The sequence below is a fragment of the Pleurodeles waltl genome, chromosome 8, assembly GCF_031143425.1.
Source record: "Pleurodeles waltl isolate 20211129_DDA chromosome 8, aPleWal1.hap1.20221129, whole genome shotgun sequence".
NCBI classification, from domain to species: Eukaryota; Metazoa; Chordata; class Amphibia; order Caudata; family Salamandridae; genus Pleurodeles; species Pleurodeles waltl.
The window spans coordinates 646,905,447-646,977,535 of NC_090447.1; positions in this window are offsets into that span (position 1 = coordinate 646,905,447).

Genomic DNA, 72,089 nt, shown 5'->3' on the forward strand with positions numbered 1-72,089 from the left:
TCTTGATTTATGTCATCAGCTGGGGGCAGTTCTACAGCCTCTCAATAGGAATCCCATATCAGTAACACCAATTGTCAAAATGATATGAGTACTACATATTGTGGCCACAGGATCACTCCAATACACTGTGGCAGTATCTGGTTGCATGTCACATTCAACTTTCAAAAAGTTTTTTTCTTCAATAATGAGACACATCAACAGCTTCATACAGTTTCCACAAAATTAAGATTTTGCCAATGTGAAGGGAGAGTTTCATGCTTTGAATGGCCTATCACATGCAGTTGGAGCAATTGATGTCACACATATTGCTTTTACAACAGCAGAGGAGAGATAACATGTCTATCCCAATTGGAAGAACTTCCATTCAATCAATGTCCAAGTTGTCTGCTTACTTGATTTGTACATCACAGGCGTGTGTGCACGTTTTCATGGATCAGCACTTGATTCCTTTGTATTACGAAACAGAAGCATACCCCTGCAAATGTCACAACTTGGATCTAAGAGGACCTGGATTGTTGGTAAGTACTAGCTATTAATATAAATATTGGATAAATTCTTGTTCAAGGATCTATAATGGGATTATATATTTTGGTTCATTTTATTTTTTAATTCATAAAGCAGACTCATTTTATCCTAACCGACAATGGTTGTAATTCCACTGTTCAATTCAACGATGCCACAGGATGTCTGCTTCAATGAGGCCCATGGAAGAACACGAAGGCCAGTGTAGCAGGCTTTTGGGCTCCTAAAGGCCAGATTTCAATATCTGGATAAGACTGTTGCACCCTTCCTCTACTCACCTGATAAGGTGTGCAAAATCACCATGGAATGCTGCATGTTGCACAACATAGCCCTGCGACGGAATATCCTATAAATTGCAGAGGGTAGAGACCATGATGAGTCACTGGATGTGGGTGTTGAAATGCCAAATGAAGAAGATATTGCTGAAGAGGAAGAAATTGGCATATGTCAAGATGTTATTGACAAATTCTTCACATGAGCGTATATATATCTTTACATATTGTTATGTTAAGTGTCAAAACAACTTTTAATATAATGAGTATAGAAGGCTATGTTGGACATTTTTTAGGAATGGCAAGCTGAGGAAATCCCAGGGCAAAGATGATTGTTGATCAAAGTTTTGATACATTGACTACTGTGTTCATTTACATTGTTTATCTTTGATTGTTCTTAGAAAATGTATCCCCATTAATATTAATTTGTAATGTGTCTATTTTGTTATGTAATATAAATAACCCTTTGTTGTTTTTTTGTTTTAGGTTCCTTCACCATGTCATCTTCAGTTGTGACATTTGCAGGTATATGCTGCTGTTGCAAAGTACAAAGGCAACATGGGATGATCTTGTGAAGGATACACAGACTTTGGATGTACATATCTTCTTTGGAAGTACATATCTTGTACAAAGACAACTTGAACAGTGATTGAATGGAAGTTTCTAGGGTTGCATTAGGCTTGTTTTCTGTTGAATTTTGCCACCAAGCCAATATATGCTGCTTACTTTGCTCAAACCATATGTGTATGTCAACCCAAAGACTACTAATCTCCCTTCACATCCTAATTTGATGTTAGATGTATAAAGCTGTTGATGTGTCTCATCATTGTAGAAAGAGCTTCTTGCAACACACCACCTAAAGTTGGTTATGACATTCCACCTGATATAGCCACATTGTATTGGAGTGATATTGTGGCCACAAACTGTAGTACTGCCATGATTTTGACTATTGGTGTTATTGATGTAGGATTTCGTATTGTGAGGCAGGATGTCCGGCTACAGCTGATTTTATGATTCAATAATAGTTTGTCTATTGAATCTGAGTTTTTGGATTATATCCCTTTCTTCCATGGTATCTAGATCTGGAACTGTAAATATAAAAATGGCACAGAGTATTTGGGTTATGCATGGGTTTTAATGTTTTTGGGAACTATGACAAACAATTCTTTGTTACAATTTTATGAAAATACTAGTTTTAGGTATGTTTGTTCTCTTTTGTGATTTTTAAAAATGTGAGAAACATTGCGTACATGGATTTTTCTAATCTTTTTAATTATTTTCATTTTAAAATGTATGATGGATGGAAATAAATATAAAATGTCACAAGAAATGCAACACAAGTCTTTGACTTTGTTGTTTCTGAATTTATTTTACAGACCCCAAAAAACTGAAACAGGATGAGAACAAAAACTCCAATAAAAAAATATAAAAGTGAATTGTGGTAAATTAAACCATTATCGTAGAAAGAAAATTGTAAGAAATCCAAGGCCCAAAATACAACTAGCATCAAAAAGATAAATGTGTCCAGAAAATAGTCCACAGAGTGAATGCTAGTCACACACTAGAGAACATTTGGATCTGCTTTTCTTGCTGGTGGTGTTGGATGTTCTGCCATCCTCTTCTGGTAGTCTGGATGAACATCCACCCCTTGAGGAGAAAGATCCACATTTGCAGGGACTGAGGTGGATGCAGCAGTTTCCTCTTGTCGCAGGGCCTACCTTTCTGCGGCTGGGGCAGGTATAGTTGCCTCATATGTTGTAGGACCACAGAAATGGGTAGATGTTGCTGGAAAAGCCCTCACATATGGTGATAAATGACAAATAGAACCTCGTCATGGAGCTCACATTTGAGTTTTGAGTATACATCTCCATATTGTGTTCTCTTAGTAACTGCTTCATGTCCTGGTGCTCTTTAAGGACCTACCTGGCTCATCATGTCTTGGAACTGATGTAGGGATACCAAGACTTGGTCAATGGTGACCTGGGTGACAGTGAAACCAGTGGCCTCTTTTTGCTGGCCCACAGATTCCATTCCATGAATCCTACCCCCACTACCTTGTGACCTTGACCTATTGTGCCCTATCCCACTTGGTCCTTGCTGAACTGGATGTGGTGGTGGCTTGGCTCAACAGGAACTAGAACTGTGGGGCACAATAATGGGGTGATGTGCCTTTGGTCACAGGATGGTCACAGGATGTGGCGGTATCTATAGGCTGAGGTGTGTAACAGTTGGGGGTAGGAGGTGTAGGTGTGGGCCGAATGTGACTCACTGGAGCTGTCAGCTCCTCATCATCTGGACTTGCATAAGTGGAGTCCTCACTGAAGGCTTGATCCTGGTCTGGAGTGGAGGTATCTTTAGTGGCAGCTGGTTGTCTATGTACTCTGAGTGTTGGACCTAAAAAGAATTTGTACAACTCTGGATTAGTCATCAAACAAGTTAGTTTTTTAGCTACAAATGAAGCTACCTAAAAGTAAAAAGATAATTATTAGAATGACTAGACCTTCCAGCGTTTTTGTTTGGTATTTACACAAATTACACGGATGCAAACTTCAGAAAAGCAGGTAAAGAGATGTCTTGAAAAGAAAAAGAAAGCATACTTAAAATATACCAAACATTCAACCCAACTCAGTAGAGAGGAGATTTGAGAACTAAACCATTCTAAGGTCTAGAAGGCTAGATTTCAGACTATAATAAAACATAGAAAGATTAATAGCATTAGTCATCATATAAACATTACAAAGTACAACTTATATTCTGTATATAACATAACATAAATACAAATCTTTAAGTCAACATACTTTGATTTGTGAAACCAATTACACCAATTCAATAAAATAACAAGAAAGAGACAACATACAAATTAAAATAAAATATGATAATGACATTTTAATACATAGCCTAAAATGGAGACTGACAAACGCATAACACTTTAACATATGCACATATATGGAAGTAAAGAGAGAATTACCAACATTACATTGCATTGTTATTATTTTTTAGATGGAAAAACAAGGCATCATGGTATCTGTAGTCATTTCTGTTTGATATTAACAACACTTGCAAAATAGTAAGTTGAACATTCCCAGTCAAATATATGCAGTGAAGATGAACACAGATTTACAATTTAAAAACATATGTAAAATATGTTAATAGGTGAACAGGTCATACATTCATGTGAAATTAGATGGAGTTTGAAACCTGTTATCTTAACTACAACAAATACATTCAAACAAACAAGCAGACAAGGTAAATGCAAGTAATGATCCATGAAGAACAGCACACATATTGACAACTAGTAAAACAAGAGATGATACCACAATGCTACTAATTTGATGATAACAATAATTTGTGAAATTTACATTTGCACTTCCAAGTTTTGCAAAGATGCAAAACATATTAGCAACAGCCACTTTAAGAGCAAAAACAACATTTATGTTTAGTGAGATATTCAACAGTCTAACTTACCAGTCTCCACTGCACTATGGATTCCTGTCAAGCCTTCAGGATGTAGGATCTGCAAGACTGTCTCTTCCCAGGGAAAAGGTTGTAAGGGGGCTGGGTAAACCCCTACCAGTCCCATAGGCAGCAAGGTGACACTTGAAAGCCAGGGAACACACTCTCCCCCACAGGTTGTTCTGCCTCTTCTTAATTTCCTCCTGTGTGCACAGGGTTTTTACTACAGCATTCACTCTGTCAACTATTCTTGTCCACATTTGCAATTTCCGAGCTATGGTTGTCTTTTAGATTTGTGCTACAAAGTATTGTGGCTATACTGTAATGATTTCATCCACCATGATAGGCAGATCTTCCCCTGTGAAACAGGGATTTTCCCTCCCTGCCATTATGAGTAAATAAATTTAAATGTAATAGAAGACACACAAGTTGAAGAGTAAGTAAAGACAAATAAAAATAAACAGAGGGAGAAAAAAATAACCTCGCTTATGTGTGCCAGTTTCTGTGGCAAATTGGTGTTGTACAGTGCAACGGATCATGGCCTGAAATAGAGTGTGTTTTTTTTTAGTTTGGTATGCAGGTGATCACATTTAGCCAAAAGACATCAGGTGTGTACTGCTAGCATACATTCAGAGTACAATGTTGCATGCGTCCGGCAATGGAAACACACTACCAAGAATCCGCCACTAGAACAACACCAGCACAACGGTCTAAATATGCTCAGAGCAATACCGCCATCCTAATGGCGATGGAGTAATGTTAGCCAGCATAGGAGTCCGCCGCGTCTGCAGCATGAAACTGCTTATGGGACAGAATACACTTTGTCAATGTGGAAAGAGGTTCAGCTGCCTTATATCTAAATGGGCTAGGTGGGAATCTGTCAGCTTGATCGAATACTTGAAATCACTGCGACAAATGGATTATGGAAGTCCTGTCAAGAACTAAATCAGTGCCTTGATATGGGCCACACCAAAGAGGCTCCAAACAAATTTTTCTTATGTGTTTCTTCACCAGGACCCAGTTACCAGGACTGACGCCTTTGCCCTGTTCCTGATGCGGACGGGCTATGGTTGTACCAACCTGATGAGACACAGAATGCACTATGCCAGCTAGCCCTCTACAGTAATCAAGGATCATATCATCTGTAATGCTCACAAATGCATTTTCAGAAATAGCTGACAACTTGATAGCTCTGCCCGTGATGATCTTATGGGGAGACAGTCCTGTTTTCTAATCAGGTACACTGCAAAAACTCATCAACACAAGAGGCAAATTATCAGGCCATTTCAAAGATGTTGAAGCACACACTTTTGCCAATCAGGATTTCATCCTCCCATTCACCTGTTCAACAAGACCCGAGGCCTCAGGTATATAGCTCCAGTGTAGTCTCTGTTCCACTTGCAATGCTACACACAACAATCTCAAGACTTTATTATTAAAATTAGTCCCACAATTTGATTCCAGAGAACTTAGAAACTCAAACCTGGGTATAAGTTTTCTTAACAACAGTTTTGCCACAGTGAGCCTATCATTTGTTCTGGACGAGTAAGCTTTAACCCAAGACAAGAAGATGCATACGATCACCAGAACATATATCAGAGGGTTACACAGAGGCATCTCAATAAAGTCCAACTGTTTCCTGTTAAAACATCCTCCTGATCTTCCTATGTGACTTTGCGTGACTGCTGTTCTCTTTCCAACATTGTTCTGCTGGACACACCACATCTGTGAAACAATGCTTCAGCCATCAACTTGAATTTAGGATTAAACCACGTTTGCCCAAAGAATTGCACCATTGTATCTCTACCAACATGAGCTGGACCATGGGAAAGCCCAGCCATTAGAGTCAATAAGCTATTTCTCAACACTGGTCTTCCATCCATTGAAACCCAAATGTCATCGACCTCTCTCTTAACAAAAACTGCTCTGACCCAACACCACTGTTCTTCCTCTGACACTTATTCCTGAAGCCCCTTTACCTCTTCCCATGTGTCCGCAGTTGGCAACAAAAGGTTGTTGTTGGTGTCCTCCATTCCTTCATTAGTATACTCTCCATTAAAGGTACGGACATTGTGAGCACAGTACTTTACAACCTCATCAGCATATTTGTTGCCTAATGTTACATGAACACTTCCACTATGGTGTGCAGGGCATTTGACCACTGCAACCTGTTCAGGCACATGTAGTGCTTCAAGGAGGTTTCTCGTTTGATTGACATTCCAGATTGGGGATCCAGAATATGCCATGAACCCCTTCTGGGGCCATAACTGTCCAAAGTCAAGAACAACACCAAAGCCATACTGACTATCAGTAAAATTGTCACTTTCTGCTGGTCTGCAACTCAGCGTACTCTAGTAAGAATAATCAGTTCAGCCACTTGTGTGGAAAATATTCCCTGACGCCAAGAAGCTTCAACAACTCCTGAAATTGTGCAGACTGCAGAAACAGCTGTCATACTTCCTCCATTGACTTCTAAACATGACCCATCAGCATATAGCACAAAATCAAAATCAGGTAGTGGCTCATCTCATATATTTCGCCTCAGCGTGGTGTATAGTTCAGTGACATTGAGACAGTCATGTTCCACTTCCCAATCATCATTTTCATTGTCAGGTACAGGCAACAAGGACTAGAACCCAGAATTTCACACATAGCCGCCTTACTAAGTATGAACTTGTCATAATTGTGACAGAAAATATACTGTCAAGCAATGTGCTCTTCTTAATCCTGCCGCCCGCAGGATTAAGAAGAGCACATCGCTTGACAGTATATTTTCTGTCACAATTATGACAAGTTCATACTTAGTAAGGCGGCTATGTGTGAATTTCTGGGTTCTAGTCCTTGTCAACAGTAACCCCACTCTATGGGGAGCATAAACAGTTATTGGATGACCCATGACTATATTTTCACACATCCCTGTGCTGGCATTGACAGCCACCACTGCTTTAAGGCAACCTGGCAGAGCAGAAGCTATGAGATCAATTGCAACAGAAAATAGGCTTTCTAGCATTTTGTGTAACTTTGTAAGCACTGAGAGAGACCAATCTTCCCTCTCATTGCAGAAAAGTACAAATGACTTATTGTATTCAGACATTCCCAGTGCCAGGACAAAATAGAGACTCTGGCTCAGCCTAAGTAAGGCAGACAAGCAATTATTACCCCAGGGTACCGGATCAGACACATCCTTGTGTGTCAGCCTCTGCAAAGGCTTTGCCACTATGGAAAGGTTGACACCCAATGGCAAAAGTAGCCCAACATTCCCAAAAACATCCTGAATTTTCTCAGGGAAGTTGGATGAGTTATTTTCACTATTTTCGAAATCCTCTCTTGTGGCAATTTCCTGGAGATACTTTGGTGGTCATCTTCCAAAGACCGCCGTGGTGACGGCCGGCAACAGACCGCCGCAGAGGCGGAAAACCACTCGTCAGATTTTGACACACAAACACAAAACCGACAGGAACCAGCCACAACAACAATCCCACAAGGCCCAATGGAGGCGAAAAACTGTCAGATCCACCACTCTTCCCACTACGCCAGCAAGATATCCCCCTCCAAATTATAGACCATGAATCACCACAGCGGACACTAAACGTTGGTTATCCATTAGCGGTGCACACCGCCGTGGTAGAATTGGGCACCCAACACCAACAGAAACCAACAGAGGCAAGATTGAAAAACCCACACCTGACACATATACACACACCGTACACACCCACCAACAGCACTATAAAACACCACCCCACACAACCCACAATCCTTTGCAAACACGAAAAACTAACTACACCTTACCAGCAAAAGATAATATAAGAACTGCACACACAAACCAGACACCTATTGACCTTTCACGCATCACACACCACACCCCATACCCCAGCACCTATCACACTCTGCACAACACACACACTACACCCACCACACAATAGGCATGTCCCCACAGAAGAATCCCCATTTCACAGATGAGGAGTTGAGGGCGATGGTGGAGGAAATCATCAGGGTAGCCACAGCTGTTCGGTGCAAAGGTCCAGCATATATCCATTGCCAGGGAGATGGAGCTGTGGCGGAGGATCGAGGACAGGGTAAACTCCGTGGGAACATATTTACGCACAAGGGATGACATTCGCAAGAGGTGGAATGACCTACAGGGGAAGGTGCGTGCAGTGGCCTCTAGGCACCAAGTTGCCATCATGAAGACTGGCGGTGGACCCCTACCTCCTCCCCCACAGTTGACAGCATGGGAGGAGAAATCTTGGTAATCCTCCATCCTGAGGGCCTCACTAGAGTCACTGGAGGGCTGCACACTGGTAAGTCACCATTGCTACCCTACCACCATCGATACCTGCATGGCATGTTACCCCCGCACCCTGACTTCCTTCACCACACTCCATCCCATACAGTGAAACACCCCCATAACCACCTTCAATTGTGTACCCCTTCATGCCGTACCCACTGCAAGCACACCCCTTCCAGCTCTGCATGCACACACTACAGTAATGCAAGGGCAGCATGTAGTACTACCAATCCCACAATCCACCATCATACACTAACCAAAGGTGGGACCCAACCCGTAGGCAAAACCAGAAATGCTGAATATGTGACAGACAATGACTGTAACAAATCTTTCACAAGTCCACAGGTACCCCAGCCAATGTCAGCGGAGAGCATGTGCCACAGCAACACAGTCTCCCACCAGAAGATGCCCTCAGTGATGACAGTAACTCTGGATGTATAGATCTGGATGATCTCCGTGGACCATCTGGTACCACCAGTCAGTCAGCTTCCACATCCCACACCCAGTCCACTACAGGCCCCCCCCATCCAACTCCAACACCACAACAGCCACCAAACATCCACAAACCTCCATCCCCAGGACACACCAATCACTTGTGTGCCCACCTGTACTGGGGCCCGAGTCGATACCACACAGGCAAGACAATGAAGATCCTGGTGTAAGTGGGAGTGAGCACACTGTTCAGGGGACACACGCACTGGGGGCTGGGGCCAGGGCCAGTGGGAGGTTAGCTGTTTGCCAGCGGGAGGCCCAACACAGGGATAAAACTTCCCAGGAGGCACTCACACATGTCCTGGTGGGAGGACAACACCCAACCCACAGGGAAAACCAGAAATGCTGAATATGTGACAGACAATGACTGTAACAAATCTTTCACATGTCCACAGGTACCCTAGTCAATGTCAGCGGTGAGCATGTGCCACAGCAACACAGTCCCCCACCAGAAGATGCCCTCAGTGATGACAGTAACTCTGGATGTATCAATCTGGATGATCTCCATGGCCCATCTGCCACCACCGGTCTGTCGGCTTCCACATCCCACACCCAGTCCACCACAGGGCCCCCCCATCCGACTCCAACACCACAGCAGCCGCCCAACATCCACAAACTTCTGTCCCCAGGACACGCCAATCACTTGTGTGCCCACCTGTCCTGGGGCCCGAGTCGATACCACACAGGCAAGACGATGAAGGTACTGGTGTAAGTGGGAGTGGGCACACTGTTCAGGGGACACATGCACGGGGGCCAGGGCCAGTGGGAGGTAAGCTGTGCACCGGGGGAGGCCCAACCCAGGGAACAGACTTCTGAGGAGGCACTCACATATGTCCTGGGGGCCGAGCTACAATCCCAGGACATGATGGGCCATGTGATTACCATCTTGCAGGAGAACCAGCAGCTGCAGGGGCTACACTACCAGGTGGTCATGTAGCAGTTGCAGGGTTTAAATGCCAACATGGCCACCATTGCAGGGGTGGTGGGTGACATGACCTACACGATGTGTGCGAAAACAGCACACCAGCGGACCCCTTCCATTAACCAGTCTACATACCAGTCAACAACATCTGCTGCAGCTAGTCGACAGGAGGACCTGCCACATCACTCACAGGCCACCAGCACCCCTCCCCCTGCAGAAGGTGAACCACCCGGCAAACATTCCCTACAACCCAGAGAGACACCAGAGACTGTTACCAAGACCCAAACCATCAGCCCCTCCTGAATGTCTTCCTTGTGTACCACTGAGACACCTTGTTCACTTTTGACTGCCTTTGATCCTTTTCCTATGGCCCCATGGATGCTGGACCTGTGCAACCAACCAACTGGGCCACTACACTGAAGTTTTCGTCCACCATCACCCCATCCTATTGCACTATCCCATCATTTTTTCTCTACAATTAACACCCTTGAACACAACTGATGTTTCTGTGCTTTATCATACAACAATATGCAGTGTCGTAAACTGCTAGATCCTGTGCAAATGTACTGTAATGTGTGAATCCATCCAACAAATGTGTGCAAGCAGTCTGTAGTCATCACATCAGTACAAAGTTGTGACCACACCAACATCTGCAAAAAGGGAAAGCATAAGTGATAGTCAATTGAGAAGTAAAGATAGTACTTGGCGCAACACAGCAGCCACACAGCACTGTAATGGAGGTATGAACTGTAGTACAGTCTTATCTGAGTGTCAGTGGAAGTACTGATGTATCTTTTGTGTCCTGTTGTCCACATACTCCTCCTCCTCCTCCTAATCAACTGTCTTCAGTGTCCTCTGCTGCCATAGGTGCATGGACTCCCACCTCCTCGTGCAGGTAGAGCACATGGCCTCTGAGTGCCAAATTGTGCAGCATGCAGCAAGCCACCACTATCTGGCAGACCTTCTCAGGGGCGTAGAAAAGAGATCAACCAGTTACATGAAGGCACCGGAACCTGGCTTTCAGTAGCCCAAATGTACGTTCAATAACCCACCTGGTATGCCCAGGTGCCTCCTTTTACTGAATTTCTGCCCCTGTCCTCAGATTCCTCACTAGTGTCAACAGCCAGGACAGGCTTGGAATAGCTGGAGTCACCTGGAAGTAGTGAGGGACACACATTACGTATGTACAATGACACAGAGTACAACGTCAGGTGGCATACAGTGACATACATTGAGTGAAGACTCAAGCTCACTTATGAGCCACACTCTCTGCCTATGTTGTTGTGCCATCACCTGTGGGATGCTGCTATTCCTCAACGCATAGTCATCCTGCACAGATCCAGGAAACCTGGCAGTGACGTGGGAGATGTATTGATCAGCAAGGCACACCATCTAGACATTTATACAGAGTCTACCTGCTCATTTGTCCTGGGAGGGCACAAGGCAACATGGGTCCCGTCAATGACCCCAATCACCTGGGTATGTGTCCCATGGCGTAGAATACAGCCTTCACAGTAGGCAAATCTTCACTCTGGGGGAATGAGATGTAGCTGCTCATGTGTTTTAGCAAGGCAACCAAAACTCTTCCAAGCACATTTGAAAACATTTGGCTTTAACATTCCTACAGCCAAGCCCACAGTCACCTGGAAGGAACCACTCGCCAGGAAGTGGAGCACCGACAGTACCTGTACTGCAGGGGATATTGCTGTAGTTCTACAGATAGCAGGAATCAGATCTGGCTCCAATTGAGACACAAATCAGTAATTGTAGTCCTGTCCAGACGATAGATGATAATGATGTGCTGTTCCTCCGGTGCAGCCAAGTCCACTAGGCGTCTGTACACAGGTGCTTGCATCCTCCTCCGCAGTGGTAGGTATCTAAGTATACCAAACATGAGATGTGTGTGACTACAGGAAGTATGGACACACAATATAACAGTACACAGAGCATGTATGTATGTGAAAACTGGAATTGTCTTGGTGTGTACCATCGGTACCTATGACACACATTAGGAATTGACAACCACCTGTCCTGTTTGCAGGGACAGGTGGAAGTGATCTCACTCTGCCGCCATTTGTCGTCATGTCGACGGCTGTCTGCACCACCATGCAACTCCTCCTTGGTTAACATGGAGCACTATGGAGCACAGGAACCAATGATGATCAACGCCAGCGGTGACGGTGTTCACCGCTGCAGAAGTGACTGACATTTTCTCCGTCCTGCTTCACTTGATTCCTGACTCTCTACAGATCAACACCTCCACTGCATGTGCTGCTGTGTCTGGAACCCACAATGGTCCATGCTACAGGGGAAAGGGCCCCAGCCTTTACATCAGAGGAGTTGGTGAAGCTTGTGGATGGGGTCCTACCCTTGTATGGGCAGTTGTATGGGCCTCCAGACCAACAGGTGAACCTTATGGGTACGTTGGATGCGACATGGATGTATGAAGATGTATGTGTGCTGGCAGTGTGCCATTTGGGGAGTGTGTTTTTGCTACATGCAATGTGTATGCAGAGTTACCGGTAATAGGTGGGCTTAATGTGGGATCTATGCAGTATGTAACCCATTTCTGTTACAGAAAGGATTGCTGAGGTCATGGTGTCCATTCATCTGTGTTCCCTATGCAAGTCAGCGCCTATCAATAGAAAGGGTTGTGGTGTGCCATTGCCAAGGACGTACGGACTCTGGGGGTCCATAGCCAGCGGAGCACCCACTGCAGGAAACTGTGGGAGGACCTGAGATGTTGGGCCCGGAAGACCGAGGAGGCCCAGCTGGGGATGGCCCCCCCTAACGAGGGAGGGGTGCCCATCGGACCCTGACCAAACTAATGGCCTGCATACTGGGGGTGGCCAATCCTGAGTTGGATGGGTCCTTGAGGGCATAACAGCAGCCACAAGGGGGTGAGTACACACTTTGTGGTATACTATTTTTGTTTCCTGACATGATGTTTGGGTACAAGGTTCTAGTCAGTGGATGCCCCAATGTACCGGTATAGCCAATCTTGTAGAGTCCTGCTTAGCAATGTATGGTGGAATGTCTATTTGATATTGTCAAGTAGCTGGCATACCGTGGCTTCGTGAGTCCCAGTAGGTGTGCAGATGGTAGTGTTTGGGTTCATTTCTGCTGTTGTTCTCAGGTAATTGTATGGCATTGTGGTTCATACTGCACAGTGTTAGTTCCAGTGAGTTATTGTAATGTGTATGCCATATGTGCTGTTATTGATGTGATTGACCTTGTGCTCCCTTTCTTTCTCCCGCACACTCTCTCCTTTTCTCATCCTGTCCTTGTGTGTATTAGCATCATCTGGTGAAGGAGCAGGGGCAATGGCAAGTTGGGGAGCTGCAGTCCACAGGACCCAGGAGGCAGAGGCCACCAACGCAGAGGGGACCAGTGGGTTGGAGGGCGAAGGGAGCACCATGGGGGAGACAGGAGCTACAAAATCTGACTCTGATTCCTTCTGCAATGGAAGCTCCCTGGTGGTGGCCGACCCATCTGGGACCAACCCAGCTACAACATCTTCTGCCACCCCTGTACCGACACTGCAATCCCAGTAGCCCCCCACCCAGTTGCTTGTGCCCCCTCACCCAGGTGGGTGGGTGTCTCCTTCACCCCAGGCACCTCAGGCCCTGCCAAAGTCAGCCCTGCTGTTCTCACTGAGGAGGCTATTGACCTCCTGAGATTCATCTCTGTAGGGCAGTCAACCATAGTGAATACCATCCAGGGGCAGGCATCCCAGGTGCAGCAATGCAATGCCTACCTGGAGGGCATTCACGGTGGCTTGGCTGTCCTACAGAGATCGTTACAGGCTCTGGCCTCCTCTTTGATGGCAGCTAGTGTCCCTGGTTCTTCCGTTACCCCTCCCAAAGCCCTCTCCCCCACCCATCCCACACACACAATCAGATTAGCACGTACTCAAGACAACAGACAGGACTCACACAGACAAGCACAGGCACCACACTTCACTCCACAAGGATGCACACAGCCAACACACAGAAGCACATACAACAACAGCTACTGCCTCCACTGTCTCCCCCTCCTCCTCCTCTCTCATAGTCACATCAACACTCACACCTGCAAGTGCTGCATCTTCAGTCCAAGATCCTGCCACCTGTGCAGCCTTGCCCACAGTCACCACAACAGCAAACATGCAGACTAGCACCCCTTCACCACATGGGCAGTCACCACCATCACAACCTCATGCAGCACACCCACCTCACTTTCAGACACCACCACAATATACATACACACATCCTATTTGTCCTCTCTCACCCTGTCTGTCCACCCCATCCAAAGACACATAAACACTCCCACTCAGACACTCAACAGCCACACTGTACATGCACCTGCAACCCAGTCCAGTACACCTACTCTTCCTACAACTACTTCCTCTAGCTCCTCTCCCAAACCTTCTCCAACAACCCACCCCATTGGTCCTAAGAAACTTTTCCTTCCCCCCCTTGACCTCTTCTCTCCTCCTCCTCCTCCCACCTTGCCCATAAGAGGAAGCTCCCTCTCTCCCAGCCTAGTACCTCCAGCTCCCAGTCCACTCATGTCCTTCCCCCTGCAGCTACACCTGCCACTAAGGGTCACGAAAGTGGCACTCCGGCCGCCCCATCAAAGCCAACACCCCGCCCCTTAAGCAACAGAGCAAGGGCCCGCATCCTCCCAAACCAGTTCCAAGGACCCCCTTTCCAAGAATCCCCCCACCCCTGCGGTGCCTACCTACCATCAGCATGATGCCCCTACCCAGTGGAGGGACTTGGGCTGTCAGGAGTAAAGTTGGGCCTTGGACGTTGCCCTGTGGATTTACAAAAACATTGAACTGGCCAATGGCCCTTTCTGTATATATATCATTTATTTTATTGAGGTAGCTGTATCGACAGAATTACAGTGGTTGGACCAGAGGTATGTGTCCTGGCTTTCTTTGCTCCTGGCTTATGTTGTTGAATGTCTCTGCAGATAGTTCTCGGTGTGTGGTATGTGTGTATGGTGTGTGTTGTGCGTGTGTCACTCACCCCTCAATCCCTCCTGTGCTAGGCGGTTGTACTCCCCATCGGCAGTGGCAATGCTGCCCCTGGACAGCCATCATGTGATACAGCATCAGCAGGACTTCCAGTTCGGGTTCCATGGCGGCTGTGGACTCCTCTGTGTCCCTGGAGGTGAGTGTCTTCTTTAGATGATTTGATTTCGCAAGGCTTTTCGTGGTGGTGATTCTGCTCTGGAAATCCTGGAAGTCTGCTATGTCATAATATGGTGGGCGCAAGCCTGAAGATGGCAACCACCGCGGTCAGTGGACAGACTGCGCTGGCGGTTCTGGTGGTACTGTGGCTGTCTATGGGAAGGATCACCTCCATGGTCATAATTTGGCGGTATTCACTGGCAGCCTTTCGACAGACCTACTACCATCACCGGCATGGCGATCAGCTGACCACCAATGTCATAATGATCACCTTTATGTCCATTCTCAGCCAGGTGGTTCAACAACACAATGGTATCTTGCTTACAGACCTCTTGAGTGCTAAACGCCACCAGTAGGTCACAGATGCATTCAATTGTGAATGAGTTGCAAGGTATGACAGAAGATTCAAGATTTTTCTTGAAAATTTGATTGAATATTGAGGGACTCTCTGTATACCCTTTGTGGGACGTGCACCATGCCAAAACATGGTTTCCAAACCGAAATGTGAAGAGGAACTAACTGTTCTCATGCAACGGTATAGAAAAGAAACCCTGGCACAAATCAGTGACCCTGAACTACTCGGCCTCACATGGAATCTAAAACACACCTGACAACAGGGAACAACAATGTTGTTAGCTTTTCACACCTCCAGAACAATGTAATCTTTCCAACGTGACTTCTGCAAGCACATAATGGGTGAATTGCATTGACTCTCCATTACCTCCTTCAGGATTCTATAAATTCAATTACTGGAGTAATTCCAGCAATCATTTCAAGTGTCAAGTTATATTGGGATGCTCTTGGATATTCAGCATTTAGCTTCCAATAAACCCAATATCTTGCATTTCCTAAACCACAGACATTACTTCATTTTAAAGGTCTGGCAGTAAATCATCAATGGTCAGCATGGTAAACAATGCAGTGTAAGAACCATCATTTGCTAATTTAAAGGCGACACCTTCATCATATGTACTCATCTCTATGCCTTTCGGTGTACAATAGATGACACAGTTTAATGTACAAATGATATCTTCCTGTACTAGAACCACACACACAAATCAGGATCCTATTCTCACAGAAAATTCTGTCATTATTGGGTTGTTGTTTGTTTATTCACAACTCCCATAACTTGAAACATGATTCCCAATTGGGGTAGTTTTGGGACTACCAATATTCTTAGAATAGGCAGCAGCAGTGTCAACCAAGAATGACACAGGGTGGCCATTCACCTCACCATCTACAAATCTACCACTCTGATCTACCTCCAAGACTGCACCAAGTAGGCCATCTTCCTTCTCTCTCAGGCACCATCAGGCTGACTAATCAGAGCCATAATTCTCAAATGCCTCAAACATTGGAAACTGTTAAAAGGGATTATTGTCTTGAAATGCTTTAAAAATTAATAATGAGAACTTGATTAGAATTCAATGTGGGGCCACTTGCTTTTTGCTGTGGCATCGGGGGCTATGGAACCTACATCACTTGAAGTTATGGTATGTTGAAATTCTACCCTCTCTGTGCATTTTGCGTCTGTGCAGGGTTATTGCTCTGGAGTTGTACAAACTCTGATTTCTGGAGATGATTGGTTGGCTTGAGACGGCATTCCCTCTTCCAATGTCCTAACTTGTTGAAAAAATGAGAAAGGTATTGTCTTCTTCAGACTACACACATCCATTCATGTATTAGGGTCAATTGAGACTCCTTGATCCCCACTCTGTATCACAATAGTACCCTTTGATACACGCCTAGCATAGCACCAACATTCCCTATAAATGGCTGGTTTTGACTAGTTCTCTGAGCAGTTCACTTCTGGGCAACCATGAACTGCTCCATCAGCTTCCCCTGTTTCATCTCTATTTCATCACTGCAGTACATCTCATACTTCAAGATCTCAGCAAATGCTTTTCAATCATCATGCAATTTTCAGGTCTTAATCCTGCCACAAACCTCAACATAAAATGTCTGCTATCTCTGGGCTCAAGGATCTCCATTCCACTATAGTGCTTGAACCCTGCAACAGTCTCTTATAATAGGCATGACGTTACTCTTTACGTTCCTGAGTTGTTATATCAATTTCAATCCTGTCTACATCTTTGGGTGACACCTTTGACTTTAAGAATATCATCACCTACTGATACTTTTTCATCACCATCAGCAAAGGGCCTTAAGTCACTAGGCTTCTTGGCAGTTCTGACTCAGGCCATTCAACAGCTATTTTACATTCTGACCACAAGTCACTTAGAACCACCATGTGGAACAGAGTATTCTAATCAACCCATGGCATCTGTGAAATCTTCACAAATAGCTCAACTTGCTAGTACCACTCCACTGGCTCTTCTCTCAGCTTTGGAAAGGCATTAGTGAATAATACAAGATCACTTCTGCTCCAAGGCACATAAACATAATCTCACCCAGTAACTTCTCTTAACTGAACATTTGATGCACTAGCCTCTCACACTTCAGGAGGAGGTGGTTCCCCTGTCTATTTCTTCAGTTCTTTCTTTCTCATCCCTTTACTTTTCCATTTATTTAACTCATGTCATTTTCAAATGTTCTGAACTAGCTCTTGGATTTGCTTTTTCACCCCTGAAGTTCTCATAAAGGCTATGTCTTCCTCATTAAAGCATACAAGGCAACTTTTCTGCAAGGCGTTGGTCTTCTTCAAGTCTATCTTATTTCTTTGAGCCAACTCAGCTAATTTGTCATAAGCTTGTCCTGTGCATCTAGTAACATCCCTACACATGAACACAAGCTCATTTTCTTGGTAAGAGTCTAAACGAGTCATTTCAAGATTCACGCTAATCAGCTCATCAGGTCTAATTTCAGCTTAGCCACATCCACCATGGTTCGCTCTCATCATTGACTGAATTGTTCCCTGATTCAACTCAGAACCCCCAATTTCACTCAAAGGAGAATCAGCAATAAAAGCCTTCACTCACTCACCTATTTCATTAGAGCTAAGACTGCATGACACTAAATGAACCTTAGACATATTCCGAATTCCATGGGTGTTAATTGTAACTCCACCAAATGGGGAACATAAACAATTAGTGGATGACCCATGACTATGTTTTCACACCTCTCTATGCAGACACTGACAGCCGCCACTGCTTTAAGGGAACCTGGCAGCGCAGTAGCTATGGGATCAAAAGTAGCAGATGAATAGGCTTCTAGTGTTTTGTGTAACCGTGTAAGCACTGGCAGAGTTCTAGGAAGGCAATCAAGTAATCATTATCCCAGGGAACCGGATCAGACACATCCTTGTGTGTCAGCCTCTGCAGTTACTTGGCTACTAGAGAACAGTTAGGCATCCACTGGTGACAGTAGCCCAAAACAAATCCTGACTTCTTTCTGGGCAGTTGGTCGATTCATTTTCACAATTGCTGAAATACTCTCTTTTGACAACTTCCTGGACCCTTTCTCATTGTGATATCTGAGATACTGAACCACTTCCTGACAATGTTGCAACTTTCCTGGGGACACTTTATGCCCATTCTCAGCCAGGTGGTTCAACAATGCAATGGCATGTTGCTTACAGCCTTTTTGAGTGTTCAACGCCACCAGGAGGACATTGATGTGAGGATTTAAGAATGAGTTGCAAGGTATGACCAGAGACTCAAGATTGTTCTTGAAAATCTAATTGAAGATTGAGAGACTCTTGGTATACCCTTGTGGGACTCGGCACCATGCCAAAACACGATTTCCAAACAGAAATATGAAGATGAACTGACTGTTCGCATTTAACAGTATGGAAAAGAAACCCTAAAACAAAACAATGACCATGAACTACTCTGCCTCATATGGAATCTGAAACAATATCACAGCTGGATTTTGTATCACATGATACCAGGGACTAACAAAGTTGTTACCTTCTTGAAAGTCATGAACAATGCAATATTTCCCACTTGTCTTCTGCAAGGCCATAATGGGTGAATTGCATGGAGTCTCCATAATCTACTTCAGGATTCCTTGTTGGATCATAAATTCAATTACTGGAGTAATTCCAGCAATTGTTTCAGGTGTCAAATAATATGGGGGTGTTTTCGGATATTCAGCAGTTAGCTTCCGGATCAATCCAATATTTTGCTTATTCCCAAACCTCAGACCTAAATGTATCTTTAAGGTCTGGCAGTAAATCATCAATGGTCAGCATGGTAAACAATGCAGTGTAAGAACCATAATTTGTCAATTTGAAGGCGACGTCCTCTTCATGCATTCGCATCTCTATGCCTTTCGGCGTACAATAATTACACAGTTTAGTATTCAATGGAGATTTCTTCCCAAGAGTCGTAATAGACTAGAATCACACACACAAAACGGTGATTCTCTTGAAAGGATCCTATTCTCACAGGTACGTCTGTCGTTTCTTGGGTTGTCATTTGTTTATTCATAACTCCTATAACTTGGATACTTTTTGCTAAGAGGGGTAGGTTTGGGACTTCTATTGTTCTTGGAGTAGAATGGATAGCACAAGTGTCAACCAAGAATGACATGGGGTGGCCATTCACCTCACCATCTATGAATGGACCACTCTGATCTACCTCCAGGACTGAGCCAAGTAGGCAATCTTCCTTCTCCCTCTGTCGAAGTAAGCCTCAGCAAGGCCTACTAGTGCAAGGGGTTCGCCCTTCTCTGCACAAGGTCCTCAGACCATATAGGAAGAAGTTGGCACAGAAACTGAAATAAAAGACAAAGGGGGTCATTACAACCCTTGCGGACGGTGTTAAAGCGGCGGTAATACCGCAAACAGACTGGCAGAAAAAAAAGGGAATTCTGACCGTGGCGGAAACCGCCAACATAGACAGCCACTTTAACACTCCGGCCGCCACAGTGGTACAGACAAACAGCTCGGCGGTCACCGCGAACAGACAGGCGGAAGACAAAGTACCGCCCACAGTATTACAACAGGCCAATCCGCCACCTTTTCCGGGGCGGATTCACCGTAGATAAAAACACGGCGGAAACAGCCATTCCAATGGGAAAACGCTCACCTTAACACACTCCACGAGGAAGGAGGGCACCATGGAGCCGGAACTCCAAATACTCCCTGAGATTGGGTTCCTGCTCCTCTACGGACATCAGCAACAGCGGCGCCGAAGACAACGGTGAGTACTGCACCTACGACATAGGGGAGGGGGAGGCAAAAGTCAGGGACACACACATGCAACACCCCCACCCCCACCCGACCCTCACCCACTACAACACACACACCAATGCATTTCAAAACATCACAGTAACAACCCCCAACCCCCCCCCAGAAGAATGCAAAGACAAAAGGAAATGAGTACAACCATTGTAATGTAGCTCAATACAGTAAGCCAATATATACAGAAATATATACAAATGCCAAAAATATACATCACGATCAGTAGTGCAGGTATGCACCATCCAATGTCCATGGACCACTGGGCCCAAAATGCATGGGCGAGGCCCACACACGATACCTGTCCTGAAACGGAGAGAACACTGCAGGAGCATCAGATAGAAATACAACAGGCACCTCAGGGGGAAGGGGAGGGGGGGCACCTCAGCCGGATGACAGCACCACGCCAGATCCACGATGGGGCTCCATGCCCATTGATGTATCCTGGGGAGTGCAAAGCCACAGTCTCTCAAGTCTCTACAGTGGGTGGTTTGCCCACTGTACCATCCTAGGGAGTGCAAAGCCACAGTCTCACAAGTCTCTACAGTGGGTGGTTTGCCCACTGTACCATCCTGGGGAGTGCAAAGCCACAGTCTAGTCTCTACAGTGGGTGGTTTGCCCACTGTACCATCCTGGGGAGTGCAAAGCCACAGTCTCTCAAGTCTCTACAGTGGGTGGTTTGCCCACTGTACCATCCTGGGGAGTGCAAAGCCACAGTCTCTCAAGTCTCTACAGTGGGTGGGTTGCCCACTGTACCATCCTGGGGAGTGCAAAGCCACAGTCTCTCAAGTGGATGCCTTTCTCCACTGGTTCTGGAGGGGGACTGGTGCCCAGAGTGCTTCATCCTGTTAAGGGCTGAGGTAGTGGATGCCTTTCTCCACTGCTTCTGGAGGGGGACTGGTGCTCAGAGTGCTTCATCCTGTTAAGGACTGAGGTAGTGGATGCCTTTCTCCACTGGTTCTGGAGGGGGACTGGTGCCCAGAGTGCTTCATCCTGTGTAGGACTGAGGTAGTGGATGCCTTTCTCCACTGGTTCTGGAGGGGGACCGGTGCCCAGAGTGCATCACTCTCCCCGTGACGGTCCCAGTTCCATCACTGCCCCTGTGCACATGGGCTAGCCATGCCTGAGTTGGCGGTGCTTGCCCTGTTCAGCGGTGCTTACCATGGCGGTCTTTGCCCTGTTCAGCGGTGCTTGCCCTGTTCAGCGGTGCTTGCCATGGCGGTCTTTACCCAGTTCAGCGGTGCTTGCCCTGTTCAGCGGTGCTTGACCTGTTCAGCAGTGCTTGACTTGGCTGTCTCTGACCTGTGCAGCGGTGTGTGCCATGGCGGTCCCTCATTGCCCAGCGGGGCTGTGGCTGCCGGGGCACTCCTGGTCACTGACTCCGGCGGTGGTCTCCTGACCGGTGACGATTGTGCTGCCCTCCTGGGCACTGACTCTGGCGGTGGTCTCCTGACCGGTGACGATTGTGCTGCCCTCCTGGGCACTGACTACGGCGGTGGTCTCCTGACCGGTGACGATTGTGCTGCCCTCCTGGGCATTGACTCCGGCGGTGGTCTCCTGACCAGTGACGATTGTGCTGCCCTCCTGGGCACTGACTCCGGCGGTGGTCTCCTGACCAGTGACGATAGTGCCGCCCTCCTGGGCACTGACTCTGGCGGTGGTCTACTGACCAGTGATGATGGGACTGGCGGTCCCTCATTGCCCAGCGGGGCTGTGGCTGCCGGGGCCCTCCTGGTCACTGACTCCAGCGGTGGTCTCCTGACCTGTGACGATTGTGCTGCCCTCCTGGGCACTGACTCCGGCGGTGGTCTCCTGACCGGTGACGATTGTGCTGCCCTCCTGGGCACTGACTCCGGCGGTGGTCTCCTGACCAGTGACGATTGTGCTGCCCTCTTGGGCACTGACTCCGGCGGTGGTCTCCTCACCAGTGACGATAGTGCCGCCCTCCTGGGCACTGACTGGCGGTGGTCTCCTGACCAGTGATGATGGGGCTGGCGGTGGCGTCCTGGGCAGCGGGGATGACGGCGGCCTTCTCCGCCGTGCTGCTCTTCCCAGACTTTGGCGCTTTCTTCTGCCCCTTCCCCACCTTGGGAGGAGTCCCAGCTGACTCGACACTCCCCCCGGGACCCTTGTGAGCGGCTTTGCCGGCAGGAGTCTTCACCCTCTCCCGTCGGGTACTGTCCAACTTCTGGTGCTTCACAGGGGTGGGGGGACTGGCTGTGCTTTGACTCTGTGTCACACTGGCTGCCCTGGTGCCTGGTGCGCTCCACATACCTCTAACAGGCACCACTGGTACCGGACTTTTTTTGGCTGAGGTGCTACTACGGGACCTATGAATTGGAGGGGGGGTTGGTGGGAAAGAGGTCAACGTTGCTCAGGAAAAGTTTCTGACGAACACTGGGACGGGTAGCTGGAGGGGGTCAGGGAGTGGAGGAAGAGGAGGTGGTTGTAGGAGGTGTAACTTTTGATGATTTGGGTGCAGGTGCATGTTCTGGAGGCTGTCGTGAGGTGGATGGATGTTGGGTGTGTATGTGCCCACGTTTGTGTACTTTGGGAGGGGGCGTCACAGACACACTTGGAGAGGACACAGGGGACATGTAAATGGTAGTGGGGGTGGTGAGTGCAGGTGAGCGGGGTGTGGTGCTGGGTGTTCTGGTGCGAGTCCTAGTGGCTGTGGTGGTAGTGCATGGAGGTGAGAGTGTAGACGAGACTGGGAGGGAGGAGGGAGACGAGGAGGAGGGGGACACAGTGGAGGCAGTGGATGTTGCTGTGTCTGTATGTGGGTGATGCTTCTGTGAGTGCCTGTGGGATGTGTGGTGCCTATGTTTGCCTGAGCTGCCCTTGTGTGTTGAGGTGTGTGCAGGCTGGTCTGATGGTGTGCTTGGGATAGGTTGAGGTACAGGGGCTTGGGTCTGGGTGGAGGAAGTTGGAGGGAGGAGGCTAGACACAGGGACAATGGCTGCCATCAGTGCTGAGGCCAGAGATTGCAGGGTTCGATGATGGGCAGCCTGACCAGAATGAATGCCCTCCAGGAATGCATTAGTGTGTTGCAACTCCCTCTCTACACCCTGGATGGCATTCACAATGGTAGACTGCCCAACAGTGAGTGACCTGAGGAGGTCAATGGCCTCCTCACTGAGGGCAGCAGAGGTGACATGGGCAGGGGCTGAGGTGGCTGGGCGAAGATGATGCCCACCCTCCTGGGTGAGCGGGCACGGGGCGAAGGCTGAGGGGCTGCTGGGAGGGCGGTGCTGGTAGGGGGGTGGCGGCTGTACCTGTTGAAGTGGGGGGCACAGATGGTGCCACCACCACAAGGGAGCTCCCATCGGAGGACGAGTCCGTGTCGCTGTTTGCTGATCCGGTGACCGCCGTGAAGCTCCCCTCGCCCTCCGTCCCACTGGTGTACTCAGAGTCCATGCTGTGGCCCTCCATGGCCATGTGGGATGCAGCCCCCTTGTGCTCCGGTGCCACTGTACCTCTGCATGATGACGCTGATGCACAAAAGAACAGGGAGAGCACCAAAAGGGGGTGGGAAACAGAAGAAAGACAGGTTGAGTGCATGGCTTACCGCTACCGTTGGCGGACAATACAGACACAGCAGCCTCCTGCACTACGCCGTTCTCTTGGCCTCTACAGATGCAGTTCCTGTGATATGGCCTACATGGCTATGGTGGACATCTGCACACATAGATGACACAGGGGCATGTATACCTGTACTTGGCACTCTACAGAGGTGGGGTGGAGTGCCACATGGCCTGCATTACGGAGGGGCCTAGCCTACGGAACTCCCCCTGGCCTAGGGAAACCCACAGCCCTCCTCCCCCACGCAAACCCCTCCACTGCGCGCAAAGTCAGCAGAATGAGAGTGTACTCACCCCCTTGTGTCTACTGTGATGCCCTCAAGCGCCCATCCAACTCAGGATAGGCCACCGCCAGGATCCGGACATCAGGGGGGTCATGGTGCGACAGGCACCCCTCCAACGTTGGGAGGCCACCCCCAGCTGAGCCTCCGCCATCTTCTTGCTCCAGCGGCGAATGTCCTCCCATCTTTTACGGCAGTCTCCGTCTCTGGTGGACCCCCATCTTTTACGGCAGTCTCCGTCTCTGGTGGACCCCCAGGGTCCGGGCGTCCTTGGCGATGGCACGCCAAATATCCTTCTTCTGGTGGGCGCTGACCTACATGACATGTACAGGGGAAGAAGAGAAGTCATTACCAACTGCACCGTCGAAGTGAGTGGCCCACATCCCTGTCCTTGCCATGTGGCACATGCATTCACACTCATTCATGGTCGCAGAACTCTGCCCCCTTCCTTCTTACATCCAGCCCTCTCCACCCAGGCATAGCCCATACAACTTGCACCCTATGTACTCACCTGTTGGTCTGGAGGACCGTAGAGTAGCGTGTACTGGGGGAGGACCCCGTCCACGAGCTTCTCCAACTCCTGTGCAGTGAAGGCAGGGGCCCTTTCCCCAGACGCACGTGCCATTGTCTCTTCCAGACCGAGGTCACAGCAGCACTTGCAGTGTAGGTCCTCTCCTGTCGAAGATCAGGTATCGAGTCATAGAAAATGGCGGTGACGTCTGCGGCGGTGACGTCCGCGGCGGTGCGTATCATCACCGCCGGCGCACTTCCTCATTGGCCCCTGGGACCCATAGGGTCCAATGTTAACCAATGCAGCATTGCGCCGCGGTCTCCGACCGCCTACCACAACGGTGTACAACGCCAGCGCAGTTACCTCACATCCCATTGTCCCACTTTAGAGGTCAGGCAGCCGCCATTTCAGGGGCCCACATGGTTTCATTTTCAACTGCGTCACACATACCGAGGCCTGGACTCACCACACATACATACAACTTTTTGGAATTTGTTTCGTGTTCTGGGTAGCTGTGGGTACATACTTCTGAATTGCTTGACTCTGTGGTCGCTTTTGTCCTTCCTAGGCACCATCAGCTGGGACATGTGAGGAGATGGCGGAATCCTCTGGTGTACCGACCGCTGGTGGACCTGTTGACAATGGAGGAGCGACATTTAATCATCACCTACAGGTTTGACAGTGCCACAATCCAGGAACTGTGTACCCAGTTGGAGCCAGACCTTATGTCACCAATCCGCCATCCCACAGAAATCCCCCTCAAGTGCAGGTGCTATCAGTGCTCCATTTCCTAGCAAGTGGGTCATTTCAAACAACAGTGGCCATGGCATCAGGGATGTCCCAGCCTATGTTTTCCAACGTGTTGTCCAGAGTGTTGTCTGCCCTGCTGAAACACATGAGGAGCTACATTGTTTTCCCTCAGGTGGAGGATTTGGCTACAGTTAAAGGTGACTTCTATGCCCTGGGACATATCCCTAACATCATAGGTGCCATTGATGGGACCCATGTAGCTCTGGTCCCCCCCATAGGAGTGAACAGGTGTACAGGAACCGGAAGAGTTATCATTCCATGAATGTACTGATGGTATGTTTGGCAGACCAGTACATCTCGCAGGTAAATGCTATGTTCCCTGGCTCTGTGCATGACGCCTACATCCTGTGGAATAGCAGCATCCCTTATGTGATGGGTCAACTCCAGAGGCACCGGGTGTGGCTATTAGGTGCCTCTGGTTACCCCAACCTGTCATGGCTACTGACCCCAGGGAGGAATCCCAGGACCAGGGCAGAGGAACGCTACAAAGAGGCCCATGGGCGGACTAGGAGGGTGATCGAACGCACCTTCGGCCTCCTGAAGGCCAGGTTCAGGTGCTTCCATATGACAGGTGGTTCCCTATTCTACTCACCAAGGAAGGTGTGCCAGATCATCATCCCCTGCTCTATGCTTCACAATCTTGCTTTGCGACGCCAGGTGCCTTTTCTGCAGGAGGATGGTCCAGATGACAGTGTTGTGGCAGCTGTGGAGCCTGTGGACAGTGATGAGGAGGAAGCAGAGGAAGAAGACATTGACAACAGGGACTCAGTCATACAGCAATATTTTCAGTGACACACAGGTGAGAACACTTTCTTTACTAATACTTTTACTTTCACACTTCTACCTCTATCCTGTCTGTCAATTTCAAGCAGTATTTGGTAACTGAGTTGTACATTTCCATTACGGTTTCACAGGTGTGGTTACCAACGTGTGTCATCTGCTTGCATCCTTCATGGACTTGTGATGTGTGACATAGGTATGTTGACATTACTATTGTGAACGGATTTTGTCATTGTTATAGCTAATACACATTTTCCAAATCACAGACTGACTCAAGATTGTTTTGAGGTTCAAGGGTGTTTATTGAAGTGCTAAATATTGGAGGGGTGGTAAAATGGTGATGGGTGATGGTGGAGGACTGTCCATGGCAGAGTCCAGTCTATTAGTCTCACAGGTGCACTGCCCCTATGGGCATAGGAAGTGGAGCAGGGACAGTTCCAGTATGGACAGGGTTACAAAGTGGGACAGTGGGATGACAATCAGGGTGGTCTCATTTTTTGGCGGGGGTCTTGCCATTGTGCTCTGTCCTGTTACTGGATCTCAGGGACCGCTTGCGGGGTGGTTCTCCGTCTGCAGGGGGTGGGGTGCTGGTGTGGTGGTCCTGTGGCGGGGCGTCCTGTCTACTAGCGCCGGCGGAGGTGGTGGGCAGTTCATCGTCGAGGCTAGTGTCAGGGGCCGCTTGGAGTGCCACGGTGTCCCTCATGGTGTTCTGTATGTCCTTCAGCACCCCTACAATGGTGCCCAGGGCGGAGCTGAAGGTTCTGAGTTCCTCCCTGAAGCCCAAATACTGTTCCTCCTGCAGGCACTGGGTCTCCTGAAACTTGGCCAGGACCGTAGCCATCGTCTCCTGGGAGTGGTGGTATGCTCCCATGATGGAGGAGAGGGCCTCGTGGAGAGTGGGTTCCCTTGGCCTGTCTGCTCCCTGTCGCACAGCAGCCCTCCCAGTTCCCCTGTGTTCCTGTGCCTCCGTCCCCTGGACCGTGTGCCCACTACCACTGCCCCCATGTCCCTGTTGTTGTTGGGGGGTGGGTTATCCTGGGTTCCCTGTAGTGGTGGACACACAGCTGATTGACGTGTCCTGGGTACGGAGGTATGGGTCCGCTGGGTGGGTGCTGTACTGGTGTTTCCAGAGGGTGGAAGGTCAGTGTTGGGCTGTGCCTGTGCGAGGGGAACCGACTGTCCCGCGATGGTCCGGGCTGGTCATCTGGATCCAGTTGGCCAGAGCTGCTATCATCACTGTGGGCCTCTTCTGTGGGTGGGGTGGAGATGTCTGGACCCTCCTGTCTGGTGACGTTAGGTAGTGGTCCTGCAGGGGTATAAAAGAATGATTATTGCATCTGTGTGTGTCATGGTGTGCAATGGGTGGGTGAGCGTGTACCCCAGTGCTAGCATTCCTGTGTGGGGGCTTGTGTGATGATGGTTAGGGGTTGTTATGGGAATGTGCAGTGGGCATGCTTAAGTGATGGGTGTCCATGCTTTGTTGTGTCATGCAGGGCTTGGTGTTGGGATGGGTGGTTTGTGTTATTAGTACATTGAGGAGTTGGAGTGATAGGGGATGGGGCGAGGGTGGGGGTGTGTGATAGCATGCAGGTAGGGTGGGGGATATGATAGTTAAGATTTGACTTACCAGTGTCCATTCCTCCACCGACTCCTCCGAGGCCCTCAGGATGTATGATGGTCAAGACTTGCTCCTCCCATGTTATTAGTTGTGGGGGAGGAGGTGGGGGTCCGCCGCCAGTCCGCTGAACCGCGATGTTGTGCCTGGAGACCACGGAATGCACCTTCCCCCGTAGGTCGTTCCACCTCTTCCTGATGTCCTCCTGATTTCTTGGGTGCTGTCCCACTGCGTTGACCCTGTCGACTATTCTTCACCATAGCTCCATCTTCCTAGCTATAGAGGTGTGCTGCACCTGTGATCCAAATAGCTGTGGCTCTACCCGTACGATTTCCTCCACCATGACCCTGAGCTCCTCCTCGGAGAACCTGGGGTGTCTTTGGCGTGCCATTGGGTGGTGTAGGTGATGTGTGGGGTGGTTTATGTGGTGATGAGTGTGGTGATGTGTAGTGGTGTGTGGTGTTTTGTGCATGGATGTTGTGTGGGTGATGGTGTTGTGTGCCTCTGTGTGGTGGGGTTGTCTATTGCTGTGCTCGCTCTCTCTGGCCTTCGTCTCTAATTTTTGGTCGTAGGAGTTGGTGGGTGATGTGCGTGTGTGTTTTATATTGTAATGGGTGTGTGGGAGTGGTGTGTGTATGTGTATCAGGTGTGTGTATTTTGAATTGTCCAATGTGGCGGTGTTTTCGAGATGTGTGTGTATTTTGGGCGCGCCAGTGAGTACCGCCAATGGAATACCGCAGTTGAAAGACCGCCGCGTGGATTCGTGGGTCGTAATAGCATGGGCATGTTTCTGTTGGCGTGACGATGGAGGATTTGTTTTCGCCAGTTTATCACTGACCTTTGGTGTGGCGGACTTTTGTGGGTGTCTGAATTTCGGCGGATTCCGAGATGTGGGTCATTATAGCTTGGCGGAATTCCGCGGCCGCGGCGGTATGTTGGCGGTCTTCTGCACGGCGGTAAGCGGCTTTTACTGCCAATGTTGTAATGACCCCCAAAGTTTATTAAACCTCATGAGGTGGTACTACAGTTCAAACAGCACCCTTCGGTAATGTTTGAAGTAGCACATTGAACTAAGAGAGCATGGTCCTTTTATACCCATGCAAGGGCTAAAAGAAGGTGGTACAATTATAGAAGCAAGACTTGTATACATATAAGGTCATATGGAAATGCACAGTCGACAGGTAGGAGGGGCTAACAGTTTTCAAGGACTAGTAGACACATTACTGTTGGTTACTAATCACTAACAGCTGCAGACCTTACTGGGCATGTGCAAAGTGGGAGATGATAAATATAACTTGTCACTAGACAGATTTTCAAGAGTAGTTAACAGGAAGGTAGGACAGAGCACATGGCGAGCACATGGCAGCATGTGGCAGAGAAAATGGCTGCCATGAATACAAATGGTTTCCTCGAAATGTTCACAATAGTTGCTAAATACAAGATGTCTTCTGCTAATGCTTAATCTAATCGCTACTAAATTACAACACCTCAAGCACCATCAGTCTGACTGATCAGAGACATAGGGTCATATTTATACTCTGTTTGCAAACTTTTAGCAACATATTTTTCATGCTAAAATGTTGCAAACTTAACTCCATATTTATACTTTGACATTAGACCCGTCTAGCGTCAAAATATTGGAGTTAGTGTAATTTATTGGATGCGTGAACCAACCTTGTGTCAATGAGATGCAAGGTAGGCGTTCCCATCCAAAAAATGAAACTAAGCCCTTAGCGCGATATTCATCCCCCTGTGGAAAAATAACACACGGGTGGGAGGCTGACCCAAATAATGACACTAAGCTTGCTTAACGTCATTATTTCACACCTGGGTCAGACCAGGCATTAAGGCACCTGTGGAACACCCCCACCAACACCAGAGGGATATCATAGGATGGGGGACCCCATCCCAGGTGAGTAAGGTAAGTATTTTTAAGTATTTTTTTAAAGTGCTATTGGGGGCCCTTACATGGGTCTCCCTGCCTGGCACTGGGTGTAATGGTCATGCCCAGGGGACATTGGTCCCCTGTGCTGGCCATTGGGGTGATGGGCATGACTCCTGTCTTTACTAAGACAGGAGTCATTTTTGAATAGTTGTGCGTCAGGAAATGTCGCTAGGCTGGTTAACGGTATTATTTTTGCCATTAACCAGCCTACAGTCATTTTATGTCGCACAACCTCCTTTTCCCATACTGCCACCTGCACCCGGCTAGGGTGTTTTTTTACGTTAGCCCAAACTTAGTGCCGGCTTGCGCCATTCCTTAAATATGGCACCCGGATGGCACTGTTGAATGGCGCAAGCCGGTGCTAAACTTTTTGATGCAAAACTGCGTTAGAGCAGTTTTGTGTCAAAAAGTATAAATCTGGGCCATAGTTCTCAAATGCCTCAAACATTGGAAACTGTTGAAAGGGATTATTGTCTTGATATGCATTCAAATTACAGGTGTACCACAAGTTGGCATTCTCTGATATGTACATATGGAACTGCACTCTTAAGGATTCAAAGTCTATTCAGCACTCTCCACACCTGGGGAACTTGTGTGTTATGTGTGTTTCAGGACTGGAAGAACAGATTTTCTCATATCAGGACTTGTTGCAGCACTGCCTGAAACACCCGCTCTGCTGAAGATAGCCAAATTATAAATCTGGTTTATACATGGGGACCACATGGCCAATAGTAACTGAGACAGTAAGAGCATCAGCAGTTTTTGGGATAGTAGGGTTAGCAAGAACACAAATTCCTGAATCTTCTCCCATTGATTCACAAAGTACATTCACCAAAGAAACCCCCATTGAACCAGGATTCACATACTTTTGGGTGGTAACTAAACCCCTATTTCAATGTCATCATTAGTGTTCTTTTTACCCTCTACTCAGGTCTCATTATACAAGGTGGACTTTGTGACAACAATATATCTAAAAAAATCCCCAGAATCTCTGTCACTAATCTCACTTATATCTATCCCTTTTTTGCTTTCCATCCTTTATTTTCTTGTCCTTTTTATTGGTTCTCTCTCTCTTGATGCTTCACTCATTAAAGGCTGGGTAAATCTAACTCCCTCTATCATGTTCGTTCGCCATTTCTTTGGTTCAGCATCCCATCTAGCATCTGCGTAAGTGTGCACTGCTTTTGAACACTTCCTTGAGACTTTTATTTCTCGGTAGCATGAGCATCAGGTTCCCAAGTATTCAGTGCCTCATACAGTGCAGGTCTAGGAGGTGGTTTCATCTCATATAACACTCTCCTCAAGATTTTAATGATCCTCAAATTAAATGTGCCATAATGAGCAAACCTCAATGCAGCTTCTGTTTTCTATGATCTTGTGTCATTGACCAAACCAAATGTATGTATGAAGCTCTATATTTGTTGCCATATAATGACCTGGGGTATCTTTAGGAGGTGCCTCTTTTCCCTCTCTACTAGGTAAAGGAACATCTACTCTAACAAAATCTTGTATAATCTTAAAAACATTTCATTTTTCAACCAAATATCAACAATCACAGATGTATTTTTGTTCGGGCCAGGAAATAACTCTTAAGCCACAATTCCTTGTTAACTATCAATCACCAATCGCAGAGTGACACTTTGTGACATAAACAACCAATACCAGTGTGGCACTACACCAACCAACCAATACAGGCTCAACACACTGTGACATTGTAAGGAAAGGCCTCCTTGGCATGGTTACCCCCTGACGTTTTGCCTTTGCTGATGCCAAGTTATTATTTGAAAGTGTGCTGAGGCCTGCTAACCAGGCCCCAGCACCAGTGTTCTTTCCCTAAAACTGTACCTTGGTCTCCACAATTGGCACACCCTGGCATCCAGTTAAGTCCCTTGTAACTGGTACCCCTGGTACCAAGGGCCCTGATGCCAGGGAAGGTCTCTAAGGGCTGCAGCATGTCTTACACCACCCTAGGGACCCCTCACTCAGCACATACACACTGCTTCACAGCTTGAGTGTGCTGGTGGGGAGAAAATGACTAGGTCAACATGGCACTCCCCTCAGAGTGCCATGCCAGCCTCACATTGCCTGTGGCATAGGTAAGTCACCCCTCTAGCAGGCCTTACACCTCTAAGGCAGGGTGCACTATACCACAAGTGAGGGCATATGTGCATGAGCACTATGCCCCTACAGTGTCTAAGCAAAACCTTTGACATTGTAATTGCAGGGTAGCCATAAGAGTATATGGTCTGGGAGTCTGTCATACACAAACTCCACAGCACCATAATGGCTACACTGAAAACTGGGAAGTTTGGTATCAAACTTCTCAGCACAATAAATGCACACTGATGCCAGTGTACATTTTATTGTGAAATACACCCAGAGGGCATCTTAGATATGCCCCCTGAAAACATACCCGACTTCCAGGGTGGGCTGACTAGTTTTGCCAGCCTGCCACACACCAGACATGATGCTGGCCACATGGGGAGAGTGCCTTTGTCACTCTGTGGCTAGTAACAAAGCCTTTACTGGGTGGAGGTGCTTCTCACCTCCCCCTGCAGGAACTGTAACACCTGGCGGTGAGCCTCAAAGGCGCCACAGGGTATCCCAGCTAGTGGAGATGCCCACCCCCTCCGGCCACGGCCCCACTTTTGTCGGCAAGGCCGGAGGAGATAATGAGAAAAACAAGGAGGAGTCACTGGCCAGTCAGGACAACCCCTAAGGTGTCTTGAAATGAGGTGACTCTGACTTTTAGAAAACCTCCATCTTGCAGATGGAGGATTCCCCCAATAGGATTAGGGATGTGCCCCCTCCCCTCAAGCCACCCTCAAGGACAGTAGCCATTGGCTACTGCCCTCCCAGACCTAAACACACCCCTAAATTCAGTATTTAGGGGCTCCCCAGAACCTAGGAAACTAGATTCCTGCAACCTGAAGACGAAGAAGGACTGCTGACCTGAAGCCCTGCAGAGAAGACGGAGACACCAACTGATTTGGCCCCAGCCCTACCGGCCTGTCTCCCCACTTCGAGAAAAACTGCAACAGCGACGCGTCCCCCAGGGTCCAGTGACCTCTGAAGCCTCAGAGGACTAACCTGCATCCAAAAGGACCAAGAACTCCTGAGGACAGCGGTCCTGTTCCAAAGAAACTGCAACTTTGCAACAAAGAAGCAACTTTTAAAGAACACGTTTCCCACCGGAAGGGTGAGACTTTCCACTCTGCACCCGACGCCCCCGGCTCGAGCTGCGGAAAACCGACACTACAGGGAGGACTCCCCGGCGACTGCGAGCCCTTGAGTAGCCAGAGTTGACCCCCCCTGACCCCCCACAGCGACGCCAGCAGAGGGAATCCAGAGGCTCCCCCTGACCACGACTGCCTGTTTCAAGGAACCCGACGCCTGGAAAACACACTGCACCCGCAGCCTCCAGGACTTGAAGGAACCAAACTCCAGTGCAGCAGCGGCCCCCAGGTGACCCTCTTCCTATCCCAGGTGGTGGCTACCCCGAGGAGCCCCCCCCTGTGCCTGCCTGCATCGCTGAAGAGACCCCCGGGTCTCCCCATTGAAACCTATTGAAAACCCAACACCTGTTTGCACTCTGCACCCGGCCGCCCCTGTGCCGCTGAGGGTGTACTTTCTGTGCCTGCTTGTGTCCCCCCTGGTGCCCTACAAATCACCCCTGGTCTGCCCTTCGAAGTCACGGGTACTTACCTGCTGGCAGACTGGAACCGGGGCACCCCTATTTCCATTGAAGCCTATGTGTTTTGGGCACCACTTTGACCTCTGCACCTGACTGGCCCTGAGCTGCTGGTGTGGTAACTTTGGGGTTGCCCTGAACCCCCAACGGTGGGCTACCTTGGATTCAACTTTGAGTTGTTTTACTTACCTGTGAACTTAACATTTACTTACCTCCCCCAGGAACTGTTGATTTTTGCACTGTGTCCACTTTTAAAATAGCTTATTGCCATTTTTGCCAAAACTGTACATGCTATTGTGATTATTCAAAGTTCCTAAGATACCTGAGTGAAATACCTTTCATTTAAAGTATTGTTTGTAAACCTTGAACCTGTATATAAAACCTATTGGCCTGGAATTTTCTTTGAGTGTGTGTTCCTCATTTATTGCCTGTGTGTGTACAACAAATGCTTAACACTACCCTCTGATAAGCCTACTGCTCGACCACACTACCACAAAATAGAGCATTAGAATTATCTCGTTTTGCCACTATCTTACCTCTGAGGGGAACCCTTGGACTCTGTGCACACTATTTGTTACTTTGATATAGTGTATACAGAGCCAACTTCCTACAGGTGCCATTAGGGGGAGGTTAGGTGCATACGACAATTCCCATGTACCTTGGTGTATGTATTTCTTACAGCTCAATTTTGCCACCTTCAATTACATATTGGGGATAAATCTGTGTAGGGGGGAGGCCAGGAACCACTCCAATACTGAAGTGCCCTCAAAGTCTGAACCTAAAACGTGCCATTCTGGGTTGGCAGCATCTAGCAGTCAATGAAGCGGCCACTGAAGATGAGCCACGGCATGATAAATCTCATAATTGGGAGCACCCAACCCTCCATTTTCCTATGTACCATATAAAGTATCCAGTTTAACTCTCTTATTAGCCCATATCAACAAAGCCAACATGCATTGGTGGTCTAGGAAGAATGGCCTTTTTAATACCACCAGCGGTGCTGCAAAGAAATAAAGGAGTCATGGAAGGACCAACATTTTAGCAATAGATACTCTCTGCATTGTTGATAGAGGTAACTGTGTCCAGAAGCCAGCGACTGTCGAATCAAGGTCAAGGCCTTATCCAGGTTCCCCTCCAGAATGTAATTTTCAGAGTGATATATTTGTACACCCATGTATTTTAAGGTGTCATACCTCCACAGTAATTGGACACCGTCCGCAGATTGGGATAAAAGGTCAGGTGTCTGTAACAATGGAAATAAACATGATTTCCTGCAGTGTATCCACAGAAGTGAGATGCCAGCAAAAGCATCCAAAGCTGACCTGACCTCTGACACTATTGTGGGGTCTATCAGCAAATAAATCAGGGTTTCATCCACAAACATGGAAGGTATGTTATGGTGGTCTCCTACACAATAGCCCCAGGTGCATGTTTGCGCATACTGAATGCAAGTCAGTGGTTCCATAGCCAGGGCGAATGGAAGGGGAGACATAGGGCAACCCTGCTTAGTACCGCCTTCAATAACAAAACTGTCAGAGATAACTCTCCTCATACATGCGCAAGCAACAGGAAGCTCCTAGAGGACTCATACCTTTTACAAAACTCCAGCCCTATCCCTAGCTTAAATAACTCCTGTAGATAAGTCAATCCTAGGGTGTTGAATGTTTTTTTCTATGCCTAAGGAGGCCACCCATCCCTGTATGTTCGTCCAACGTGCCCAGTCCATGGCACCAAATAACCAGCGAAGGTTCAAAACCTTGTTCCTGCCTGGAATGAACCTATTCTGGTCTGAATGGATCACCATATACATCATCGGTATCAATCTATTTGCAACTACCTTACTCAGCACCTTGTAGTCAAGGTTGAGTAACAAAAGGGGACAATAGGACACTACCTCCAGTGCGGCTCATGCAGGTTTCGGGAAAATTGTTACTAATGCTTCCTGCATGCTATCTGGAAGTCTACCCTGAACCCTAGCTTTCCCATATACCTCCAAAAGACGAGGGGCAAGAGAAGCATGAAACGTGGCATAAAACCTTATCGGTAACCAATCAGTATCAGGAGTTTTGCCTCTAGCTATCTGTTTGATGGATATTTTGACGTCTCCCAATGTCAGGGGGTCATCTATTTCCTGCTTCAGCAGTGGATTAATGAGGAGCTTTTCAAGTGGCCATATGTATGCAACAATTATGTCTGGATGTATGCCAGCGGTGCTTGGTAGAGCATCCTATAGTAAGTTTTGAACTCCGCCAGTTGGGAGTTTACTACACTTCTAGTGGGTGTACAAATAACATCTATAATGTTATGGGGTCAATCAGAGTTGAAGAACCAGGCCAATAAGCTATTGGTCTTATCCCCAAATGGTGTTAATGTTTAGTGTACTCCCTGTACTGAAAAGCAGATACACAGTGGGAAGCTTCTCAGTGAGCGGATTGGATATCTTTCAAGTTTTAGAACCCTTCTGGATCTATTTCCCAAGCCTGTTCCACTGCCGTAATCACCCCTCTGTATCAAGTATGTCCCTTTGTAACCCCCACCTCATACCGAACTGTGTGAACATACACTCCCTCCTTAATGTCACTTTGAATGCATCCCATTTAATCCCTTTGTATAGTTGTACCCTTGTTCTCTGATAAATATCTGTTGATCTGATCACGCACATGAGTCCCAAATGGCATATCTGCCAGTGCCAATGGCTGAAGTTGGCAAGTAGGTATGAGCGGATGAGGTTGCCCCCTTTGAAAAGTTACCAGCATTGGGAAATGATCAGAGAGTGTCCTAGCCAAGTACTCTGCCCTCTTACAAGTGGATATCAATACCCTGCTAACATAGATCAGAACTATTTATGTGTGGAGTGTGTGTACAGGATAATAGTGCAAATACTCACTATGGAGTGGAAATAAGGATCCCCACACATCAGCTACTTGCCTATCATGGGTCCATTGATGTAACTGCCTGGTGTTAGTGTGAGAATGTACCCCCTATACCGAAGGAGTGGATCTATCCAGCACCAGATCTGGAACACAATTAAAGTCTTCACACCAGAATGAGGATGACATCAGGGAGTGAAAGAGGGCTGGTGTAGTTCAGTTGAAGAATATGGGCTGGACATACAATACTACCAGTGTGAGAGGCTCACCATCCAATGTACGCTCTGCTATGGCATAACGGCCTTCTGGGTCATTTAAGCTGTGTTCTAGGAAAAATGGTAACAAAGGAACCACCCAAAGTAGGGTCACTGTTGCGTAAGCTGAGTAAGTGGTAGCCAGTGTCATGCCTCACCAGTGTTTATGTAGCCTGGCGAGTTCCTCTGCGCTCAAATGGGTCTTCTGGAGGCACGCAAACTGGATATTTGCCATAATTGCCTACCACTCACTTTCCAAGTCAATAAGGTGTAATGCCTTGAAGCCATAGTAATCACATAAGTGGCCTGCCTCGGCTGCTAAACACAGGTCAGGGGTCAGGGATCAGCTATGGCAGCAGGAGAGCCAAGCAGCAGGACAAGAAAAAAAAACTAATTAGAAGACCTTGTTAACATCTTCCAATAACTCCCACACCCTGGCCACATCCTCAATCAGTCACAGTCACTTAATGCAATCAATGATCCAGCAACTACTTCAAAGTCTATTCTGTAGTGAGGGCTATCCAAAGCAATCTCAATTAAAGCCCATCAATCAATTTCCCTGCTGACATAAAGTAGCAAAATCCGCCCTCGCCCTTTAATGTTGGCATTGAACTTCAATTATCATTTGTTTCCACCTCCCACTGCCATCTACCCACATGCACCAGAGCAGGTATAGGAAAGGAACAAAAGAGAAAGGCATATATGATACTCACATATACTGAAAGGTTCATTGAGGTGATCTGGAGATCACCCCACAGCTCCCCTGGAATCTCCATCACCAATGCATTGTCTTGAAGAGTCTCACCATCACTATCAGAGTCCCAGCCTTCCTGACCAGGTAAGAGGATTGTTCCACCGCTGCCAGTACCATACCCCCTGCCCAAAGTTGCCTGTGCCCTGGTAGGTCTGACATGTATGTTCTTGCTGGTCTTGGTAACATGTTGTCAGCATTTTTGTGCCTGCCGATCTCTCACACTTTAAGAGGGGCATGTGCGTTGGTAGTCCTCTCTAGTTTCTCACCAGGACCACGCCACTTTGGGTGTTGCGAATAACAATGTCTCAGTGCCCGTGATGACCCACAGTTTTGCTGGAAATAACAAAGCATATTTAATATTTAAGATGCAGAGATGCTGTTTTACATTGCGAAATGAGTCTCATAACCCGTAAACATTTATGGTGTAATCTGGAAATATGGTGACCGTACTATTGTTAACAGTCCAGGGACCTTTTGCTTGAGCCAGTTGCAGTAGATTTTCCCTATAATTGAAAAGTCTTGTGAGCATTGGTCGTGGTGGTGCTTCTGGTGCTGATTTAGATGCTCCACTTCACATTAGTAATGTTAAGGAACATGATATATGTACTGTGAATTGCATTATTATGTCACTCTTGGGATGCATAATGGCACAGCCAAAGTTCTGTGTTCTCAGTGGCATCTTCCTATTGAATCAATACTTAATTTAACCTTTATGGTCCACTGCTTCAACTATTTTTTTTGGCAATTTAAATTCGGTTGTATTAAATGTTCCTTTGGTCAAAGAAAGACCTTCCTTTGGACGACTACCATAGTAAACTCCCTTTAAGCTAGCAAGGGCACACTGAAACCATGATCCACTCTTCTATTTTACATTTTGTGGCACCTCACTCACATTTGGTCCCTCGAGATGCAATGATCTATTGTAACCCTAATTTAGTTTCATCGAAACGATACTCAGATCCCAACAAGAACATACATGTTTGGTTTTCATAATAGTTCTTGTGAAAAAATTTGAAATACATACACAAATGCAAGTTAGGTACTATAACTGTTCAGCCAAACCTTAGGTAAGGTGGGTAAATTGCACAGTAATATCAAAGGGAAAAGCAATAATTCAGTTATTAAACTGTTTAACTTTTATGTTTTCTGGCAAAAAAATATTTTCTAAACTGCAGCACGTGTTTCAATTTCAGTGACTCAACTGTGCTATAAAACAATAAGGCAAGAAAAATTCAAGAAAATATTGAAAGAGTCTGTTTTGTAACTAACAACTAAATATTTCAAAGCTTCCAAATGAAGCTTTCGCAATAAAGCAGTCTCAAAAGGGGACGGGTTCTCTGAAAATTCTTCTTCTAATGTACTAGTTTGGTTACTAAAAAATGATTCAAGCGTCCTCTTGATTAACATAAAAAAGCAGAATGACAAGACCTCCCATGAGCAAACCTTACTTTTACTTTTATACATTTAGCCAACTTCTCAAATGGAGCATATTTGTAACAGTGATGGGAATTTGTGTTCCAGGTCTCTCACAAACACATTACCTTGTGTTCCTGCATGAACTATGATAACGTATGTTGTACCATAAACCTGCATAAACCTGTAATGCTTCATGACACAACAGAACAGTTATGCAAACTGAAAAATATTGGACCCATTTTTCTCATGGCATTAGAAAGATGGACTGTGCATTGTCAATACAACATCAGCTATCCAATTATGTCCCCTATACAACAGTCACATTTGGACTCTTTTACATTTGCAGTAAGGTTCTGTAAGAGCCTGACGGCAGACCTTCTTCTGGTTTTATCTAACTTTAAGTTACTCACCTAAATCAAGGCTACCTCATCACTTCAGCACAGGCAGAGCAAGCCTCCGTTGGAAACTTCACAAGCAAGCGGAATTTAATTTCCTATCTTTGATTTATATGGCTTGTTCTTGAAATTGAAGGATACTTGTGTTTCTTCACCATAGGTATGCTAATGCCCATGTCAACTAACATCAGGACTGCTTTCCAAATTTCTCTCATTGTCACATTAGAAGCCCAATTCATCTTCCATGCTGGATTCAATTGGAAACAAAACAACATACAGACTGTTTGCTGAATTTTGCAGTTGCCATCTCTCTGAAAAATTGCAGTACAATTCTGTGTTTAAGATCCTACAATTTGTAGATGCACCCGGAGCATCTTGTGGGTGGGCTGGGAGCTGCGCTTGATGGTCCTAAATCAATTATTGGGGGTGAGATTGAGACAAAGTATATGTGAAACAAACTTGGTAAGGGGCTGGGTGGGGGCCAAAAGACGGTAGTGACGCTTTCTAGTTAGCAATATGTCTAATTGGGGGAACAGGTGCTATGCGCAGTTGGGGAGGTGGGCAGCTTGGATTCTGCAGTGCATTGTAGCAGGGAGGATGGATTCATGATTGATGAGCCGTAATGGGATTATTGTTGTAGTGTATGTCCAGACAAGATACATACGGCCAGTCAACATAGCTGAGGCACACAGTACATTCACTCTCACAGTCTAAACCCCACCCAGAGTTTGCTCGGCACCCCACAGGTGTGGTCCATTAACCATACAGTGGAATGTCTAAGTTAGTATGTCAACCCTAAGGATACTATCATGGAATGTCAATGGCCTCTGCAACTAAGTCAAACGGGGAGGTGTGCTCCAGTACATCAAGCCAGACTTCCCTGATATAGTTTACCTACAAGAGACTCACCTCCTAGGTAATAGGTGTTATGCCCTGGACAATTGGGTATATAAAAAGGCTGCTCATGTGGCCCATACCACCTTCTCTGGAGGACTAGTAATCTTGGTTTTGAGAATGCTGCCCCCTGGTCATTTGGCAAATATGGCCCAATCAGCTGAGTCACTATGTGGTGCTCTCTGGGACCTGGGAGGGGGGCATCTTAAACATACTTTCAGTATTTATCCCAATATGACTTCACGACTCAGTACAACCAGCCCTGACTACTCTGCTACACAGTCTTCCAGATCGGGAATTGATCATGTGTGGGTACTGTAATGCAGCACTGAGTTACAGGATTTACCAATATCCCCCTAGGCCCCTGGACTCAGTTAGACAGCCATCTACAGACTTCCTCACTGTCCAGGGACTGGCAGATGTATGGTGTACCCTTCACCCAGCAACTCAGCACTTTATCCTATTACTTGGGGGTGCGTGATAGTCTGTCCTGATTTGATCACTTTCTCCTGTAAACTCTCCAGCTGTTAAAAGTCAGGGAGATCACTAACTTAGCCAGAGGTATTTCGGACCATTCTTCAATGTGGCTGTGTGTGGTCAGGCGAGAGACCGAACACTAGCCACATCATTTTAAGTCCTTGGTACCTTAAAGTGTTAAAATATTAGATAAGGGATGTTAGCCGCAACAAGCCATTATTTTCCAGAAAACAGCACCTCAGTCGAGTCTGCACTCACGTTGTTAGCAGCCTATAAAACAATAGTCAAGGGGGTGGGTTTCTCCATGATGGCGCAAGGAAAAACATTAAAAAGGGCCAGATTGAAGGCTCTTGAACATGAGTTATTGTTCCTTGAGACTAGCTTCCCAGATGAAGAAGGATCAGAGGGAGCCCACATCCGAGCCCTGAAGCAAAAAGAATACTGAGACGTGACCTAGGAAGCTGCTAAAATGTAACATAGGGCAACACAGCACAAGATAGGAAAAATATTAGCCTGGCTGGACAGGTAGGGGGCAGCAAATAGATTGGTTCCTGGAATCCAGAATTATTCAGAGGAACTTGCTAGTAGTCGAGAATCCATAGCACAAATGCTTGCCCACTACTATGGGAAAATATGTTATGAAAGGTGTTTCACCACTAAACGCAAAGCAGGCAAGCTCCTGGCTGACATCCTCCTCCAAACCTTCACAACAGGGGATAGGGAAACGTCAGAAGACAAACTTTCCCAGGAGGAAATTGTATGAGCCATTAGGGATGTGAAGCCTGGCAAAGTATCAGGGCCCACCAGGGTACCAATATAACTCTAGAAGTTGACAGCCACTAAGCTTGCCTAACATTTGAAGCAGATGTTTGAGGAGAGCCAGAGTGGGGGAGTACTCCCATTAGACCAGTGCCATGCTTCATTAGTAGTCATCTACAAAGAACGGAAGCCCAGGGAGGACAGCATCTGTACCCTGGGTCTACACACATGATCCAATTCCACAACCTATCAATTACCTAACCAAGCATCCTAGGAATAATCTCAACTATTTAGGGCTAGTCCTGTAAAACTGTCTGTCCCCAGTACATGATAGGGCATGCCTGACATCAAGAACCACAAAGATAACAAAACATACTTGGGCATAGGATCACAAATGTGCAGACGTATGTCAGCAGGGGACTGTGCAGCGCAGTGCTGATGATCCACCATTAGGATGGGAAATCACCACCCAATGCCCCGCAATCCCCAAAGGAGGCCCCATTGACCCTTGACACAGTAAGGGGCCTGCTGATTGTGCACAGTGAACTGAGCTGAGGTGACCACAGTCAACCTGTGTTATTAGATGTAACAATGGGCTTGTGTGTACATTCAAAGTGCCACAAGAGCAATGATGACTAGGGTGCCATCACTGCATGAGAGAAGCCATGTCATAAAGATTGTAATCAGTTTTATCAATCTGGCAATAACAATAAAGTCTGACTCAACGAACATTCAAAATGTATGTTGTTAACACACAAGACCTAACGTTTTCCACACATGTCCCAGCTAGGTGGACCAGGCTTGGTGCTGTCTATTTGGGGATGAACAAATGAGTACAATTGACATGATAAAATGTATGTGTCACATTATAACTTACATACTTCTTATGACCAGTACAAATATCCTCACATTGTGAAACATATTTTACACTGATATGTGTACACAGCCTTGAGACAATGATCTACATATGACACAGCTTGAAATAAGAACTGGCATGTATCTAATCCGTAACCACATCACTGTATCATGCATGAGTTATCAGACATGATACATATATTTTCACACACAAACATGTCACATAAATACCTACAATGACACATGTCAGCACACCATCTCCAACAGTTTGCATGCATGGGGAACTATACGTTACACATATTGCTTTGCATCATTAAGTGTGCTCCTTACAACATACCCGAATGTGCACATACGTGCACTCACATTGTGATGGCTTACAGGATCTTATCCCAGCCTTAGTCAACAGCATCCTTTGCTAAAGATTTGTCAAGGGTATCACATGCCTGAACATGTATTTCACATGACCCTTCCTATCCTATGTTGTGGTTTTGAAATATACAGTCGGAATTCTGACATGACAATGTGGTAGACCCACAATATGAGTAGCATCACATATTTACACTCAGTATTTATTTATTTATTTTATTTTATTTATTGGATTTATATAGCGAACAGCTACCCGGAGGTTTCCCGGGGCCAAGACAATGCAAGACAAAGGCAGGATCAAGAGATCAACTTGGGCGATTACTGGTTAAAAAGCCATGTCTTAAGCTCCTTACGAAATCTAATGAACACCCTTTCATGCCGTAAGTAAGAAGGAAGAGAATTCCAAAGAGAGGGAGCTAGGAAGGCAAAAGAACGTCCCCCCATTTTGACACGTCTGATTCTGGGCACCTGGAATTTGTGTTGATTGGAGGATCTAAGTGACCGAGAAGGCCGATAGTGTTGAACCAAGGTTTTAAGATAGTTGGGAGCTAGGCCCATATTAATTCTATGCATATAGCATAGGGCTTTGAACTTGGTGCGATTCTCAATTCTCAGCCAATGTAGTTCACGAAGTGCACCAGAAGTAGGAGCAATTCTGGGAAGTTGGCAAAGAAGCCTGGCCGCAGAGTTCTGAACAATTTGAAGTTTGTGTAGTACTTCTTTATTCGCACCCAAATAAAGCACGTTTCTGTAGTCCAGTCTAGAAATAACCAGCGCTTGGACCACGGTTTTTTGAGCAGCCACAGGAAGCATCCAGAGAATTTTACGAAGCCACTTCAGGATGGCAAAGCAGGTCGAAGCTACTTTGGTCACCTGTTGTTTCATAGTCAACTGGTCATCAATAATGATGCCCAGGTTACGTGCAGAAAGAGAGGGGATTGGGGGGACACCCATCTCAGAGGGCCAATGTTGGGGGCCCCAGAGTGATTTTTTGTTTCCAAAAATGAGGAGTTCTGTCTTTCCTCCATTAAGTTTGAGTTTATTAAAATGCATCCAGTTGGCTATCTTAGACAATCCTATTTGCAAAGAGGGAGAGTTGGAGGTTTCTTTGGGGGAGAGTGAAAAAATAAGTTGAGTGTCATCGGCATAAGAATAGATAGTTAGGCCAGCTTGTTCTGCTATGCTCGCCAAAGGACTGACATATATATTGAAAAGTAGTGGACTAAGAATGGAGCCCTGAGGGACTCCATAAGGGGATGCGTGAATCAGGGAGGAAGCTGTGTGAGAGAAAACCTGAAAAGTCCTATTGGATAAAAAGCTGGACAACCACAAGAGGGCTTTGCCGCCAATGCCCTTGATGTTAAGAGTTTTTAGGAGAGAGGAGTGAGATACAGTATCAAAAGCTGCGCTTAAGTCCAGTAGGATAAGAGCTACTGTTTCTCCTTTATCAATTTGTTGGCGGATATTTTCAGTCACACCCAGTAAAGTCGCCTCAGTTGAATAGCCGGCACGAAAACCAGATTGAGAAGGATGGAGAATGTTGCTGGTTTCTACAAACTGGGTACAGTACACATGTGTAAACACGTTTGTGGCAAAGAGTCTTCATACACATGCACATTTGCAAACAGTATCAGTCTTCACATGCATCACACACACATACAAACATATTGTAACACATTCCTATGTTACTGGTACACAATGAAAAGCGCATGCATACACATGTAGCCATATCATACAAATTACATAGATTCATAGTCCCTGTAACAAGGTTTGTGAATCTGGGTGCACTGTCAGCCTTCCCACCAAAATCCATGCATGGCTGTTATGCGTCAACATTTTTTACACATATGGTACTTCTCACTACATCGCAAAGCACTAAAATGACGTCTGGTACCATGCGCGTCTAAACTGTCTTGGCTTCTCAACCTTCCCTCCAAAAATCCACGTATGCCTGGTATGCATCAATTATTATGATGCATACCATTGTCCTACAAACAGCCTGCATGCCTAAAATGACGCCTGGACCTGCGCATCAATGCTAAGTTGACAGGCCTTGTCAGCGCTTCATAGAAAAATTCCACACATGCCCATCATGCACCCAAAAATATGACGCATATCAGAAAAACATGACACATACTCCCAGGAAGTGATGTAACAGGACGTCCGTGCTGCACACGTGGTAAAGTGAAATTACTTTAAGTTTTCCTGTACAGTCTTCTAGTCTGTGTGGGGGTTGTGATTGTTGAGTAGTCGTGGTTTTGGAGAGTTTTGTGCTGTGTCCTGTCTGTGTCAAGTCCAAAATATTATACTTGTAAGATGCGTGTACTTTATTGTCCTGTTCTTGTAATTGTACAGTCTCATGTTTATCTTGGGATAGTGTAGTTTGTTGGGGTATTTGGGGTTAGGTAGAGTATTGTTATTTTTTTGGGGAGGTTATTATTTTTGCACTGGAGGGAACCTGCAAAATGTCAGGGAAGGGGAGAGCCCCTTGCATGAGTGGTGATGAACTAGGAGGGTTCATCTGGCTAGAGTGCTACTACCTCCGCAACATGGTGGCTATGTGTGGCCAGGTCATTATGGGCTACCCAACAGAGGCAAGGAAGCTGCGGTGGGGCAAGGTGTTCTACCAACTGCGTAGGATATTTTCCGTGGAACGGACAGACTAGTAGTTAAAACACTAGTGGGCAGACCTCTTTGCCCATGAAGGAGATTTTCTGGATCACCTGGTGATTCGGGTTGGCAGACCTGTTGGTAGGTACCCCATTTACATTGCAGTATCCTCATTGGTATGTGCATGACAGTAGGACATAAGGATAAATGCAGCATGCAATGACAAGGGTCAGGACAGCAAGTTTTGTGTCTCAACCAACCAGCATTTATGAGCGCTCCGAAATGCATTGGTTGCAGGCAAATTGCACATTCCTCTCTGTGTACCTTGTGTATTACATGTACAAAATAAAGTGCCAACAATCGTAGACACATGTGCAATGATGAAAGGGTTCATTTTTTCCCAGGCACACATGTACATGTCCATCAGGGGCTTCACAACTGTGGAAGTGTGCCAAGTAATGGTTGAGTGATTACAAAGTTGACTCAGGAGAAGTGTTAATCTTGGGTGTGCCCATGCCTTGAATCATGTACATGCAGAGTGACATGACATGAACACAAATGAAAGTAGGAGTGATTGCCTCATAATGCAACATTTGTGTCTTAGTGATGGAAGGTAATGTTGCTGATGGAGGCAAGTATTACCTAGCCATGTGTCAATATTTGGCCAGTGCAAGCATTGTGGCATTTTGAAAGCCTGGTGCGAAATGAGGCCCCCCAGGACTGAAGAATGCAAGGTGGGTATTCCTGCCATAGGTGGCATACGAAAAAAAGGGGCTTTAAATCAAAATGGTTACACTGTGCCTTTTTTGGAGTTAACTTGTATTTGTGCCTAAGTGAGGTTGCTTACATGACAATTCCATTGTTATCGAATTGCCTATTTTCACTTTGCAGGTATAGCACCTGCATGTATGGTGCAGAAGATGCTAAGAGGAACCATATGTCATAGTTTCCAACTTCAGTGTCCTAAACTGCCATGGTGTGCCATATGTTACATGAGACACACACATGATGGAGTTATGGGGTGGTAGAATGGGTTTTAAAAGTGTCAAGCATCTGAGTGGTTGCTGATTTTTCACATAAATTAACAACTAAATTCTAAGCTTCTGCCAATGGACAGTACACTGTCCCCTAAAAATGTCACGTATGTATCTGATACATGTAAATATGTCTGCATCACATATCAGTACATGCTTTTGTAGGCTAACTATGGGCCAGATATTAAAGAAACAGGTTCAGCGCGGTGCTCTGCCAACATCAGCAGCACCGTGCCAGTTTTTAAATGCAGGGCTGTGCCATATTCACAAGAGTATGGCGCTGCACAGCGTCTGCGCCTGCACCGGCACATAATTGAGCTGACTGTGGCAACGCAGGGATACTTGCAACGTAGTGCAAGTGTGTCTGCATTGAGGGGAGTGTTTGTTTATGTGCAGGAAGGAACACCTTTCTACACAAAAGCAATCATCCATGGCATTTTCCTACTTCTGTGTGCACTGCAGAAAGAAATGAGAAGGAATACAAGCATTCCTCATCATGTTGCCATGCTAACGCCACACCTGGGGTGAAGTTTGGTTTTGGTGCTGCCATCAACCTACTATATCTCGTAAATCTGGGGCATCATCAAAAGCTATAGTTTTGTGATGAGATGCCCACTGCAACACCCATTGCAGGCCCCTCCGACACAGAAAAAAGCGTCATAGTGGCCCATATTTACATGGAGGTGTTACGCCACAAAAAGTGTGCATTACAGCTCCTTCTACATATCGTGCAGTGAAAAGCACCACAGGAACGTCACTGAAAGTGACAGTACGGTGCCGCTAGGGCCTTTTAAATCTGCCCCTTTGTCTTTCTGACAGACATGTAATAGTTGGTAGTCGTTCATTTCTAACACTAAGCTGACTAGCTCGCTCAGCTAAACAGGTTGAATGTGCAACAGTTGTCCATGCTTTTATTTATTTAACAATCACAAAGCCATGTTTTCCTGTCATGTCTTGGAGGTGGACCTCCACCCTACAGTGTTGGAGAGGTTTCCCAGTTTGAAGACCCCGATGCAGCCAGTAAGTGCCCCGTTGTATGCCACATGTCTAGATCCAGGGCTGTGTGTGAGAGGGTATGATGTGTGCAATGCTATGTTAAAATGGCATGTGTGAAAATGAAGATACCATCATCTATGCATGAGTATCAACATCATGTCTAATATGATGTTGAGGATGTGTAATGAGTTGATTGATGCACAGGTGCCAACATGTGCTGCGATGGACATGTGGGTCTTAGGAAACAGTAATTATGCCCACAAACACAGTGATGTCAGTTGAGATATGTGTCAGAGATGCTGGCTTTTAGAATTGGATGGATGTTGCCAATATATTTGTCACAGCACATGTTGCTGCACTGTGTGACACACGTTTCACTAATTTACTCTGGACATGGTACAATTTATGTACGTGTTGAGGTCTCTAAGAGTCTTATCAATGCAATACTTGCACCACCATGCTTCACTACTCTTCAGAAATGAGGCACCAGAGGTGCAAGTAGCTTTTGTGATGGGCAGCAGACAGTTGAGTACACAAAGAGATTTCAGCTCTTCTCCAGATTGATGTGGGACATGTCTAAGGATTGTAGCAAACAAGATGTGTGCAGATTAACCTGCATGATCTACCCATTATGATAATTGTGAACGAGCATGGTCACATCACGTGTGTATGAGATGTGCATGGTGAGTGTTTATCTGGTACTTTGGAAATGTAAAGAGGCATGAGCACAGATAGGTAATTATTTAGGAAAAGTGACGCTGCACCCAGTGCAGCACCACTTTTCCTGTGCCCTTAGCATATCCCTACTGCCACCATGTGTGTGCTGCATTACAAATTCAGCACAACATGCCCAGGGTAGGGGCAACAGGGTACAATTTTTAGACGCTATTGATGTACTGTTCAGACAGAGCAAAATAAATTGACACTAAGCTTGAACAGTACATAGGTGCATTGTAACCAATGGTGTGTCCCATTGTAACACCTGCTCTGAGCAGCTGTTAAAAGAAGAAAAAATAAATCACTCTATGGAATCTCCTAGAATCCCCAGCGCCAATTTTCCAGGCCCCCCTTCTGGCTGAACCCCACATTGCATACATGATGCCTGGCCAAGGCATATTGTAACGCAATATGGTGACAAAGTGATGCAATGCAAACATTGCACCACTTTGTTACTATGGCGCAGGGATTTTGGCCTTGTTGGGCCTCAATAATCATGACGCTAATGTGACACAAGGAGGCGCTAGTTCAACTTAATTCTCGGCCCAGATGTGCAACATTGGACCGCAGTTATCCCTGTGACATTAACAGGCTACCGTACATGCTCGGTAGGTGATTCGTGTTGATTTAGACCTTAACATTGTTGTCGTATGTCTGGTGGTCGACATGTGTCACCTGAAGATGCATGGTTGTTCTTCCTTGACCCAATGCAGTTTTTGATGTCATGTTATCCTCAGGTTTTAGCTGCTACAATGACACCAGCACAGAAGCGTGCATTAGAGAAGAAGGTCAAGCGCTTCCGCCACATATTGAATGTGCAAGCAGCTTACCACAAGATGGCCAGGAGACATCATAGGACGAGGTCATCGGAGTCTAGGCTGGCATTCCCACATTGGGGACCACCTCTACCGACAGCAATCAGCAGCAAAAACACCTCAAGCTCTACGCCAGGGGTCAGGGGTGGCTCAGCAAGACCTACCCTCTCCACATTAACGGCACAAACTTTGACAGCACATCCACTGCACAAACCTTGACAGCAGCCCAGCAAAAGCCACCATCAGCTGCCACAGTCTCCACCTTTGAGTCTGACATGAGAAAGGACATGGCTGATGTAAAAGCCAGGTTGGCAAAACTGGAGCAAGACAATGCCCACAACTACAAACTTTTAAAGTACATTAAGAAAAAGATGAAAAAGCTATATATTTAGAAATAGTGATCTTCCCAGTTCTTTCTATTAAACCTGGCATCTTTGGCATGGCCCCCTCTGTCTTTTTTGCTTCGGTTTCCCATATTTTGACTGTGTGCTGGACTTTGTTTTTGCTGGTTTTTGTACTCTGGGCACTTTACCACTGCTGACCAGTGCTAAAGTGCAAGTGTTCCATGTATAAATTGTAGGTGTAATTGGCTTTTCCATGATTTGATTTACTAGTAAGTCCCTAGTAGAGTCCAATAGAGGTACCCAGTGCTGGTAAATCAAATGCTACTAGTGGCCTGCAGCCCTGAGTGTGCCACCCACACGAGTAGCCCTGTAAACATGGCTCAGACCTGGCAGTGCATTATCTGTGTGTGCAGTTTTAAACTGCTAATGTGAACTGGCAAGTGTACCCACTTGTCAAGCCCAAAACTTCCCTATTTAGATATGCAAGGCACCCCCAGAGTAGGCCCTAAGTAGCCCCATGAGCAGCGTGAAGTGTATGTTAAAGATAGGACATGTATGGATGTGTTTTACATGTCCTGACAGTGAAATACTGCCAAATTTGGTTTCACTGTTGCATGACCTATCCCTCCCATAGGTTAACATGGGGGCTGCCTTTAAATATCTTTTAAGTTCAGTTTCCCTTTGGGAGCTGACAGAGATGTGGATTTTGCGGTCTCTGAATTCACTTACACTATTCTGTGACTCTGCCTGCTTGCGTATTCCCTGTCTGGGTCAGTCTGACAGTTGAGTTGTTGTTATATTTTCCACTAGACAATGACCCAAAGGGGGCTGTGGTGTAGCCTGCATATTCTGATGGGTCATCTGGGCTGGAGTGGAGGGAGGAGCTGATATTGACACCTGAATGGGCTGTGCCTTCCCTCGCACAATGCAGTCTCCAACCCCCGGGTGACTCTGGGGCCAGGCCTGGGCAATGCAGGATCTTTGGAACAGCAGAGACTTTCCTTTGAAGTTTTCCAACTTCAAAGGCAGAAAGGGATATAAGTAGTGGACCCAAAACCCAAGAGTTTGAGATTACTTCTGGGCCCAAGAGGAACCTCTGCCAAGGAGAAGAGCTGAAGATCTGGAGGAGGAGTACTGCCCCTTTTCCTGTGACTGTGCATTGTTGAGTGGGCCTGCAGTTGCTATCTCTGCCTGAAAGAGGAAAAAGACTGGACTTTGTGGTATATGCCTGCTTGTGAACTGTCTCCAAGGGCTCGGACTAAGCTTGCTTCCTGTTTTGAAGTCTCAGGGCCATCAAATACTGCCTGTGTCAGCACCTGGGCTCTCTGCTGAGACTCCTACCATCCCAAGTGGTGCCCACTCCAGTCCCTGGGCCCTTGAAAGGTGAAGCTGGTAGAACCAAGGCAGAAATCCACGCACAGGAGCTGTGCGGGGAAAAATTTGATACACCACCTGCAACACAGCTGTAAAAATTACACACCAGCTGCACCGCAGCTGAGAAATAGATGCACCGCTTGAGTTGCAGCTGGGAAATCGATGTATCACCTGCATCGCAGCTAGAGAAATGATGCAACACCTGCTTGCTGCGGCTGAAATCGTCGCAAGCCCCATGCCTAGTGGTCCCTCATCAACGTGCGGCTGGATTTTGCTCACATCATCGCTGGGCATCAAAATTGACTTGACTCTGCCTGGATCTGAGGTGCCTGTCTGGAAATCAACACATCACTCTCTTGCGAGGGAGAAAAACAATGCATTGCCTACCCAACCAGAGAAGAAAAGAGACACAGCCTCACTTGCGAGTATGGAATCAACATATCACTGACTCTTCTGATGTGCACTCGCCGGTGCAGCTTTATTTTTTAGGCAATCCAGGTACCTTGTGTAACATCAACCCATCAATTATTTTCTATGGCGTAATACTCTTTTTATTTCAAAAATTCATAACTTTACTTGTGTATGTTGGATTTTTGTTGTTTTGGTTTTGTTTGATGTAAATAAATATTGGCCATTGTTCTAAACAATTGTGGTGTCCATTTTGTAGTGTTTTCACTGTATTACTGTGTGCTTTGGTGCAAATGCTTTACACATTGCTTCTGAGATGACCCTGACTGCTTCTGCCAAACTACCAAGCGGGTAGCAGGGGTTGTCTGAGGAGTGTAACTCCCTTATCCTGACTAGAGTGAGGGCCCGTGCTTGGACAGAATGTAAAATGACTTCGAACCAGAGAACCCATTTCTAACACTGGTGATCAGCAGTGATGATAGATCTTGTATTTGTACTTGACATACAATGATTAAGTGTACACCACTATTTTCAGTGCAGACCATTACGTGACCACATACTACTTATTAATTTTTTCTCTTTTTGGATTTTTTTCAGCTTCCTTTTTAAAAAAAATTCTTGGGATCGGTTAGACTTGGCATCCTTGGCGTGGGCTCCACTAACTTTTCTGCCTCTGTTTCCCAGGTTGTTGATGTATGCTGGAGTCTGTTTTTGCTGTTTTTGTTACTCTGGGTACTTTACCACTGCTATCCAGTGCAAAAGTGCAAGTGCTCCTATGTAAAATATATGTGCAATTGAATTTCCATGACTGGCATGTTTGATTCACTGGTAAGTCCCTAGTGCAGTGCACTAGAGGTGCCCAGGGCCTGTAAATCAAATGCTACTAGCAGGCCTGCAGCACTGGTTGTGCAACCCACATTAGTAGCCCTGTAAACATGGCTCAGACCTGCCACGGCAGTGTCTGTGGGTACAGATTTCAACTGCCAATTCGACTTAGCATGTGTACCCACTTGCCAGACCTAAACCTTCCCTTTTCTTACATGTAAGGCACCCCTAAGGTAGGCCCAGGTTGCCCCATGGGCAGGGTACAGTGTATGTTTAAGGCAGGACATATACTAATGTGTTTTATATGTCCTGACAGTGAAATACTGCCAAATTCGGTTTTGACTGTTGCAAGGCCTATCTCTCTCATAGGTTAACATGGGGGCTGCCATTAAACATGATTAAAGTGTAGATTCCCTTTGGGAGCAGATAGACATGTGGAGTTTGGGGTCTCTGAGCTCACAATTTAAAAATACATATTTTAGTAAAGATGGTTTTGAGACTGTGTGTTTGAAAATGCCACTTTCAGAAAGTAGGCATTTTCTTGCTTTAACCATTCTGTGACTCTGCCTGCTTGTGTATTCCCTGTCTGGATCAGACTAACAGTTGGGCTTTTTTGAATCTCCACTAGACAGTGACACAAAGGGAGCTGGGGTGTAGCCTGCATATCCTGATGAGTAATCTGGGCTAGAGTGGAGGGTGGAGCTGGCTGTGCCTGCCCTCACACAATGCAGTCTCCAACCCCCTGGTATGTGTCTGGGGCCAGGCCTGGGCAAGCAGGATCGTGTGAACAACAGAGACTTTCCTTTGAGGTTTTCCAACTTCAAAGGCAGAAAGAGGTATAAGTAGTGGACCCAAAACCTCAGATTTTTAGATTACTTCTGGAACCAAGCGGAACCTCTGCCAAGGAAAAAAGCTGAAGAGCCAGAGGAAGAGTACTGCCCCTTTGCCTTTGACAGTGCTTTGCTGGGGTGGTCTGTAGTTGCTACTTCTGCCTGACAGAGGACAAAGACTGGACCTTGTTGTATATTCCTGCTTGTGCAGTGTCTCCAAGGGCTTGGGCTGAGCTTGCCTCTTATTTTGAAGTCTCAGGGCCATCAAATGCTTCCTCTGCTAGCACCTGGACTCTCTGCTGAGACTTCAACCCTCCCAAGTGGTGCCCACTCCAGTCCTTGGGCCCTTGAAAGGTAAAGCTGGTGGAACCAAGGTGGAAAAGTTTGACGCACCACCTGCAATTCAGCTGTAAAAATGATGCGCCACAAAATTGACTTGCCACCTCCGTCCTGGCTGGGAAATTCGACGCATCACCTGCATCGTGGCTGTAGAAATGACTCAACACCTGCTTGCAGGTGCTGAAATAGACACAAGCCCCAGGCAGCACTGTCCCTCATCACCGTGCTGACGGATTTCACAAGCATCATCGCTGGGCGTCACAATCGACATGAATCTGCTTGGGTCCGAGGTGCCCATCTGGAAATTGATGCATTGCTCTCTGGTGGAAGGGAAAAGCAAAGCATCACCTACCCAACCGGAGAAGAAATAACACACATTCCTGAGAAAGGAATCAACGCATTGCTGACTTTTCCGCTGCACGCTCGCACGTGTTGCTTTATTTTTTACGCAAACCAAGTACTTTGTGTAACATCAACGCATCCATTGTTTTCTATCGAGCAAGAGTCCTTTTAATTTGAAAATTCATAACTTTCCTTTGCTTGTTGGATTTTATTTGTTTTGATCTTTTTTTATGCAGATAAATATTGGTAATTTTTTAAACCGATGTGGTGTCCATTTTGTAGTGTTTTCACCGTATTACTGTGTGTTTTGGTGCAAATACTTTACAAATTGCCCCTGAAAAAAGCCTGACTGCTTGTGCCAAGCTACCAAGGGGGTGAGCAGGTGTTGTCTGAGGAGTATAACTCCCTTACCCTGACTAGAGTGAAGGTCCCTGCTTGGAGAGAGTGCAAACTGACTGGCAACCCGAGATCCCAATTCTAAAACCTTCCCTTCCCCTATTTTATATTGTAAATAGTTTCAGTGGGTTTTAGATGGGTAGTTGTAGGTTAGGTAGAATAGATTATGTTAGTTGTAGGACATAGTCAATACAGTTGGGGTTGGGTTTTTGGTACTTTATTGTTCTGGGGGCTTTGAGTGGGGGTTATGCATGCAGCTCTATGTAGATATATAAAATAAAGAAATACAAAACAAAAAAATGTGTTTAGGCAGTCGGTTTAGTTAGTCTATGTGTAACTTTAGCTCATGTTGTCACAATCATCTATTGTCTCTTAAGGGAGGTGGGGGAACAATGTTTATTGTGTGGCTTTACATGTATAAGATAATTTTAGATTAAGATAGATAGCTGTAGGGGTAATTGCTTAGTGTAGGTTAGTGTATAGTTTAGGTTTTTAATTGGTTGCGTTTTGAAGTGGCAATAAACCCTGTTAGTTTTAGACATTCAGGTGTCCATGCTGACTGACTGACTGGGTGTTCTGATGTCTGCTCTGGCCACAGTAGAAAAATCCCTTAAGGTATGGATTCAGTATTGATCTACATGTGTGAATATGTTTATCCCCTATGACCAAGGAGATGTCCGATTGGCTGCGGTATGACATCAGCTACTCAAGACAGTTTTCAGTGCAGTTCCTGACACTCAGATTGTGTATGGATACAAATTCTTTGACATGTAATAACTCAACGTCAATTGTCATTGCTACGGTCTGTAACAATCATTCTAGAAATGTTTAGCACATTAAACTCTACCTTATTTGGGGAATGGATACCGACACACTAACAGCTGCCCCTCATAGTCTTATATATGCCTCTTCTGTTTCTCACATATTTGTTGCACAGGTACAATCATCAGGGTAATTTCCAGTCACTTGTGTTCTGATCCAAACATACCATATGTCAACTTGCATGGATTTCTGTTTGATACATGCTTTGAAGTCTCAGATAGTTGGTTATAGAGCACAATACTATTAGTCACCTTTATCATGTTTATGTCCTTGTGTGTGCCTTTGTGTCTTACAGTAAGCCACACATCATTTGGTTCTTTACTTGCTGACATAGCTTTACACAATACATACATTCAGAGGAGTCGACGGAACACTGAAAAAAGCAGGACACATCATTATGGTGATTTATTTTCATGTCCAAGTTTTGTTTCCAATAATGCCCAATATACTGTTCACTGTCCCCATGAGAGATCCCAAGCCACTGAATGTTCAGTCAGAGTCCAAGGGTGAGGGATATATCATGACACAAGATTAGAAGAGGTGTGCATTACGGAGGAGGTGTCCAAATTGACTATAGGTTAGGAATTGAGACAATGGCAGTCCATACATGATAAGGTAACAGTGGTAGAGTGAAGAGGGTACATTGCCAGCTGTCACAAAACTGGCATGATCTTAAGCACAGAATTAAAGAAATACTGTCCATGTGGCACAGACTGGACCTACCAGGTGTTTTTTTGTGTAATGTTGTTCCTAACACATCTTCATCCTCTGATGTGTGTGGTGCCTCCTGTGCCATGGGTGGTTCTGTTGAAGTTGAGGGGGGCACACACACATCAGGGGATAGAGATGTGAAATCAAAGGTCCTGGTAGCTGCCATTTGTGGGAATGCATAAGACATCATTGCAGCAAGGAGGAACGGCTGGTTTTGCAAAAACACTGCTACATCACGGTGGTAGACAGCCATGTTTTCACTGAGGTAGGCCACATCCTACTGTGTGGACTCCATGGCATTTTGTATAGCCCCAAGCCTGGTATCAATTATGCTACTGGCACTTTGTGGGGGGGGGGAATTCGTCAAGCCTCTGCCTTATGACAGCAGCCATGTCGGCCAGGGACTGCTGGTGTCCACATAGCAGGGAGTGGGTGCCTCTGATGGCAGCAGAGTTGTTCTTATTCAAAATGAGGCACCTCTGCACTCCCTTTAAGCTGCCCGTCATGGTCTTCATCCCCACCCGCATCTGCTGTGCCAGTTCCCACTGGACTCCTAACGCTGTCCTCTGAGAGATAATGTATGGCTCCTCAGAGTCCAGGCAGTGGCAGGACCGGTCGGTGCTGTGTGTTGGTATTTGGGTGGTTCATGTGGAGACCCCGCAACGCTGTGTGTCCTCTCTGCAACTGGAGATGGTGTGTGGAAGGAACCCAGAACATCCTGGTGAGTGTCAACATCAATGGTCGGCAGCTGGTCATTTATATCATCTGTAAAATTCAGGACAGGCAGGCACCCAGGAAGTAAGGCTTCATCCTCTGCAATTGGAGCAATGGGATAGCAAAAGGTCAATATTTGACTGTAGTGGATGTTGCCATTTCCTTTCTACTAGTGTATCAGTAACATGGTACATACCCCTGCATCAAGGCACACATTTGTGGACCCCTAATGGTGTACTGTGCCACCTGAACATCATTTGTGTGTGGTCACCATTTGCACAATCTGCCAGTCCACAATTTCCAGTGTGTTACACCCACCTTGATTGTTTGATAATGGTTGTTGACATGTGTACCCCTTTCATTGACTTGGCTGTGTTTACTTTGCAAGCTATGGGCGTTGTTCCGGATGTGTGCTCACACCACAAGTGGAGATGCACAGAAATACTTGGAAATTGTTCTTACAGATATTTGAGCAAGTAACTGACTCATCTGCCACTCTACGCGTGTTGTTGGAGTAATGGTAGGGAGTGAGCTGTCCACATGCATCCTCCTAGCCACTTTGAGTGGTGTGTCCAACATCTTCCACCATCCATTGTGAGATACAACCACATTGTGTGTATGTGAGCAAACAGGATTTTCTCCCTCACTGTAGGACACTCATCCGTGCATCTCAGGTTTTCTTGTTGCATAACTGCATGGATGGCTTCATTGCTGGCTGAGTGTTGTTTTGGTGGAAGTTAGACCTTCCTGTTTGCACACATACACATGAGACGGTTCATTGCTAATTTGTGTGATGCAGGATGCAGAACATGTGACTCTAGGGGCCAGGTTTAAAAGGCCCTATCACGCTCCGGTGGTGCTTTTCACTGCTCCATTTTTACAAGGAGGTGTGATTCCACTTTTTGTGGTGTCACGCCTCCTTGTAAATATAGGCCCCTCTGAAGCAGTTTTCTGCATCAGAGGGGTGTGCAAAGGGTATTGCAGAGGCCGTTTAACCACAAACTTCATTGCTTGTGATGCTGCCCCAGATTTGCCAGAAATTGTACATCTGTGGCAGCGTCAAATACTAACGTCACCCCAGGGGTGGCGTTAGCATGGCAAAAGTGAGGAGGAGTGCTTTTGTTCCTCTTCGTTTTTTGCTTTTTCTATGTCTGCTGCATTCTGTAGCACACATATCATTAGCAAAATGCCATGGATGATTGGAAGGTTCCCTTCCTGCACATGAACAATCTATCACCCCAACAGAGACGCCCTTGCACTATGGTGCATGGATGCCTGCATTGGAGCATGCAGCTTCATTCAGCGCCAGCACAGAGGGAAACGCAGGGGTGAGCCATATTCCTGTAAATACAGCCCATTCCTGCATTTCAAAAGTGGCACAGTGCAGCACTGCTGTATTTGGAGCTGCACTGCGCTTCACCACTTTGTCATTAATCTGAGCTGAAGTGGCTAGGAGGATGCATGTGGCAAGCCCACCTACTTCCATCACTCTGCAAACACACTTGTGGTGGGAGGCGGACCTGATACATTTTGAGGCTTGTTGATGTGTGGATGCATCATTTTGGTACACAACATCAGGGGTGACATTGTAGTTGTGGTACTAAGGATAGACATAGTAGTAATCCTATAGTGGACTAGTTTAAATGTGTATTGCAATCATTGTCAAAAATTGTAAGTGGCAGACAGCATTCCTGTTTGTAGATTAACAGGGTGTGTTCCTTCCTGCAGATGTGCAATAATACCAGCAAGAGGGACACCCCTACATCAAGCAGGTTGTGTGGCAATTTTGGTGAGGTCTGTCATATATTTAGGCATTACCAAGATTAGCAGAGGGATGCATTGACTCTCTGTGACAAGTACACATCCATGCACGTTTGAATAGAAGCTGCACAGCAGAGCAAGCTGAGCTGTTGCACTGCAAGTTTCCTCATAAAAACGGTAATTATGTGCTAGTATATCCAGACACAGACATCATAGTGCTTTACCCAAGCATATTAATTTATTGACTTCTACACAAGTGGTGGATAGTTACTTAACATGCCAAGGCGAGCCGTCTTGCATACCTTATCCTGGCGTATTTTCTATGTGCCCCTCTCACACCTGACACTGCATGTAATGGGCATTCCATGTGTATATTTGTATATTTGTGACATTCCCATGCAACACATATGTGACCCACCCAGCGTCTGATGCCTTTGAAAAGGTCAGCACATCTGAAATTGGTTAAGTGTAGTCCAAGAACTCAGGGTGGTGTGGGAGTGACAAGTGGGTGTGTGACAAGTTTGCAATTCTGCAGACTGTAGTGGTTTATTGTGTGTTGCATTTTGCATCACACATCGGGGAAACTTTCAATGTAGCTGGTGTATTAATCCCACACCACCATTTTCCTTACCAGCCCTTTTTCCCACCCAACAACAGCATGGAATCACATTATTGACATTATCGGTCACCATGGTGGACATTCTCACAGTAGTCTTATGAGTTTTGTCACTATATTGGTCCTTAACTACATTGGCACCATAAATGATGGCACTAGTGCAGCAAAGCACAAGAAGGACCATTGCCTACTATGCTTGCGTCACATTGTCACCTGTCTTTGGCAGGCCTCACACATGAGGATATTAGATAGCACAGTGCAACCTTTATGGATTGTCAGCCCCATTCATTCTTGCCTCCCTGCGTACATAATATTTCCTTGCATACATCACATCTGCCACAGGCATTTAGTGGTGGAAGGATGTACAAAGTGGATCAATGCATGCATTGTGTGACTTTGTTTATGTAGCACAAGGGGAATGGGCAGCTTGTCTCCACATTGTCAAATTTGTATATTGCTAATGTTGCATTACGGGCCTGTAAAATTGTGGACTTAATGCAACATTGATACCACTTGTAGCTGTTGTTACTCATGAAGGTTTCCCTTTGTGCATGACACCAACCATTCTCACAACACAGGCAACCTTCCTACATGGTTAAATGGAAGCTTCTTGTACAGCAGCACAAATGATGATCAAAGACATGCCCCATATGTTGTATATGCTCACTATTAGCCCATTCCCAAATGGTGCATAGAAGTACGTGGCAGTTCTTGTTGGGCCATCCTGTGCAACAAGCGTGCTACATGTTGCCCACTGAGTGTTACAGGTGGGCAGGTGGATCAGTGGCAACAATGAAGCTATTGCTGTGATGGATGAGAAATGGTTGGTACATATGGGGGGAAGGTGTGTGCGCATCTGAAGTCTTTGGCCATTATGTCCCAGGTTTCTGGTAAAGTGACAGAGCACAATGCTGTGCCACATTTGGCAGTGCTGCACTCCATCAATTTCAATAAGCAGGGATGCACCATTTTAAATCATAAACAGCGCATTCCTGTGTAAGCCCCTTACTTTGCAGCAGATCGCCAACGCAGACAACTTTGCACTGTGGTGCAAGCATGGCTGTACTGTGGGGGAGATAGTTTTTGTGCAGGAAGGGGCACCATCCTGCACAAAAAACACCTTCTATGGCCATTTGCACTTTCTATGTGTGCTGCAAGATGCAGCACACATAGGAAGAGCAAAAGCACTAGGAGGAATAAAAGCAGTTATCCTTGTTGCACAAAGCTAGCGTCTCCCCTGGGGCAGTTTTAGATTTTGGTCAGCCTCAGGTTTACATGAACTCCTAAATCTGGATCAACGTCAAAATGCAATGGGTGTAGCTGTGGCACACCCACAGCACCAGCAATTGCACACCCCTTCCAGGCAAAGTACTGCTTGTGAAGGGGCCATATTTGCAAGGTTATATTAAGCCACAAAAAGTGGCTTAATGCCATCTTGTAAATATAGCGGAGTGTGTAGCCCCACCGGATGATCACTAACCGTGATGCTCCAGTGTTGATAGGGCAATCCTTTTGCATGCATTCAGTGTGCCCTATGTGACCATCCCTTCTGCCATTTTTTAATTTCAAGATTGTCCCCCACTGTATCTTACAGTGCATTTGTGGAAGGTCTTGGAAGTCTGCGCTGTCCTGTCCTGCAATTCCAGCGACCAGCTTCTCCGGGATGACTGCTACCACCACCTCCTCCAACTAATCCAGTACCTCCAGTCTGAAGTGCTACCTTCCAGTTCCTGGCCAGTATCTCTTTAGTTCTGCGCTTGCAATCGTGCCAGCACTTCTTGTGATCAGTGACAGTCCTCTTCACCTCAGCCATACTGTTAAATCTATCTGCTATTGCCTGCCATATGGCTCCATCACCTCTCTGACCAAGATGTCATTCTCATCCTCAATAAAGCGACAATTCCACTTTTTTTTTCTCCTTCTCCTCAGATTTTTCTGCTCCATCCTGTCTTGTACTGTGGTGATTGGGATCTCTCTGGGGTCTCTTCTGGCCTGCATTCTCAATCTTGGCTCCCTTTATTGTTTTTTTTGTTGCTTGTGGGCGTTTTTTTTAACACTAATGCTGTAAATATGGCGCTAACACGATTAGCATAAAAAACATGCAGCTAACCATGTTAATGCTACGTTTGCAGCATTGGCGTTGTTTTTTTCTTTCAACATGTTGCAAAAGGTTAGTGTTATTTTTTTTTTAACGCTAAAGTTTCCTTTGCGCCATGGTGAGTTGATTTCTAAATACAATGCACGGATGGCACAAAGAAATGTCATTAGCCGGCGTTAAATATTTGGATGCACAACTGCGCTAGCGCAATTGAGTGTAATTTCTTTTAAATCTGGGCCTTAGAATCTTGGGTTGGCTAATGAGACCTTGATCCTTACATTTGAGAACACATCCAAGTCAAAATGGAGGTTTGGGTAAGATTATGCTTCTTAGAAAGAGTCTTAGGGCCTCATTCCGACCCTGGCGGTCATGGACCGCCAGCGCCGGGGACGGAGGAAGCACCGCCAACAGGCTGGCGGTGCTTCAGGGGCAATTCTGACCGTGGCGGTAAAGCCGTGGTCAGAAAAGGGAAACCGGCGTTTTCCCGCTGGTTTTCCCCTGCCCCAGGGAATCCTCCACGGCGGCGCTGCAAGCAGCGCCGCCATGGGGATTCTGACCCCCTTCCCGCCAGCCTGTTCCTGGCGGTTTACACCGCCAGGAAGAGGCTGGCGGGAACGGGTGTCGGGGGCCCCTGGGGGCCCCATTACGATTTTCAGTGTCACAGACACTGAAAATCGCGACGGGTGCCACTGCACCCGTCACACACCAGCAACTCCGCCGGCTCCATTCGGAGCCGGCTTCATCGTTGCTGGGGCTTTCCCGCTGGGCGGGCGGGCGGCCTTTTGGCGGTCGCCCGCCTGCCCAGCGGGAAAGTCAAAATGACCGCCGCGGTCATTTGACCGCGGTACGGTCTTTTGGCGGTCTCCGCCCGGCGGGCAGCGCCCGCCGGGGTCGGAATGACCCCCTTAGTTTACTCAACATAAAAAAATCTGTGAAATAGAGTTAGGCTTGCACTTTTGCTGTCTTAAACTGGAAAACACAGAGACTTGATCAAAGCTATTTAAGGCACAAGCAAAATAAGCAATTGGCCACTATACCCAACTTCCAAGGCCTCCTTCAGAAGTGATTTGGACAGTCCTGCATCACTGCTTGTGTTCAATTTAGCGATTATTTGTTAGCTCTCTTGTTGGAGTTCCAAGTTATACTTTCAGTTTAAGTCCTGCTCTTTTATGATATTGTGAGAGGGGAAATATGCATAACAACGCAGACATTTTTCCACGCAAGCGTGACCACACATACCGGACCAACACATGGCTTTTTCTGTGCCTTAACCATGCATGTGCTAAACTATGTATATCCGTGGTTAAGGCACAGAAAAAGTCATGCATTGTTCGGGAGAGGACATGGAGGATGCAGTCAGGTAAGTGGGACTGGGACAGGGCTGGGGGATTGAATAAGGGTTTAGGATGACAGGCTATTTTTTTAAAGTGGCGGGGTGGGGGGTTTGGGGATTTTATTTAGGGCTTAGGGTGGGGGGCGGGTAGTTTATTTTTATAGTTATAAGGAAGGTTTAAGAAAGGGAGGGAGAAGGGAGAAGAGAAGAGGAGGAAGGATCGGGAGAGGATACGGTGAAGTAAGTGCGGTTGGGGCAGGGTTGGTGGGTAGTTGTTTAGGGCTCAGGGTGGGTAGGAGTCTGGGTTATTTTAATTTTAGGGGCAGGGTTGAGTGGGTGAGTCGAGGTAGTTAACTTATTAGGGGGAAGATTTTAGGGCTCACGGCGGGTGGAGGGTGTCGGGGTAGTTTAGTTTTTAGGAGTAGGGGAGGGGTGTCTGGGCAGTTTTTTAGGGCTTTTGAGGTAGTTTAGATTTTAGGAGCAGGGTGGGGGTCGGGATAGGTGTTTTTTTTAGGGCTCAAGGTGTGTGGGGGGTATTCGGGTAGTTTATTTTCATGGGGCTGGGTCGGGGGGTCAGGGTAGTTTTTTTTAGGGCTCAGAGCAGGTGGGGGTTTAGGGTAATTCAGATATGGAGGTGGGGTAGTTTTGGGCCTCAGGGTTGGTGGGGGGGTTGCATAAAAGAACTACGCATGCCATTTCACGTTGTGTTTCCACACGTCTTTACTAGATATGCTTTTGCAACGAAATTCATTGTAAAGGCATGTGTGGAAACAACGCGGTCATGGTTCCGGACGCGTTGTTAAGGCATGTATTGATCCGGCATGTTTGGTTTCATCATACAGCCATTGTGAGACATTTGCAGGGGTTGATAGGTTTAAGGTTGAAATAAATATACAATAGCAATTATAGGTTTACTACACCTAACTCCACTTATGTAGACCTTGATGATATATATGCACACTCTCACGCACACACATATGCGTGCACACACACACACACAAACAAACACACACTAAATTATTGGGCTCGATATTCTGACATACAGCTCTCTTTGGGTGTGCAAGGGAGTCCCAATGTTCCAGCATTAGTCCTTTTATTGTGCAAGAAAAAGAGAGGCAGGCAGCACTAGGGAGCAGCAAACTCTGGCTGGAAAGTTGTGATTTTCTACTCAGCTCAATGTGCCAGGGCCAGCCCTTTCCAGTACCAGACTGGCATCTTTTTTGTCCTCAATAACTCCCTTTGAATGTTCCATAGACAGGCTCTCCTTTCAAAGTCCACTGGAACCTGACTGCTCCCTAATCACATTCACAACCTTTATGGATCTTTCTGATTATTTCAAAGAGTTGAAAGTCCTTAAATCTCTCTCATAATATGGAGAATCACATTATGCTGGGGGAGAATAGAGCCTACAGGAGACTTTAAAGGTAAGTCTTCAAGGGAGAAATGAAGGGAGGATCCACTAAGAATCTAACTGAATCCAAATACTGATGTTTTTCCATGTATCTCTGATGTTTCCTCCATTGCACTTCTTTCTGACCAGCTGTCCCCCTTGGGTGGTGTTGAAATAAGGTCTGAGGGAAATGTAATGTGGCTCAACAGCGTACATAATGCACTTGTGCCAAACTGTACCTTTCTGATTGAAGAAAGCACTAAAGTAGGGTTGTATGTGTGTGCTGTTTTGCATCTGTGGTGTTAGATAAATCCACTGCTGCACCATGAGACTGAAGAAAGGAGAGAAATAACGTAAATACCAATGCACATCTCACATTTCCCTCTTATTGAATGATGATTCCTTTTATGCTCTTTCTCTATTCTGCTCTCAGTCTCATGCAACAGCACAATCTATTTTATCAATAAGTGGGTGATCAAAATACCAGCAACGCACTGCACAACAGGGTATGACATTCAGCATGCACTCCTTCAGACTCTTTAGCAGACTATTACTCAGTGCAACAAAACTGTTTTTCAATATATCTTTACAGCATATAAATATAAGTACATTTAATAAACCTGAAATGTTTTTTTTATTATAAAGGAAAACCTGCAAAAGTAATATCAAGTAGTGAATCAATCAGAATGGAATTAAAAAAAAAACATTTATGTGTGTTGTTCACCATAGTGAAAGTATTGTCCTTTAGTCTCTGCAAGTGTTGAGCAATATTCTTTCTGCAGAGAGAGATAACTCTTAGATCATATGGTAATTCCTTGTGTTCCACAGAAGATGTGAAGCACAGATAACACAGCTTGTTTGTTAAAAGGTTCAAAATCTCTTCAATATTATGCCACAGTGTTCAGAAAATTCCAAACTAAACTTTGGCTAGTGCTATGTGCTCTCAGAATTCAGAGACTGCTGTCCACTGTCTTACCACCTATTGAATCTTTGGCCACTTACTTGTTCCAGCATCTCGCATTTCCATAGCATCACATGTCTAACTTAGTTTTCACCTACTTACTATCCTATCCGTGAGCCTTCTCTCCTCAATACATTAGGCTGCACATGTTATGTTATATGTTATGTTATGCCCTTATGTTATTCAAAGTTGCATTAGTTTGGTAATGCATGGTTTAGATAGGAGACAGTACCCCCGGAAAAAAACAATACTAACTCACTTTGACCCCACCTTAAAGTAATTGCTGATCAGTACTGGACAACAAGCCTTGAGCAGCAGCTCTGATTCTGCTCCCCTGAAAAAAAACGAAATAATAATTCACTTAGTCACCACCTGCAGCAAATCCTTTTAGAAACTAAAGTTCTGATTTAAGAGGGCCTAGCGCCACTTTAGCTCCGCCTTAGCACCATTTTGAATACACTAAGGTGGCCTTTTCCCCGCACCATATTTACAAAGTGGCACAATGCATGCATTGTGCCACTTTGTAACCCTTTGCACTACATTATGCCTGCACCAGGCATAATGTATGCAGTGGGGGGCGTACCCCTATTAGGACGGCTGAAAAAATGGCACAAAGAAATCTAAGAGATTTGGATGTGCCTCCTCACCAGGTAAAAAGGGGAGGTCCGACCTCTACTTCTGACTTGGTGATTATGGGGGGAGATGGCGAAAACTTACCGTTCTCCTGATTCTCCTTCTGTTCCAACTGGACACGACTGGACAGGACCCTCTGTCGCTATTGACACAGGAACCCAGAGAAAACACAATCCCCTTTCGCTGGACACAAAGGTAGGCAACCTGCATTGGTTGTGTACAAGGGGGTGGGGGTCACATGAGCATGGGACCACTGCAGACATATACATCTGACAGTAATGTTTTATCTTAATGTGGCATGCATATGTCGGGGACACGGGTGGACCAGACATGGGGGGACACACTGGTACACAACACATATCGAATACATACACAACTGTCATTATGACATCAGTATTCATTGTCAAATTAATGTTGTCACCACAATGACGATACAATCACATTAGCCAAATGTGCTGATGTGTGCACATTGCAAGGGGACATGTGCCTGTCATGCTTTGAGTTGTGTGTGTAAGTAAGAACATGTATATGTATGTGCGAGGTGATTGGCTGGGTGAGGTGGAGGGAGGTGTAGTGGGTGATGTGGTTGTGTCAGAATATGTGTGCTACTTACATATTGCGTGGATGTTGTTATATATGTTGTGTTCTGTGTTGTGTTGCTGTGTGCCACTTTCAGGTGAATGTTGTTGTGTAATAGTCCTTGTCATGATGTGTGCAGTTGTACTTGTGTATGTGTGTTTGTGTAGATGAGTGTGTTGGTTGTTGTGGTTGTGTCCAGTGTGGGTGCAGTGTCACTAGTGTGTGTATGTTGTGTGATGGATGCACATGTATATGAGTTTGCAGCATATAGGTGTTGTATTGTCATGGCAATGGATAATGGTGTATATGTGGAGTGTTATGCTGTGTGTGATGTGGGGGGTGCATATGTGAAGGATAGAGTGTGTGTGACTTACCTCTATTTTATGGCCACTGGCATTGTCTGATGTTCATTGAGTCCAGTGATGTCCTCCCTCAATCAGGAAACCACCACCAGTACAGCACCTGTACAACCGTAACATCTAAATACGGCCAGCGGGAACCCACCTGACTGGCAGCTAGGAAGAGCACTCTGTCGTGGAGGACTTTGGCTCAGACGCAGTACATCTAAATACGGTGGGTGGTTGGAAGACCGTTGACTTGGCCGTCTCCTCAGGTCCGACGAAGCTTGGTGGTGCGTCCGCCAAGATCTAAATCAAGCCCTAAGTGCTGCAACAATATAATTTGTATTGAAAGAGGGTATGCTGACTATAGTTGTTTTTTACCCTTCCACGATTGATAATATCAAGTGAGAGAGAAGCTTGTCACACACATGTGCAGGGGTCATTGTACCAGCTGCACAAAGGAAATACAAATAGCCAGGACACACGGTTGATATGCGTCACTCACTCAGCTGCTAGAAGGAGAAAAAAAAATCAGTGGTCGGTTCCCAACGTGGTTTGAGGAAAAATTAATATAAGAGTGGGCTGGGATGGGAGACTAAGGGGCCATTCATAAAAAGGTGAATATCTGTACCAAACATTGTTAATTTACACAGAAAATGTATAGGCTTTGAAATTACTAGCTCCAGTTGAGAATCATGTATTTCTTTAAAATAATTAGCTGAAATATTAATGGGCATTGTATTTATTAAGCATTTTATATATGCAAGAAGTATGGTCAAGGCTTTCCAGAACAGAAAAATGTACAGTAATTTAATAGTTACCAATGTTTCTGTCTGTGTAAATTTATACTGTCATACACACTTGACTTGGAAACCGCACCTTTTTAAAGAAACACCTTCATAACCTGGTGTTCTCACCTCTCGACTTAGTGGGAATTGTTAGGCATTGTATTGTGCACCCTTATCTAGTTCATGGTAGTGGTATTAAGACTAGAATGATTGTTAATCAACAGAACGTTTTTCAAGTTTCTTTTGTTCTCCACATTATTGTTTAATATACTGTATTTAGTAGATTGTAACAGCACACAGGGTTTTGCATAGAAGGGTCTTCTTCTGTTTCCTCAGATCCTGAACAGCTGCGCTAGTGAAAACTCAACTTTCATGATTTAACTTTCTATTGGAGACAATTAAGCATTCATGGTGCTGCAAAAATTTAAATAACAACAAAAGCAAGCAAACATTTGCAAATCTTCAAAAAGTAGCTTTGTCTGTCTACGTACAATCAAAATCTTGCAATGCTCATACTAAGAAGCAAGAAGAGGGCGTGTTGTCCACAAGAATCAGCAGACTAATTTTGCTTGCCATTTGTTTTGTAATACAGATCGTGAATTTAGTACAATTATTTTTAATGACTGAAAGTATGGTAACTTGTTACTGACTCGCAAAATAGCAAAAAGGGATTGCAATTCGCTATTAGGAAGGGACGTGTCAAGGGCATCCCTTTCTCATAGCGAGTCGCAGGGGGATATAAGATTGTTTTGCTACTATGAATGTGGTCTCAAAACAATCACAGTTACCACCAACTTCAAGTTGGTGGTAACCCCTTTGTGAATGAAAGCCAAAATATATTTTCAGAGCAGGTAGTGGTTCCGTAGACCTCTGCCTACTCTGAAAAAAATGAGAAAAAACTTTTAATTCTTTTGTTTGAAATGCATCTCATTTTCCTTTAAGGAAAAAGGGCTGTATTAAAAAACTGATTTATTTAAAAAGTAATTACAGACATGGTGGTCTGCTGTTCCTAGCAGGCCACTATCCATGAATACTGATGACCCCATTGGTCATTTGTGACCCCATTGGTAATCGCAAAGAGTGATAACACACTGATATACATCCCAGTTTGCCACTGTCGAATAGCGAATCATCAAGCTTCGCTATTAGGAAATCACAAACTCAAACCTACACACATCTAGCCCTTAGACCCGTTCTTTAGACAGCACATCGAGAAATACTAAAATGCTGTCTTGTATCTCTTAGCAACTATTTGTGAAGATTTTATTCACATTGATGGGCAAGAAAGTTGTCTCTACAATTACATCAGAAACAAAAGAAGCAAAACATTATTCTATTCGTCTTCCTAACTCCACTCCAAATATGTGCAAATTGACTAGCTGTCTGTTGACGTGTGATAAAAAGAAAGTCAAGCAGCAAAGGAGCACATTGTTTAATTTCTCCCCATTCATGTTCATGGAGTAGAGGAGCTAGCAGATGTTGAAGTGAAAATATTAGGGAGGATGTGTATTCCTTTATCCGAATTCTGTGGTTAAATCATATGGTAAAACATCAAATATGTTCTAGTAGTATTCAGGCCTAGAGGTAAAACTGAAAGAAATTAATAAACTTGCTGTTAAAGTGCCACATGTTAATGTCCCAAATGCTAGATGTTTCTTGAATATAAAAGGGTGCTGAGTATAGCATGCAAATATTTCCTCATTTTGACATTGCTAAACTTTAGTATACCTTTAAATTCCTCTACTCATCATTGGAAGGTATTGTTTTCATTTGTATCTCCAGGTCACAAGGTTCTAAAATGGTTGACTGATACTTGATGGTCAATTTAGGCGGATGGACTCAAGGCATGGTCTAATTATGAAAGAAATCAAGCTGCTCTTGATTAATTGACGACTGATTAAGGGCAGTCACAAAATACTGCTAGCGCGCCCGTTCCTTAGCAAGTAAACTTACAAGGGGACGCGTATAGATCAATTAACCTTTTGAATCTCATGGAGTATCCTAGTCATGCAATGATCACTGAACAAATAATCAACATCAAGAGAAAACACTTAAGAAACCACAAAGAAAACCACACTAATCAATAAAAACCATCACTCATGGAAAAGGTTAACAACTTTTCTTCCCTATTGATTACAATTCTAATCAATTGTTAATTATACCTTTATTAATCAATCTTTATTAGTTCATCAAAGAAAACATTTCTATCCAAGGAAATACATGAGCAACAATGTAATCATAAGTCAATGAATGTCGGCATTAATGATGCAATTCAGCAAATTAGTTTGTCAGTTATGTGTCACTGTCAACGTCTCCCCTGTCAGCCTACCTAACCAAGATTAGCATTAGCATGTGGGTCTTCATGCAAAAAACAATTTAGTGAAAACATTAACTTGGGGGAAAAAACTCTACCTAAAGAGAAAATCTACAAAACAGCGCAGTTGGTACCTAGAAGGAAAGGCACAAATTGTCAGTCACATTTTCATAGCTACCTATCCAAAATGGATCAGCAACAAGTCAGTCTTCGTCTTCAGGTCATCAACGGTTAGCTACGGATCAGGCTCACAAAGTATAAGCCCAATGTCAGCACCTCAGACAGCGTCTACTGACGTCATCAACTTTCTCCTCGCAGTTCTGATTTCTCTTCCCCTGTCATGACTTTTTATTAGGGTCTCCCAGTCCATCCCACTAATTGTTAATTGGTCAGTCTGTCGGAGGTTATGAATTTAACCTATAGTTTTTGTTTACCAAATCTTTATTTTTGCATAAGGCTTCTGTCCCTTAAAACTGATTGGTTCTTCTTGCGATGAGAACATCATCCGGCTCTTCAGATAACTAAATTGTTGCATACGAGTCTTTAGTCAGTGCCTCTATTGTTCAAGTCCTGGAAAGTACATTTAGCCTACTCTACACATAATTGTATCAAATTGTCTTCATCATCTCCTGTCCATTGGTACATTTGCAGAATGTTCTAGCTGAGCCGTCTGAACTATGAGCGGTTCAAGGCCTCTCCTTCCAGTTACCAGTCCTTTGCGAAGCATTTGATTTCTCCACATTCAGAGCAAGCAAGGCCCAGTGAAACCAGGCCTTTAGTCCGGCTAATTTAAGAATAAGGATTAATATAAAACATAGGTTATACATTTCGTTATGACATATTAGTACACTTTCTTTTACATTTGTCCATTATTTTGCATCTGTTAATACACATGGTGACCACTCCCCCATGGCACATTTTCGAGCACACTCATTGTTTTTTTACAATTAATTCCTCTCTGCAGTTCTCTCATTAATAAACACACATTAATCATTAGTACATTTCTTAATTAACATATCTGCTTCATCAGTCCCTCCTCTGATGACTAAATATGTCATCACACCTTTACTGTCAACACTTTACAAATTTGTTTTGGATGTATTTTGCCTTCTTCTTGAATGTTCCCTATAAATTTGTCTCCTAGGTGGTTCTTCCCTCCTCTGATCATTTTCAGATTTCTTTAATCTTATTTTCTGCCATAATTTGCACGTACCCCATAATCCCTATATGGAAACAATCACAATTAATATCCCCAGGGCAATTTTCCATAATACCCCATTCCAGATTTTGACTAAACCAATTTCCCACAGAGGCAAACCCATTTCCAACCTTCTCCCAAACTCCTGGTTCCTTCAATTCTTTCAAATCTTTGCTTGAATTAGTTAGATTAGTAAGTAAGGGCCACATGTTCGAAATTTCAGATTTGCAACTTGCGAATTGCGAGTCAGAGCGACTCGCAATTTGCGAGTCGCAAATCCGATGTAGGATGATGTCCCTACCACCATCTGCGATTCTCAAGGGGGTTGCAAATGCCCACCTCATGAATAATCATGAGGTGGGTTGCAATTTGCGACCCCCTTGCGAATGGCGGCCGTCACAGGACCACTGCCTGCTGTGAATTTTTTTTTACAGTGACATTCACAATGGGGAAGGGGTCCCATAGGGACCCCTTCCCTTTTGCAAATGAGTTAGCACCCATTTGAAATGGGTGCAAACTGTGATTGGTTTGCGACCGCGTTCGCGGTCACAAAACAATCCTAAGTTGCACTGCGAGTCGCAATTAGGAAGGGAACACCCCTTCCTAATTGCGAGCCGCAAACCCGTTTTGCGATTCGGTAACCAGGTTATATTATATCTAAAGCAAGCCTATTTGGAAGTTTCATCGCTCTATCCGCAGCCAATTCAGTATTTGACAGGAGTATTGCACCTGTAAAGTGTGTCAGCAAATTATCCACAATAGTAGACAATTTTCCTATCTTGTTCGCATTCAAAATAACCCCTACAGAAGGAATTGTTGCACCAAAAATATCTCCCACAATTGCAGAAGAGGTTTCCCTCCTCTGTCACTTATGATGTAATTCAGTCACTTTCGGTATCTTCTTTAGATCATCTATTTGATAAATCTTATGGAAAACTGTTCCTAAATAGCATGTCCCATACCATCCTCTAGGAAGACGGTAATAAGCATTAAGTCCACAAATATAGTAGATCCCAGGAATCACAGGGTCCTGACCATTCAATATAAAAGTCCATTTACTGTGAAACAAAAACACATGCCTACATTCACTCATTCCCACAAATAAAGTGTCAGTGCGCGATTTTGGCCTATATATACAAAGCTTCCCTATGTGTAGTGCATCTAAGTCTAATCTCCCTTGTGTTTTTATAGCAGTGTAAGCATAATCGTTTTTATAAGTCCTTTTCTCCAGCCCTTTCTCTAATTTCTCCTTTAATGCCTTCCTTCTATCATCAGTATGTCCTATAAAGCTCTTTTCTAATGGAGTTAATAAGCAGGTTACATTGTTATGGTGAGCATAAGCAGTTCCAAATGTTAGTGTTGGTTCCAAGAATCCCCTACCTAATACTAGATCATGCTCCTTGGCTATTTTACTCAAATACCTAATGATGGGTACAAAATAAAACACTAAATTGTGATTGGAGTAGAAATATTGAATATATTCTTGGTTATAGAATCTTGTTAGCAGCAAACTACAAGTTGTGCCATACGTTAATGGCAAACTATGGTATGTAACCCCTTCTTCCACAGAGGAAGGAATTTGCGTACACACAAGACAATCCTCTGCATCCATCATCTCCACATACTCACTCAACAACCGCTAAAAAACATCAGAAGAAAGCTCTCCTCGTGCATTAGTATAATCATGCAAATATTTTTCATCGAGCTTGAACTTCTCTAAAGCTGTTAGTGTGGTAGTCTCAAGAACAGGAGTAATAGCAGCTTCTTTCATCTCATGAATAGACATTCCCACAATCATTATTATAAACATTATTCCACACATAATTGCCACTCCAACACTCAAATATCTGCAATCTCTAATATTTCCAACGCAATTATTCAATCCAGCCATGATCTGTAAATAATCAGAAAGTAGAAATAACTCTCAGTTAAAGTGCAACAGAAAAAATAAAAAATAGAAAAATCAAAAATACTTTTTCTCGCAATTCAACTTCACATCCAAGAAACCTTTTCTCCTTTGCCAAAATCGGTTAGCAGCTTGTTACATCCAGGTTTTCAAATGTTATATCAGGTTATCAATGTATTTTTCCGGGTTTATTTCAACAGTCTCTTTATTCTTCTTCAGATTAGCTCAACAACTTAGTCTATTGATTCCCTTCAGGTTGCATCAAAATACTGATTTGGAACTTCTCTGTCAAAACAAAAGGACATAAACTTGTTTTGCCATTCACTTGTTGCTGCATATGCCCACTCAGGACCCACGTATCTTCGACTT